Here is a 52,279-nt window from a genome sequence, read left to right as displayed (position 1 = left end):
TCTGCTAGGTTGAAAGTAACCAAAAATTGCATCAAATACTTAGCTTTTACAGTTCCAGGTTCAGTAGAATGTAGAAAGTGTATAAGAGTAATAATCTTTCGCAAGTAGAAGCTGTTCTTTAAACGGAGTATGAACTGCTGTCTGACCACTTCCCTTACTTTTAGTCACTTTGTCACTATTTGTCACATTCTCTGCTAAAATCAAGCTGTATCGAATAAGATTCTATTAATACATCACTAATCCTTTTTATGTGTAAAACAAGAAATAAATAACACCTTTTTTTTCAAATGCTGTTTTATTGGTACCAATATATTCTAATGCAGTTTCAAAAATAAATAATAAAAAAAAGCACAAAAGACTTCAAACCTTGTTGTGTTGGACTGGACGTACCTTGATACATATTGCTGTAAGCAGACATTAAAAAAATGCTATAAAAACAGACTGAAGTACCAACACTCTAGTCTAGCAGACAGACAGCACAGACAGTAGAAATGGACACCCTGCAGGCATTTACAGGATGTCAGTTCAACTAGAAACATAAAGCTACAAAGGCTAGTTTTATTATTAAATTTACATTTTATATTAATGATCATGTTGGCTCGAGAATGCACAGCAGTTCATTTTCACATTGATTATTCACCATTTCTAAGGCAAAGGCATTTGCATCTGTGTAAATAATACCTCCTAATAATTCAAAAGGGACATGTTCTGTACTTCAGAAATGGTGAATAATTCGCCTTTGAGAAAAAAAAAGTGAGGCAAGAAGCTTGGACTAAACCATCTGGGCTGTGAGCCTCCCTTCCCAGATCCAGACCACAGTACTGGAAACAAAAGGAATATAAAAGCTGTGATTTGATATAAAGACAAGTACCATAACTGATAGCACAAACAAGGGGTTACCATGTTTTTTGCTTACAGTGAAGTATCCCTGTGCAAGTACTGCAATCCTGGAACTCGGGGACGAAAACAGAGTAAAGTGGCAATACTAGAAGGATCAAGGGACATAGAAAGCAGCAGACGCCAAGGCCTAGGTGAGTGTTATTGCATGACTGCCAGGAAGTTGACCTGTACTGTAATTCTTGGGTTGAATCATAGTGCCTTATAAATAAGGCAACAGCAAAAGATTTTTTACCACTTTAAAAATAAAGACACTTCCCAGTATACATTATTTTTGTGTCTCGGATTTCCTGTTCAGTAACTGGTTTTAAACAAGAGATTAAGTGTTTCTGACCCAAGGAGAGTCAGATTCTGGGAATTACAATTTATACAACAGATTGAATATTCCTAAAAAGAAAAAATCCAAAATAATAAAGATTCATCAGTTTTTTTAATTGATAATATGTAGTTTTTTTAATTTGACCAAAAGGCATTTCTAGCCAAGAGGCAACCTCTGAGAAATGGCATTTTCTGTCCTGCCAGAGTCAGACTGGGCTAGCAAGACACCAGGAATATCCTGATGGGCCACAGCCCGCATGTATCCTGTTGCCTGCACCTAACCTGCAGGGTGGTGGGAACAGTTTTTGGTGGCTGAAACAGCTGGTATGCAATAAGCAGGGGGGGGGGAGGGGCCACGACGATGACACTGTGTTCTGCCCAGTTTTATAGTCTCAAATGTATCAAAACTGTATCAAAATGTCATTTGGCCCTATTGGTAACAGAAATGGTCAGCGTTGTGGATTTTAGCATATATGAAAGCTTGGTCTTTTCCTAAATAAACATGTGGCTAAATCATTTATGCACTGAATTATGTCTTCCATTTCTGGGAGTTCCATTATTGTATTGACATTTTAGTTATTTGCTGTACTACTTATGCCCAGGGCTAAATATTTTCCACAAGCTTCAAAAGACAATGCTATGTACAAATTCACGGTGCAGATAAAACAGGATTCCTAAAAGCACCATTGTGCACATGAATGGCTCTCTCTTGATTTGGAATGTTGTCATTAACCTGAAAATACATTCAGTGCTCTGACAGAGCCAAAATACTAATACTATACAATGTAATTCTGTGGATACTTCTATTATACCTGTTTGGAAGGTCTGCAATTGGATGGCTTAATATTAGGCAATATCATATAAATATCTAAGTAAACAACAAAAGGAACTGTTTAATTCAATGAATGTACTCAATAATATCCAGTAAAAAGTTCCCATTATTTCAAGCAATGTCCAGATAACAGTAGCTTGGGTGCTAGATGTACTTGTATTTAAAAATATTTGCACGTAAAACTGCTACAAAGGTCTATGTAAGATACCAAACGGCCTCCAAGAAGCCACTGAGGTAAAAACACTTACTGTATATTACTTATAGAAAAATAAACCAGCTGTCAGTTCACCACTATGAGACTTTTCACAAGGTAAAAGCACCAAACAACCATGATATATTTACAAAGGATACTTTCCCCACCCTCTTGGATAAAGTTAGTTTGCTACAAAGCTTCTTAGGACTGCCATAAGGTGGAAACAGGAAATTTTAGGCTTGGGACCCTGGACAGCAATTTTTCTTTTATATTTCCCCCCCCCCCTCCCAACACTGAGGCAGGCAAGGCACTATTTTGGGCCCTTGTGGAGCTTAAAAAGGGCCTGCTGTGCCAGTAACAAGCAGAGGAGGGCCCCAACTATTCAGTCGTACGGGGCCCCAAGAGTTTTCATGGCAGCACTACTGTCAATGACCATTCTTTAATGTTGATTTACAGATCATACCAATGTCTCTTCACTGGTTAAGTGAGGTTTGCCAATATTCACTTTTAAATGTCCTAAATAAAAGGGAAGTTGTACTATCTAGGATGGCAAACCTTCCTTCATCCAAATATTAAACAATTTCCTTGCTTATTTAAAATAGCTTTTCAATAAGTTTATAGGAACAAAACAGATATTTGGCGTCTGAACTGGGTGTTTGGATCAAGCATTGCTGGTATAGTCTGCAACCAGACTAAAAGGGATAGTCATGTAACTGACACGGTCTCTAGATCAGGACAATACAGTATAGCAGCCATATTAGTGATGTAACAGCATACTGATGGTGTTTGCTGTCAACACAGCAATGATACAGAACAGAACTGTAGTAAAGTTAAAACATACCCAGTTTTCTTTTTAACAGCCAATTAAGTATGAAAGCAAACCATAACTGTATATCTGCATTGCATTACATTATAGGGAGCTGCCATGTTAATTAAATTGTCAGTCATTTTCCACTAGAGCAGTAAAACTGTTTTGAACATACAGGTGCCTCTGAGTTAAGCAATAAGGAAACTCCCACTCATGTAAAAAAACAGATATGCAGAGCAGGGTGTTCAGTGAACATGTTTAGCAATGCCGCCATACTTTTTAAGGCCAATTAAGGGAAATTAAACAAAAACCACACTAAATAAGTTCCATTTTTATGAAACCATGGCAGAAAGGAGAGAGTACCTAATGCTGATGTTACCGACAAGAAATTACCAAGACCAGTCAAATTGTTCTTTACATTCTAAAAATTTCAAAATAGCCGCTGATGGCAAGCATCATAGTAGCTTGTGCTATTAAGGGATGAAAACATATCTTTCTGGACAAAAGTGCAAAATTTTTTAAGCGGGCACAGGGGACGCTTTGAACTCCTTAGCTGATCTCGGCAGAAAGAGGTCTGAAACGTAACATCTTCCCCGTTATACAGTACCCTCACATAGTGATTGTTTGCTTTCTCTGGGTCGTGCCACAGTTCAAAAACTAAGCGAGCAGCAAATCTTGGGAATCTGGCTTCTCTGAGACCCAAAGCACTCAATATAGGGGAGAGGGTCACATCATGGGCAGAGTACAAAGCAAAAAGCTCATCCTTTTTGCCTTCTGCAATACGGAGCATTCTGTTGGCCGTCTGGTTCAAAAGAGGATGGGTTGCCATCAGTGCATATTTGAAATAAAGTTGCTTTTCATATCTTTCTTTTTCATCTTCCAGTTGATGTGTCTTGATGACTTTAAAGTGCTCCAAGTCAATGCAGCCATTTTTGGTGCAAGGAAAGGTTGCATTGTGGCAGAAATTACACAGTAATGAGTCTATAGGGTTTGAGGCCCTTAACTGCCTAGTGGGGATACCTACTATTTTGGCCATATTTATGTAGGTCTTCTCTAGGAGGCTGTTCTTCACTCGAAAATTGTACTGGCGACGCTGTTCTTCTTCTAGATAATGGTTCCTCATTGGGCAGTCACAGTGGTTAGAGCAAAATATTGTACTCCATTGGTGCTTAACATTTATTTTCTTCCAGTCAAAATTAGGCAGAAGGCTGTAAAGCAGGGCCAGCCCACTTTGCAATGTCCTACTTTTTCCAGTGGATTCGAAATAGAGATGCTTTGCAGTCCATGCACTCGTTAGGAGTCGGTGTTTCTTCAAGTAGATTTCCTTCAGCAGCTGCCCATTTCTGAGATGTTGCACTACACCTGTAAATGTGCATGAACAAATATGATGTTATATACTCACACTGCACTATTCTCTTATTAACTTTAGACTTTACCTTATATAAGGTAGCACTGACATTTTACTGATGTCATGGAAATCACAATATTTACTCAGGATAATGATGGCTGGAGAGTGCCACACTGGAAAACTTTCTTCCTCTCATACCTTTTTATTGCTCAGGCTCTTGGTTTGTGGGCTTAAAAAAGTGCTGTCACTGGCCTGCCTTCACAACATAATCTAGCATCTTAAGTGATGGCTATGGATAGGACAAGGCCACAACTAATAGAACCCCAGCATTCCCCTGAGGGGCTCATCCTTACACAAGATTTACACAGCCTGATCACTTCACACTACAGCACAATTATTGCATTGTACAAGGTATATACCTATGCCAACACAGATTTATTGTGTCTTTCTGTAAATGCCAAATGTAAAGCCAAGGAATTATGAACAGTGCCATTAATAGCTCCACTCCACGACTGCCCACACCCAGCTGAGTACTCGACCATGCCCCTTTCTGGTTTGTTGTAATAAATTATTAGTGCACTATATTGCCTTTAGCAGGTGATAAGAAGCTTGCAGTGAGACAACAGCTGCGTAGGAAGCACAGGCAATGACACACATGGAGGCCGAGCCCTTATGTCGTTTACTGTGGGCAACTAATGTCCTCCAAATGCTTTCCTGCTGGCAATAATGTAAATTGCAGCTGAGAAAATATGTGCGTCACTTAGCGAAGGCCTGGTGCACCTATGTGGTTTGCACCCAGTGAGATTTTATTATTTGCCTGACCGATATCTTGCCTATTTTTAGTCAGATATCAGTCATGCATGCTGCTGGAGGCTCCCATACATTGGTAAATTTGTCTAAAAGGGCCTTTGTACGGCCACCTAAAAGCTGCAGGTTGATCTGGTTACACCTTCACAGACATTGGGGAGAAATAAATCAGATGGAAATACATTTATATTGAACTATTAATTCATAAAATCTCCATTAATGCAACCCACAGGCAACATAAAAAATGGAGGCGTAATGGCCCTTTACATTAATATTTACTGAATGTGTGCTTGGAATTAATATTGCTTATTGGCATGCCTGCTATATCAAGGAGCCCACCTCCTCCTACCTGTCTGAGTCAGCTCTCCCATTTCACACAGAATGTGGTTGGGTAAGCGAGGCAAGCTGCCCAAGGTGCCATCCATTTGTGTGTCTACTCCTTTTGACATATGGCTAATGAAATCTGTCAAATGAGGATGAGATGGTTTCCTAAAACAAAATGCATATAAAAGTTATAAAAACATAATAGTAAAGTTGATAAACTCTCAACTGGAACTTTACGGGTTAACCTATTTAGCCAGAGGATACTCATGCACTCTCCATCCCTTACTTCCCCCCTCTTTTCTTCTTTCCTTCCTTGCTATTATACTCCTTGTTTATAAGAAAATAATTAATAAAAGTAGACCAGACTGATTTAGGAACTACCAGACTGATTTAGGAACTACAAAGGGAATACTGCTGAATTGCTAATTTTTATAATGTTTTGTTAAAGGCATTAGGATAGTGTAATACACAATGAACACACATATTTAATTATAGAATTAAAATTGAATTTTCTTAATATTGGGGATCATATTCCTTAAATACCTTACCTGCCTGGTTCAAGTACACAGTCAATATCAGGTCTCTTGGTTTTGGGAATGGTATATAATGGATACCTGTCTCCATGCCGGATAATTACTTGTACAGACAACAACTTTAAATTGGGAGGAGCATGGCCTGTAAATGAGAAGAATGCTCTTTTTAAGCAAATTATACATCTAGATTATACAAAAGAGAAAAACATTTATAAAATTCACTTTTTTTTTGTTAAAATTCGGTATTCCCAATCCCCCCAGGTGTTGTCATGTTTACGGTGGCAGGGAACATCACTAGAAAACAAAACTAGAAAACTAGGTCAAATGACCCCATTTTATTTATAGGCTGCATAGTATCTTGAACGACCAGAGATACCAACACTTGGGAGAGTTTTCTTACATTCTGGCTAGTCTAGACATTTTGTTATCTCCTAAATTCAGTATTGCTACCAAGATCTAGGAGACAAATTACCAACTATCTGGATGGTACCAAAGTACAACTAACTGCTCGAGTTGTGCTGTAAAAAGGGGGACCCCACTACATATATGGTGATCGTACCATAAAAAAAAAAGGAAACAAAAATAGGGAAGTTTCATTGCTAATAAAGAGTGTATATAGAGTAGATAACCGAAGAACCCTAGTGGCCAAAAGAGGGTAATACATACACCAAAAATAAACTTCTGCACTACTCTAGAAATAATTAAACATTAGTTTATTTCAAACCATTAAAAACACCAAAAGCCCCCTACAGATAGCCTAACTCATTTCATGCTTACCCAGCATTTAATAGGAGCCTATGATTAAGTGCTGAGTAAGCATGAAACGAGTTAGGCTATCTATATGGGGCTGTTGGTGTTTTTAATTTACATAGTTACATAGGGTTGAAAAAAGACCAGAGTCCATCAAGTTCAACCCATCCAAGTAAACCCAGCACACACAACCCACACCTACCAATCTATACACTCACATACATAAACTATACATACAACCACTAATACTAACTGTAGATATTAGTATCACAATAGCCTTGGATACTCTGCTTGTTCAAGAACTCATGGATTGAAATAAACTAATTTTTAAATATTTATTTAAAATTTATTGTGAAGCTGCTGCGTAATTTCTGGCGATATATAAATAAATGATGGTAATGGACCATTTTTCCTCCTGCAATTTAACTTTCAGCCTCCCACCACCAAGATATTGGGGCTGATTCACTAAAGTGCGATAAAACGTGCGCTATTTATAGCGTGGGGTAAAAATTTTATCGCGTCGAAATTTTCGCGACTTTTCGCACGATTCACTATAAGCATACTTGCGCTATTTTACGCGCGATATTGCATGCGTTATTTAACTCGCGATGACTATTTTCAAGCGGTATTTGATGGTACATGCGCTAAATAACGCACGCGAATAGTCGCCAGATATGAATAGTAGCTTAGAAATAGTGTATATAAATTGTCGCCGCATATAAATGGTAGCATATAAATAGTAGCATATAAATGGTAGATGCTTATAAATAGTAGCCACTAGTGATGAGCAAATGTGTTCTGGTTATCTTTGGTGAAAAATTAGCAAATCTTTTGAAAGATCCACGAAACGGCAAAAATGTTGCGCGGGCAAAAAAATTGTTGCCCGCGACTATTATTTTTTGCCGCTTGTGTAAATTTTTGGACGTGTGGTGAATTTTTGCATGGCAAATTTTTTCATGCTTTTTGCCATTGGCAGATTGTTTTGCGAAACGCATGAAAAAATTCGCCGCACGTCCAAAAATTTGCTGCGAATCCATGCCAGGCGAAACATTTCATCACTTGTAGCCGCATATAAATAGTCATGCGAATGAACGCACACCATGTTAGCCATACATGCCAATACTTGCGGAAAATTACTGTATTAAAAATGACCATTTCCCTGCAAACTGGTGGCTGCGTCACTCTAGGAAACACATACTTGAATAAATAACACTGCAAAGTCCATACTTTATTGCCAAATGCTCATTTACTGTACTTTTCTATAATTATTTTACCTAGTAATGTATTTTGTGCGACTAAATATTTACCTCTACAGTACTGTATATTTTGGCGACTAAATATTTACCGCTACAGTACTGTATATTTTGGCGACTAAATATTTACTGCTATAGTACTGTATATTTTGGCGACTAAATATTCACCGCTATAGTACTGTATATTTTGGCGACAACATATTCACCGCTATAGTACTGTATATTAGTAGCGAAATTCCATACATGCCAAGAATTTAGTAAAAAGACACATACTTGAATAAATAACACTGGTAAGTCCATATTTTATTGCCAAAAACTCATTTACTGTACTTTTCTCTAATTTATCGCCTGCCTGTAGTAGGTGTTGATTTTCGCATAGCCTAATGCGATATTTAGTGAGCCTAAGTGTTTGTGAATCATGCGATCGTATTCTTTTCAGCGCGGAAATTAACGCATGCATTAAAACTAGCGCATGCGGTCGCGCGAAAAATAACGCATGCCATATGGCTACTTAACGCACGCGATAATACTATGGTGAATGGCGCGCTAATTATTGCGACTAATTTAACACAAAAAAGCGTGCGATAAATTTTATCGCACTTTAGTGAATCAGCCCCATTGTTTCCTATAGATAAAAATAGCCTGCTCATTTGGTTCAATGAGTGGCTGAAGTTTATGAGAAAAGACAGAAATCTCTAAAGGGTATCTCCACCCAGAAACTGTTGAAACAAAATGCTAAGCAACCTACATTAAATAGACAATTTGTGTGGCTTTGAAGTTATTTGTAAATGGAATCGCAATTGAAAGCATTATCCGTTTATCACTTTCGAAACAATGTAGCAGAAGTCAGTTCCCCTCCTGGCCTGTTAACTATTTGCGCTCTGCTACACTGTTTCAGGAGTCAGAGCCTAGAGTGCCAGGCAAGGAATGAAGTTATTTGTAGATTAATGTAATGATGAATGGAAGCAGTTTGGCAATATAACACTGGACAGCTTTGAATGCAATGGAAACAATACAATATTAGCCCTGAAATAATTGTCAGGACTGAGTTGGCAGAGGACGTGAAACTGGTGAATAAGCAATGAACATTATTATTATATTTAATTTTGGGGGTGTAAAATAATAACATTTCAGCAATTATTTTTCTGTTTTCATCAGTGCAGCAAAACAGTACCTTCCATGCTTCTTTCTTTGGCTCCCGGAGTATTGCAATAGAGATTTGCTTCATAGAGTGGATTTAATGCAGGTGGCTCTGTCAAAGGCTCAGGCATGATTCTTTTCCGGTTTTTGGCACCCAGACCTTCCTCTCTGCCTTGACCAACTTGGATCAGACGCACCGGGAACTCTGGTAATAGAAGAATTTATATTTATGTTGGATATTGCCGCACAATGGCTTACAGTAGAAAGTAGCTGTCAGTAGAAGCTTAATCAGTCTTTATGCAGTGCCCCCCCCCCCACCAGCCACATGCACAGACAACACTTTAGCATTAAAGAGGGAACTATTATAAAAACAAAAAAATTCATAAAATCTGAAATAATGCTCAGCAGCGTGTCTACATGCAGGCTTTGTGTCATAGTTTTGTGCTCTTCTTTTTGTAAACAAGAGGAACACAGCTTAAGTAAAATGATTGTTTTCATTTTCATAGTAGTTCCCCTTTAAGAGAATAATTTATCTGAGTTCGGATTGTTTAGGGAGATTATTTACAAATAACATAGCTTTCATTAATCAGTATTATGCTGTAAGATCTGCTTATTTGGTCACCAAGCAAAGAGATTTTTACCAAATTTGGCCACCAACGTGCTTGGCCAGATTGGTATAATCTAGTTATTGGCCCATGGTCCAACAATCATATCATAATTGAGAGACCTGTCATGACCGTATGGAAGGAATGTAGGACTCAAGGCAGCAGCTTGTATTGGGCGCCTTTAGACCAGCTACAGGGATCCTTCATCTCTCTAGTCCATATAAGCACTGTTTGCGCTGTGGCACCCTGCCATGTCACTAGGGTGTCACTCGGTAAAAAGGCATCCTCATTTGGGCAACAATACAAACTGAATGGCAATGCAGTTTGCTTAAGTGGAGTGGGAAGGGCATGTTTTTAGTGGTGCAGTGATCAAAAACAGCTTTGTGACATTGTGCTTTGGACAGCAGTAAGGAATATAATGGAACCATAAATTAAAACAATGGCTTCTTTCTGGTGAGGCTAATGGTGAAGAATGTGTGGCTAGTGTGACTTGGCATTTTATCACTGCAACATTTAACAGGAAACAACAGTAGCTGCACATGTTGGTTTCCATTATAATCTATGGCCATAGCCACAAGCACAAGGGATGAATGATATGAACACTAACCCTTATACTTTTACATTTTTGGGATGATAGTTCTCCATTTGTGCCGCTGTCCACTAACAATAATGTAAAAGTGGCACTGGGAACATATTAGAGGACTACAATAAAATCTCTACATGTGAAAATTACAAACCTTTTTTATACCAGTAATATTATCAAACTGTCCATGAACAACAGTTGAACATTTTTATAGAGTGCTGGGTGCTGCTGTGCAGTAAGAGCTGCAAAACAGCAGGTAAGCAATCCATGCCGTACAGTGGATACAGGTGAGGACACTATAGCTGCCTATTCAGGACATCTTTCTATGAGCCTTCTAGGAATGTTGGGTTGAACTAGAACTCAATTCTGCATCAGTATGTTTGCTCCCAGCTCCCCAATGCTAAGAGCCCACGCAGGCTCCATTACCAGGTCAGGAGGAACATTCCGCCTGCTGTGTGTGCCCAACTAGAGCTGTGATTTCTTCTTCACTGGCTTGATTATGCACCTCAATTCTATTATTAAAGCCATGGGAAGAGGTATGTTGCCTTCCCTGCTGCTGGATTACTGGGAAATGTTGAAAAGATAATATTGACCAGCAACTTCCCTGTGCTACAAACCCCCCCTCCCACAGGCAGCAAAAGGACTGCAATGCTATGTCATCTTGCCGATATGACACTGCAATCCAGCAGTAAATGGGCTAAAATAGCTGTCACTCTTCATGTCCCAGTTACTAAAAGGATTGTGTTTGGTCATTCCAGACAAGGACATAAACAGTAATAGAACAGGCAGGACTGTCAAAGAACCATCATTTTGCATCAGTAATTAATCTGTGGGCACGGGTAATGGGAGACCTGGGGGCATCACACAGATGCAGAATGAGACACGGGGGCTGATATTTTCACCTAGCTTTAAGAATGGTTTCTACACATAAAATAATATCTTGCATTAATGATTTAACAGTTTTTGTGCTGGACCATGCAGACGAGTCAGGGTTTTGATGAGTGACCCCCATTAATTTGGTTTGCTAAAAGGGGTGGTACTTTTTATTACTCACCTTCCTATTCAGGGTTTCATCTATTGATTGTCCTGCCTCTTGATCAAGCCACTGCCTGGTTGCTATTTTAAATAAAACTCTAGCAACCAGCTGTGGAAATATTAAACTGGAAGCCTGCTGAACAAATTTGAAACAACTGAAAAAGCATAAAAACTAAAAAATGGAGACCAATGCCTAGTGAGGAGCGAATCTGTCCCGTTTCGCTGAAAAATTCATGAATTTATGAAAAGATTTGTGAAACGTCAAAAACAACTGTCACATGTGTCAAGTAAAATGGTCATTTTTTTGACGCGGGCAACAATCTTTTATCATGTGGCAAATTTTTCCGCTGTGAACCCGTGCCTGGCGAAAAATTTTGCTCATCACTACCAATGGCAAATTGTCTTAGAATATCAATGTCTACAACATACTGAATGTTAATTTAAAGGTAAACAATCACTTTAACTGCTCAAAACTGTGGAACACATTCTGACTGAATTCACGCATGTATCTTCTTTGATGAATGTGTCGGATCATTAATATTCTCACAACTGCCAGGAGAATTTTAATTAAAAAAAAAAGAAGAAAAAACACTGAACTGCTGGAAATCAAGTTTGGTATTTGATAAATCTGCTTGTATAAAACTAAAAAACTAAAATGAATATATATATACAGGTATAAGACCTGTTATCCAGAATGCTCGGGACCTGGGGTTTTCCAGACAAGGGATCTTTCCGTAAATTGGATCTCCAAACCTTAAGTCTGCTGAAAATCATTTAAACATTAAATAAACCCAATGGGATTGTTTTGCCTCCAATAAGGATTAATTATATCTTAGATGGGATCAAGTACAAGGTACTGTTTTATTATTACAGGTATGGGATCACTTATCCAGAAACCCGTTATCCAGAAAGTTCAGAATTATGGAAAGGCCATCTCCTATAGCCTCCATTATAAGCAAATAAATTTAATTTTTCAAAATGATTTCCTTTTTCTCTGTAGTAATAAAACAGTACCTTGTACTTGATCCCAACTAAGGTATAATTAATCCCTTTTGGAGGCAGAACAAGCCTGTTGGGTTTCATCAATCTTTAAATGATTTTTAGCAGACTTAAATTGTGGAGGTCTAAATTACGGAAAGACCCCTTATCCAGAAAATCCCAGGTCCAGAGCATTCTGGATAACATACAGAGAAAAAGGAAATTATTTTCAAAAATTAGAACTATTTCCTTAGAATGGAGTCTATGGGAGAGGGACTTTCCATAATTCTGAACTTTCTGGATAACAGGTTTCCGGATAACGGGTCCCATACTTGTATATGAATTATAAAAGCCCACGTTTAGAATTTAACAGCTCTCATTTAAAAAAAGATAAAAAGAAGAACATGATATGAATGGTTTCATTAGTCTGGAATTTCTCCTCTATGTTTAGAGAATATATAATTAAGCTAAAACATACGCTGCAAGGTCTAGAGTTCCTAAATGTCTGCGCCAAATAACTATATGAAATGGAAGGGTGTGCCGTGTGGTAACAGCAAGCTGGGGAACTGTAACTATAGTCAGACGTGTTTATTTGAATTACTATAATTAGCTCCCATATAGGCAGATCACATGCTTTTAGAGATGAGATAGGAAAGTAGCGTAATATGTATATCAAAATGCAATTTTTTTTCAAATGGCTGTTCCTATAAATGTCATCTTTATAAAATCAGAAATACTGTACAAAGAGTAAATGCATGCCAGTGCAAACCTCGTACCTGGAAACACCTGCATTTCAGTCTTAAGCTGCAGACTGACAGGCAACCATCTGGAAACTGGAAAAATAAAAAACAGTGTAGATAATGTTAAAAAATGACCGTTCCTTATAAGGGTTTATAGTCCTGTACATATCATATTCATTGCAGTGCTTTACTTCAGCCCCACTCCTATTTTGTTTTCTGTGGTTGACTGATTATGACTCTTAAATATGAATACACAATCCCCACGTCAGGGTTCTGTAGGTTTTGTCTGACCGCAAAAGCTTTTTACATGACAAATTTGATAGTAAAACAAACACCCCTTTCAGGTTTAAACCAAGAAAATGAGGGTTACTTTCATGTTTAAATTCTCTCATGTATGAATTCTATGCTATAATTCTTGATAAACATCCTGTCCATGTCCATAAACTCGTCACCTATGTGAACCCTCCTTTTAATTATATATATATATATATATATATATATATATATATATATATATATATATATATATATATATATATATATATATATATATATATATATACAGTCCAGAGTGGGAGCACACCATCTAATGTAATAAAAACCTAGGTGCCAGAGCTGGAAAAAATCTACAAATCAATTCAAAGTGTCGGCACTCATAGGGTTTCCGCAACAAAAGCACAGGAAATAAAAATTCTTTTCAATGCAGGTGATGTGGTTTATTAATCCAATGTTTCAGTCCTTTACTTGGACTTTCATCAGGTATATATATTATATACTGTAAAAATATATACATATACCATCTGTGACCATCTGTCTACTTGTACTGACCTCAGTCACAAAAGAACATCCTCTAACCATTAAATGGAATTCATACAGAACTTGTCACCCCAACAAAATGTTGAATTACCAAACAGCTCAGCACTTTAATATGGATACTGTGTACTGTGGAGAAACACTAAGAAATGATTTGTCTTATTAAGCCCCAAGAACCAGGGACAAATAGAAGTGAATAACAGGTCAGCATCAATTCCACTTTAAGTAGTCTAAATTGAAAGAAAATGCCCCTACTGTGCAGAATTAAATTAAACCCAGTACTCTTTTCATAAACCAACAAAAGACTAAGCTTTTTTCCCTTTTAAATCTGTAAAAGGTAAATAAAATCTGGAAAAGCAAATATGTAAATGGAAGTGCAGCCACACATTTGAATGGAAAGTTCTGACGTACGCAAACACTTGTCTCCTGTAGAGCAGCGTATATTCTCACAAGAATATTTCCAAGTCACAGATACATGCATATATTTCTGGTGAGTTACTGTTATAGGGAAATTCACTCTATATCAGCCAGAAGCTTGCATGGGACACAGTAAATCCAAGCTGCTCATGGGCTGAAGGAACAAGGGTTGCACTTGCCTGTTCTATGCAATACACAACATAAATACCGTAGATCCAGCAACACTTCAGGCTAATTCCTAAATACAAATCTCAATACAGAAAATACTGTATCAAGTCAGCACAATTGTAGCAAATACATCACAAAACATCCACTTATACAGCAAAGTGCTGACGTTGCACTACATATATTAAAGAGAGTGAAACTTTACCTAAAAGGAGAAGAATTGGGACCATTTTTTCCTATGAAATGAGCTGTAACCTTCCAGATGCTCCTCTCTATGGAAATGGCATTGGTCTGTCCAAGCACACAGAACAAGCATAACAGATTTTTTTTTATCCCTTGGCAGGGCACCTCCTAAAGATGTGGAATTCTTTTAAGGCAGAACTAAGACAGAACTCTCTTTCACAGATCTGTGTGCATAACAGCTGATTCAGTTCCTTTAAAATGAAGTAGACAGCCATGGAGCATAGGAAGAAAGGCAGGTTTGTTCTCCAAGGAGCTAATATTAACTGCAACTTTGCTAGCTATTTCCTACATCCTCATGATTGGATCTAGTTTTTTAAAATGATCAGAGGGGTAACATCTGTGTCATCCAATGCATGAAAAAAAATATAAAATTTACATATAACTTTAAGTCATGGTTGAGGATTGGCAACCTATTGGTGCCCCAATTTGAAGGAGCCCACATCCTACACTCCGAGTCTTCATCAGTACAGTGTCCCTTCTTAACTAGTGCAGGGCCAAAGGTAGTTGCCCCTATTTGCCACAATTAAGGACATTCCTGGCATCAGTTGATTCTTGTCTTTCACAAAAGAGTCTTAAAAACAAAAGTCCAGACTGGCAGTTAAAAGGAATGCCTGTCCAAGACCTGAAAATGTCATGTAATTCTAAAAAGCCTTTCAATATACATTCTGAATCACTGTTAAGAGTCAGAACCAGAGCATATACCTGTATTAATGTGTGGTAGTGTGTTTGGCTTATTTTAGGGCTATAATTATTCACAAGGCGCTTCCCATTCACAACCTCCCCTACTTTCATAGTCATTCACATCCACGCTACAAATCCACTGAAGGTCCTGGCCCTCTATGATGTTATCTTCAGGGGGGCTGAGTCAGGTTCTAAAAACTCTTCTTAACCATGGGTCTGACTGTGCCCAGGTTGAAAGGTATCTTTGCAAAGGGGAAGAAGCACTCCAGTGTGTCAGCAATGCCCTTAAATCATTTATTTGCAGAAATGAACAAACAGCACAATCTTTCAGGGGTGACCCCTTCTTCAGGTGCAATGATTTAAAGGCATTGCCAACACACTGGAGTGCTTCTTCACCTTTGCAAAGATACATGGAAAAAAGGCTTGGGAGCGGCTGTGGAAGTTAAGCACCCTTTGAGAACATGTATGTAAGTGGTGTGCTGAAGATTTTTGTTTATGTTGATTGAACCCAGGTTGAAAGGGGCAGGTTAGGATCAGATGCATAGCTAGTAGGCAGCTATGAATAGATACTGTTTTCAAGTGCAACTCCATTTAGAAGTAAGTAACCATTGGCAATGATTAATTAATGTATATTAATGTATTTTGGAGGGTTGCTTAGAATTATCTTTTATATCATTATGCATAAAAATGTTATGCATAATGGGGACAACAATCGAATCATACAATGGGGCCTGCAAAGGCTTGTGGGACAAGGACCATATCAACATGTCAATGCAGTCGGATGGGGTTTTGCAAACTTTCCCAATAGATATCTTGCTTTATTTATGCACATCTTAGTTGGAGAGGCCAGTTATTGAGCCCCATACAAGGGCCAATACATCCCATGTTTGGCCAGCTTTACATCCAAAGTCAAATTATCATATCAAATGGTTTCCTGTGAATAGTAGCACAGTTGTTTTTTTTTTTTTTTTTTTTTTTTTGCTACAGCAGTGATAAACCTCAAACTAGCATGTTATCCAGTGTGCCAGAGTCATGGTGATGCCTGTCCAGCAGAATGTAAAACATATGGATGATCCCTGCATTCTTCTGCAAGAAATCAGAATCCCTTAGTTGTCTTGATTGCTGTTACTATCTTGGGGGTGCACAGTTGTCTTTGTTAAATCCAAATTAAAGGGGGTTGTACTTTGTAACACCATTCTATTGCATGGGCCACTAAGACAGGGTGCTCTAGCCCATCTATCTGCTAGGGTTCATTAATGGGTATCACTGGGGTTCATTAATGGGTATCACTGGGGCTCATTAATGGGTATCACTGGGGCTCATTAATGGGTATCACTGGGGCTCATTAATGGGTATCACTGGGGCTCATTAATGGGTATCGGACACATTTTTGCTGATCTCTTCAGTGATTACTGGGTTCCAGCAAAAGATGTTGTGCTTTCCATAATTCTAAGCCAGATCTTGTGAGAATTTAGTTATGGCAACTGTAGTGGAAAAGAAAGGAAATATTTATCCAAAATTTCAGTGTTTTTCCAATTGTATTGAAATAACAATTGCACTGTACAGCTCTTTTTAAATATAGGTAGGCTAAGTACACATAACGCACACCCTTTTTTTCTTTAAAAAAGTCACATTTGTTTTGCCATCATTCCTTGGCAAGTGTCTAGTTTTAGTTCAGTGACCATATATTAATGATATGTTGAACTTGGATGGTAAAGGGATGTGAAAGTCATAGAAAAATTATAGGTATCATATATTTACAATTACAAAAATGTAATTGGGTCTTGTTTTGCAATGATTGGCTGGGATGTGTTGTATTTGCACTCAGATGGAAGTTTGCAGAGTTCTTGTGCCTTTTTCAGATATTTCCGGCTTCTTGAGTTTTTATTGGTGTGAAAACATCCAAATGTTCCATGTTTTTTTTAAATATTTTATAAATTAAAAATCACATGAAAACCTAATTATAAGTTGGACACTGTACAGGTTTAGGTATTGCATATTCATTTCATTAGCATTGTGGACACCAAGGTAACAAAACAGCATAAATAAAAGGTTAATGGCCTTAACAGCACCTTTAATCAGGAAATCAATGCAACAAAACTTGTTCCTTGTATATTTATCTCTGTTTCTCCCATCAACAGTTCTCTTTGATAAAGACTTAAAGGAGAAAGAAAGGTAACTAAATAAGCGTTATCAGAAATGTCTATGTAAATACAGCCATAAACACTCACAGAAACGCTGCACTGAGTCTTCTGCCACAAGATTTGTTGTGTCGGTTTTCCTGTGCCACAGGACACGCAGCTCTCTCCTCTCTCCTGCTCCCCCCTCCCTCAAGAATGCTAAGAACTGACTCCACCCCCCCAGGAATGTGGATCTGAGCCAATCAGCAGGAAGCTTCCTCATAGTCTTACTAACTGAGCATGTACACCGGTCTTGGTCTTGGTGCAGGAGTGAGGCATTATGGGAACTTTTTTTTTTTACACAGCTCAGCGTTTTTTCTTCCTGTTTGGCTTCTGATCATCTGAATGGGAGAAATATGGGGAGCCTTAAAGGCACTACTGAGAGAACTGGTATGCCTGCAGCTTGAGATTAACTCTTTATTAGCCTTTCCTTCTCCTTTAAAGGTGTGCTGAAGAGACCTCTGTAACAAATAAACCACAGCCATCAAACTGCCTTGACATTCTTCTTGTGGGAAACCCACTACCTATATGGCTTTGGCATCCAGAGAAGGACAACCTGCAGTTTTCTCTCAAGCAGGGCAAGAGCAAGTGGATTGGGTCAAATAGTATTGGTACCCAAAGCTAATACTTGGTCCAATGTCCTGCCTGATGCATGCACATAGCCACCCCATCTGTATCAGTCAGCACATCAAACCTACCACCATCTGTGCCAATTAGCACCCTGCCTGCCACTTCCTCACAACCCCACCTCATTGGTTTGAACACTAAATCCATCACCACTGGCACCCATCATTCCACATTTCCCACCCAAAGCACTTCCTACTGCTTTTGTCTGCTTGAAGAGAGAGAGAGAGACTGGAAATATGGCTCTGCTTAAGTGTTGGGAACAAGGGGCTGAGTCTGCTTGTATGTGTGTGTGTCTGAATGAGAGTTACAGTTTGCCCAATGACCTAATACTTAGGAAATCCTTTGTTGACCTGGTTTTACGGTTTAGTTATGATTCCATCACATTACAAGCAAGCTGATTGGTTTGGGGGGGGGGGTCAAATCATTGTAAAGTTTATTGACCAATTTGTATAAAGTGGGCCATACACGCACCAATATAATCATAGGAAACATAGTTTCACATGATTTTTGGATTGTGTGTGGGCTCCAAATTATCGTCCTGATCATTTTGTACCATGGTGACCGGTCGTTTAGTTGATTGGACAATTGGACAGGTTAGAAAATTTCAGTCGCATAACAATAAAATCTGCACATATATTGTGTATCTGACAATATCCTTGGGGGACCTACAATGCATTTCCATACAACTGGTGTCTACCTACTATTTCATTTTCAGAACATAGAAAATATTTAAACAGGACATAGATGTTTTTATGCCTCTTTAATAAGTGAAATGTGCAATACATAACAACGTTTGTACTTAATTATGTGTCAAATATGAAAGCGTTCAATTTGTTTCTAAAATGACAAAATAAGGAACAAAAACATTACTTACAGAATTGCAGGCTGAGGCTTAGAAAGGCCAGCAGTCCAGCTAAGGCCAGCAGTAAGAGAAATCGGTTTCGGAGAAGCATTCTTCTGTGTCTTCTACTTTTTCTTCATGTTTTCAGTGCAATCCCTGAACATTCCTGTTAAATAGATTTTCATTCACTTACTAAAGGACCAGCTTTAAAGTGCGATTCAAACCAGGATATGGAATGCTTCTATAAAAGTATTCAAAAGTTGTGTCACTCGGAGGGTATCCCATGGAAACTGGCACAGGCCAAAGTTCTCCTCTGGAAAATGCCTCCGTCAACTACAAAGTTCAGTCAGCAAAACACACAATTAAATGGCAGGCAGGGATCTGTTTTTAAAGAGCAGTTAGTACAGGTACGGGACCCATTATCTGGAAACCCGTTATTCAGAAAGCTCCGAATTACGAGAAGGCCATCTTCCATAAATTTCACTGTAATCAAATAATTCAAATTTTTTAAAATAAATTCCTTTTCCTAATTCCCTTATTCGGAAAACCCCAGGTGCTGAGCACTCTGGATAACATGTCCCATACCTGTAGTTAGGAAAAGGATAGGAAAAGAATACACTCATTTTGAGAGATAAAGCAAAGCAATACCCAGCCCTGCAGTGTTCCACCAAGCCCAACCCTCGTGTCACTACCCACCTAACTAACAAGCCCACACAGTGGTGAACAACAAAAACAAGGGAATTATTAAAGCTTATGTCCCATAGGGAGATTAGTTTCTCACAGTTAAATCTCTGCTACCACAGGCAACAAATCTCCCTGAAATGCCTTCCCACCAGCAGTAATGTGAATCGCCAGTAGAAAGGCATACACATCTGGTCATATTCTGAAGTAGCGCAAAGTTGCATGCAGGCGGAAAATTATCCATACCTGTCATAAAGGTATTTAAAAATCCCAGCTGTCAATCATATACATTTCCTGCCCAGCCTCTAAGAGGTGGGGCAGGCAGTTACTGTTACTTTCCATTTTGCGCTTCCTAGATATCACTACAGTCCTCACATTCCACCTCCCTCCTCGTGGTCTATAATTGTGTATCCTGTGCTTGGGTATCAGGACCCCATTCTCGCACACACACATGATTTTGACACAAAGTTTGCCTTAATAACAGGGCCCATAAAATGCAATTCCAAGATTGAAGGAAACAAGATATAAATAATTTATACAGTGTAAGTAAAGATTATTTTGCTTAATTAACATGATAGAAATGATTTGAAAACATTTTGTAGGGTGAGAGGTCCCTTTCAACTCCAGTACCCCTTATACTTTCAAAGCTCCTTTCCATGTTGGGGTAAGGGGTAAGACACACAGAGCTACTAGTAGCAGCTACTTGTCACAGCTACTAAAATAGACAATGCTGATCATTTACTGGTAACGGTCTCTATGTGTGCTTTAGCAGAGGCTATTTTCAGTATTGTCTATGGCAGGGGATTTTCTGGAGTTTAGTAGGCGTGACAAGTAGCTGCTACTAAGTAGCTCTGTGTGTCTTCACCTTAACTCAACGAGAAACAGTGGAGAACAACTGAATTTAATTTTATGAAACTCGAAAAATCAGTCAGCAATGTGGATAAGAATATTGTGCAAACCTTTGAAATTTAATAGAGAACAATATACCTTTTATATTAACAGGTGCAGTCCCACAACTTCCCTAAACAAAATAACATAATAAGGGGCATTTCAGCTTCTGAACCAAAATTTGTTAACCCCACACAACACAGAAACATCTAATATACCTAACACTGTAATCTGTTCCTTCAAAAAGTATAAATAAATATAATTTTTATATGTTGAAATCCAGTTCTCTTTCTGCATTATTTAAAATCCTGGCAGGGGAGGAGGGACTGTAACAACTTCTGCACAACTTACAGGCAGCATGCAGGAACTACAGAGCCCACAATGCATTACACTGTGATGTTCTTTTCATTATGTGTACAGGGAATTGTGGGATTTGCAGGATGCAGGCAGGCTGAGGACAGTCAACTGCTGTTGCATTTTATTTGAGTCTTAAATTAGTCAGCCAGATCAGCAGGAGAACAGGTTAGGTTTAGGTAATTGGTCCAAACCATAATATTACATTTAATATCATGAAAAGGCTGCATATTTTGTAATTTATATATATTGCAAAGTTCCTTGAAATTATGTTTACTTTTTAAAAGCTTGCGTTGTGTTTGGATGGAGTTCCCCTTTAACCATTGTTTCAACAATTGTTTTTCTCCTAAAATGGCCAAATGTCATTTTTTTCCCAGTAGAGTAACAGCTTTCCTGTGAGCCGCGGGCAAATGTCCCTAATAAAGGCACTTGTGAGCCGACACTTACAACAATCTGCCTTCTAAGCCTGCTAATCCCTGTGCCTGTAGAGCGGGGATCCCAAACCTTTTTTAACTTGTGAGCCACACATGCATGAAAACCGTTCATTGGGGAAGCCAAATAAGGGCTGTGATTGGCTATTTGGTAGCCCCATGTGGCCTGCTGGCCTGCTGGAGGCTCTGCTTGGAGTAAAACTGTGTCCCTGGACTTCTAAAACTTGACTCCTAGCCAGAGATTTAAAAATGGGCACCTACTTTGAGGCCGCTGGGAGCAACATCCAAGGGGGGTGGTGAGCAATGTGTTGTTCACGAGTAGGGATGTAGCGAACCTCAAAAAAAAAAGCGAACTTTGCCAACCCCATAGACTTCAATGGGAAGGCGAACTTTAAAACCTAGAAAAGCCATTTCTGGCCAGAAAACTGATTTTAAAGTTGTTTAAAGAGTGCCACGACCTGGACAGTGGCATGCAGGAGGGGGATCAAGGGCAAAAATTTCTCTGAAAAATACGTTGTTGACACAGCGTTGCGTAAAAACGCAAGCTATTCCTATGTATACGCAAAGGCAGCTGGCAGACCTAGCGGAAATACGCGGCGTTTTTTGCTATTTCGCACTATTAGCACCATGGAAACGGGATTTGCTGAAAAACGCCATGTGCGGCGTTTTTAGGCCAAGAAAAAACGCAGCGGAAAAACTCCACGCGAACCCAAATTGCGAACGTGCACGAAAAGTTCGCAAACTTACGAACACCCGATGTTCGCCGGCGAACAGTTCGCTACATCTCTATTCACGAGCCACTGATTGGGGATCACTGCTGTAGATGGAAAGTCAGCTCTTTCTTATCACTATAAAGCATTGATTAGCATTAGCAACGAGATAACTGCTGAAATTACAAACTGGAAACTAAAGACCAACTCAAACTGTCTCAGAATATTACTTTTATCATACTAAAAGTTAACTCCACACCCCTTTAAGATTAGTTCTGTCTACATGACACAAAAATAAATACATTTCGTTTTTTCAACTAAAAAAACAAGCTCACGCCCGCACTAAATGCAGTTAAAGTGAATACCCAGAGAAACCGGCTATTCATACCTAGCACTCTCTGTTGTAATACTTGTCTGGACCCTTCCTCGTTTTTCTACTATTCATATATTTCCCTTCCAGGTAATCCCCTTTTCTGCTATTTAAATCAACTCCCAAACATCTCTATGCCAGCCAGCTGCCTCCGACTGTTCTCGCTAGAGCTGCATCAAATAACTGAAACTTTTCTAGTAGAATTTACCCTTTACCTTCAAACATATTTTACTTATTTAATTCAGCCATTGCTATTCTTTGCTTCCTGCCATAAGAAATGACCAGTCGTGCCCTATTCTTACCTGGATATTTGTTTGTCCTACATAAATTGGCCCAGTTGAAAAGTACAATATACATACAACTCTATGGAAAATAGGATAATGGATAATAGGAAAATGTAAAAATTGCCAATCATTTATCCTCTGCGCAAACAATTTTGTCTTTTCCATTTATTATGAAAGATTTTAAAAAAAGCACTACGGACATTAACAATTTGCAAGGTAATAAACTGTCTAATGAACAGTATTACATTGTGAAATGTGAATTTTCACTCTTATTTCTTCTCATTTTTATTCCATTTACAACTTTTATTACATACTGACAATTGTTTTAATGGCCATTTGCACTAAGGTCTCATATCCAGCCTTTCTGCTTCCCAAATGGAGCGAATTCCAGCATAAAAAGATTAGGGCTGTGTCAAACAGCTGGCTCCAGTATGAATCAATAGCAGCCCTCGATGTCTGCCTCCAGGAAAATATACTTTTAATTCTATGAAACGGCTCCAGACACAGATCATTAGAACCAAGTCTATATTTGCTGAACAGTTCAGTGAATATTAAGAAAGTTGATAGATTAGACAGAGATTGAAAGCCATTATGTAACTGCCAATCTAATTATTCTCATAGCAGCATAATAATAAGAATAATTACAGTATGGCTATATACTCACTGCACACTAATGGATACTTTCACTAGACTATTTTAGGCTATCCCTTGTTAATGATCATGAGCCTACAAAGGATTTATACAACAAGCAGCATTTGCACTGATATTTCTCAGTGGTGCATGGATGAAAGCGCATTTACTTACCAGGTACAGTGTGCAAAGTTGTCAGCATATTTATCAAAATTAAAGTAATTGCCTTTATGTGAATTTGGAGCTAGCATTTTAAGAAAACAGACTTAACACACAGGGTAAAAACAGCAGTAGCACCCTATTGGCTGGTTGCAAGTCTAAAGGTGGCCATATGGAGGCAAATGTAAGCTCCGGCCCTTCAAATTGATTCAGCCCAAATGGCCCCTCTGAAAATCGACCTGATGTCAATCAGACAGGTTTAATTTTCTCATCAGATTGATGCAGTCCTCACTCCAATGCCTCCTATTCCCGTCACTGTACTCAGATGGCCCCTGGTGGACATATCAGGGGAAAGATCCACTCGTTTGGAAAGAAGAGTGTATGGCCAGCTTATATATATGTAAATGCCAATTTCTAATTTTTTTAAAATATATATATATAATAAATAATGTACTTCCTGTTTAAAATAGGGATATTATAAGTCACTGAGGAGTTTGATGATCATATAAAAGCACAGAAGGCCAAGTGCTTTTATACAGGTCATGGAACGCCGAGGTGACTTTTATTATCCTCATATTTTACAGGGGGTACACAATTTATTATAATACACAATTTTCAGTGAGTCATGTGACAAAAATGACATTACTAAGCACCATTTATAAGGATATAATTTGCACGATATTCAAGGCTCTTGTGTATTATATAAATATACACACACACAGAGTGGTACACCACCAAATATAATGTGTACTGCAGGCAAAACCCATTGCTGTACTGCCGGCGCCTATCCCCATTCTATTTATAGATAGCTCAAATCCTATTGAGATGGGTTTAGCCACTCTTTCACCTTAAAGCAGAAGTAGAGATTTTTCCAATTACCATCGCTAGTACATCATAATTGCACATAGATTCACATAACGGTTATTTTGCTCAGGAAATCCTAGTTTTATAAAGTCATGTGTATTCATACAAATGGGAATGAGCCATGCAACTTCCTTTGCCAAAAGAAAATGAAACACTTAGGGGCTGATTTACTTAGACACGAATTCGAATCCGAATTGGAAAAATTCAGATTGGAAAACGAACATTTTGCGACTTTTTCGTATTTTTTGTGATTTTTTTCGGTGCCTTTACGACTTTTCGGAAATTGACGCGACTTTTTCGTTACCAATACGATTTTCGCGAAAAAACGCGACTTTTTCGTAGCCATTACGATTCGCTCATATCTTGCCGCGACTTTTTCGTATTGAGCGCTCGTAAACGGCAGGCGAAACTTTCAGACTTAGCATGATTTTAGAAGCCTCCCATAGGACTCAATGGCACCCTGCAGCTCCAACCTTGCCCAAGAAAAGTCACCATACTAAGGGGCTGATTTACTAACCCACGAATCCGACCCGAATTGGAAAAGTTCCGACTTGAAAACGAACATTTTGCGACTTTTTCGTATGTTTTGCGGTTTTTTCGGATTCTTTACGAATTTTTCGTTACCAATACGATTTTTGCGTAAAAACGCGAGTTTTTCGTATCCATTACGAAAGTTGCGTAAAAAGTTGCGCATTTTTCGTAGCGTTAAAACTTACGCGAAAAGTTGCGCATTTTTCGCGTAAGTTTTAACGCTCCGAAAAATGCGCAACTTTTCGCGTAAGTTTTAACGCTACGAAAAATGCGCAACTTTTTACGCAACTTTCGTAATGGATACGAAAAACTCGCGTTTTTACGCAAAAATCGTATTGGTAACGAAAAATTCGTAAAGAATCCGAAAAAATCGCAAAACATACGAAAAAATCGCAAAATACCGATCATTACGAAAAAAACGCAATCGGACTCATTTCGACCCGTTCGTGGGTAAGTAAATCAGCCCCTAAAGCTTGAATGAATCCGAACGCTACGAAAAAATCGCAACATTTTGTGCAACTTTCGGAATGGCTACGAAAAAGGTGCGACTTTTCGCGCAAGTTTTAACGCTACGAAAAAATCGCCAGATTTTGCGCAACATTCGGAACGGCAACGAAAAAGTTGCGATAATTTTCCGAAAAATCGCCAAATGTGCCTTATTTATGGAGGCAGAGCACCAGCAGGAATGCATAAGTAAATACAGGTATAGGACCCATTATCCAGAATGCTCGGGACCAAGGGTATTCTGGATAAGGGGTCTTTCTGTAATTTGGATCTTAATAACTTAAGTCCACTAAAAAATCAATAAAACATTAATTAAACCCAATAGGATTGTTTTGCATCCAATAAGGATTATTTATATCTTAGTTGGGATCAATTAGAAGGTACTGTTTTATTTCTACATAGAAAAAAGAAATCAGTTTTAAAATTTTTGCTATGGGTTACTGCTCCTGGGCAAACGTAGGGCCTTTTATTACATAACCTTCATTATATCTTAGTTGAAATCAAGTACAAGCTACTGTTTTATTATTAGAGAAAAAAAAACATGTTTACAAATCTAAATTATTTGATTAAAATGGAGTCTATGGGAGATGGCCTTCCTGTAATGCTTTGATTTCTGCATATTGTATATATAAATGTGCATCTGTGCCATACAAGCAAATGACAAGCAGGAAAATCATTCTGCCAGAGAGTTTACATAAAACAAGAGATGGAGCAATACACATACATGTTTAATGATCCACCTGTGCTTGTGTGCTCATGTTGAGAGCATGTGATGTTTGCCTGATCAAGCCAAGTATGGAATTTATTTATAACACTGTCATATTCTACAGTGCTTTACAGAGTTTATATTTACCTGCCCTGCAGTCAAAGTTCTCTGTCACATTCACTAAATACTAGGGTCAATTTAATCAGGAACCAATCTACCTGTATATTGAGAAGTTTCTTAAAATTATAATTTCTTCCATTATTTAAAAAAAGAGTTGCTCTTTAATTCCCTGTGTAACTGTTATTATACTCAGTAAAGAATGTTGCGCATATTTAAAAATGCTTTAAATACTAAATATAGTCTATGTTTATTGAGGTATGGAGTGACAGACTTAAAAAGCAAATCAATTATATCTTAATTTAGAATATATAAAACTGTCTACTCTGTTATTCTTGAGACCTTTTCAAATACAGGATAAGAATCTATACCATGAACACTGCAGGCTGTCAATTAGTTGTGTTTTAATGCACAAGCCCTGCTCTTTGCGGACGTCTTCTTTAGAAATGGGAACATGCTGAAATTGTAAGATAAAGCCCTAAAAATAATAAATCAGAGATTGTTCTAAACATGAAAAAGTTGGCAGACACCAGTCATAGGAAAGTGACTTGTAGGTCCACCAAGAATATCGTCAGATACACAATACATGCGCAGATTTTACCAATATCCATAGAAAATTGTCAAACTAGTCCAATCAACTAAACGACCAATCGCCATGGTAAGAAAAATTATCAGGACAATAATTTGGAGCCCACACACAGACTGAAAATCATATGAAACTATGTTTTGCATGTTTATATTGGTGTGTGTATGGCCATATTTCCTTTTTCCCTGTAATGATAAAACAGTAGTTTGTACTTAATGATATCTACAGTAAGTTGCATGAATTTCATGTTAAGATTATTTGTCCTAAACATTAATATGATGATCCCAACAAGAGAAAAAAATATTGTCCAGAAAAACATAAGATCCCAGGCATTCCGGATTATAGATTCTATACCTGTACTATCAGCAATACTATGGGGCCCATTCATTAAGGCGCGATTGAGTACGAATGAGAAAAATTTGTGGTTTTCTTAAATTAGTCGTATTTTTCGCAAAGACTACGACCATTTCGGAATTTATTCAAGCTTTGGTATCGTAACTTTCTTTTGGCCAGGTTGGAGCTGTAGAGTGCCATTGAGCCCTATGGGAGACTTTCCTTGGGCCAGGTTGGAGCTGCAGAGTGCCATTGAGCCCTATGGGAGACTTTCCTTGGGCCGGGTTGGAGCTGCAGAGTGCCATTGAGCCCTATGGGAGACTTTCCTTGGGCCGGGTTGGAGCTGCAGAGTGCCATTGAGCCCTATGGGAGACTTTCCTTGGGCCGGGTTGGAGCTGCAGAGTGCCATTGAGCCCTATGGGAGACTTTCCTTGGGCCGGGTTGGAGCTGCAGAGTGCCATTGAGCCCTATGGGAGACTTTCCTTGGGCCAGGTTGGAGCTGCAGAGTGCCATTGAGTCCTATGGGAGGCTTCCAAAATCATGCACTGAAGTTTCAAAGCCAGAAAGGTTTTTGTGCCTTTCAGATCGCAACAATATTTTCGTATGAACAAGAAAATAATTTTTGCACATCAGAAATTATTGTGGTTACTCCTAATTTCTTCCAATTTTTAATTGGCGAAAATTTGTGCTTTGATGAATGGTTCCCTATGTGTATGTATCCTCAAAGATTTCACCAAAGTAAAACAATTATGGACAGGAGGAAGTGCATGTTGCTCAACATATTAGATAAATTACATTTGAAAAAAATCCTACTTTTTTAATACAATAATGGCAAGTAACTAACAGTAATGGGACATTACTGTATCAAATCATAGCTCAATTCCAAAATTAAAGGAGTAAGACAAAGCTAGCTTCTTGCAATAAGTTTATAGGTATAACTACACAAGGAAGCAGAACTTCTGCCATAAATGTATTCACTGCACATAGTATATCTGAACCCAGTGAGTAACTTGCCTATGAGTACTCATTCATTTCATTATGCTGGGCTCAAATTATTTTGTTGTAACTTGTAATTTTTATTGAGTTTTATAAAAAAAAGGGAAGGGGGGGGAATAAAAGAGGGGGTTACTACAAACCAAATATATAAAGCATACAGAAGATGTAAGACACATTCACTGCATTTTTTGTTTTGGTGACGGTTGTTCTGCTGGCATGTTTGTTGGTGTTTGTAGATAGTGGTCTTCGGAGCTTACTCTCATATCTTGGGGGGGATTATCGGTCTGTGGCTGGGCTCAAATTCTAACCCCCAGAATGACTCTCAGAGAGCACCTAGAGCTATGCTAAAGAGACCTGTGAATCCAGGTATTGGGAAACCCATTATCCAGAACGCTCCAAATTACTGGAGGGCCATCTCCCATTGAGTCCATTTTAAGAAACTAATTAAATATTTTGTAAATTATTTTATTTGTTTTAGCCAATCTGCAACTGATTTTCTTATTATTTGTGGTTCTTCAGTTATTTAATTTTTTGTCCAGCAGCTCTCCAGTTTGGAATTCCATCAGTTGCAAGGGTCTTGTTTTCCTTAGCAACCAGGCAGTAATTTAATAGCATTATGTAGCTGTACTACCCAACCCTGCATAGAGATATAATTTTAGATTGAATTCGAAAACGTATTATGAATGTACGGCATTAGAAATGAAAATGTATATGCTCAGATTCTCCTGATATAATTAAATATATGCTTTTAGGTAGTAGATTATTGATTTTGAAACGGGGCTTTGCTATTGGAAAACGAAAACTGTAAAAGGGAAATTGAATTCAAACATCATTTAAAAGATACAAGGCAAAGGTTGTAATCCGAGCCGGTGTATTGGAAAACTGCAAACCGAATAATCAATGGCTGTACTGAGGCTGGAAAACAAAGTGGGCTGAATGAATTATTAAACTCCCCGGTGTTTTCAGTAATAACTATTAAAAGGCTTTTCGTAGTAATCACTCTATATGCACAGAGGGATTAGAAGAGACAGGCAATTGATTTCAAATTGTGCCAAGTCTATGAGAGTTATTTGTAATGATTTGTGGTTTTCAGAATAATCATTCCCTAATAGTTACAGGGTATAAATAAGTGATAGCACGAACACAAGCATATGAGCCCCACCGAGGCATGTACTGTACAGCTGTCCAACAAACCCCCAACTCTTTCTAACTGCAAGGCAAATAACAGGTTGCTTTCCAAACCTCTATAAATCCATTCATCGCCAAAGGAAACTACCATCCTGAGATCGATCTAATGCACAGAAATAGTGTATGGTGCAGCCTGCATCCTGAACAATTTTTTTTTAAAGGACATAATTAAAGCCAGAACTCGGGTTATTCATAAAAAAAAGTTACAATTTATAAAAGGCTGAAGCAAAATGAATCAAAAGTCATCCCTGGTCAGAAACATGGCATACTGTGAAATGAATGGCTGTGCATCCTGAGCACACACATAAGTTAGAATTAAATAGCACATTAACATGCCGGAGAGATGCCAAGTTCCTATTTGTAATGTAAGGCTATGCTCTGATATCAAAGCCAGCCCCAAGAGTCAAGTTATAATTCCACAATATATATTTTTGTGCTAAATTCTAAGTACACCACAATGTGTGACTGCATTCTGTAAATATATAAGACATTTATCCAGCTGGTAACCACCTCCCAACATGGGAACTTGTACTGGATTTAGTACAAACATATACCCTTAGTGCACATTGTTGTGGCTGCTGGTTAAGGCCTTCAGTGCTGTTGGGTGCGAGGAAGCCCTGTCTCCCTAGTGCTTGAATGATGCGCAAGCTAGGTGGAATTCCAGGGGGCACTCATATGAAGCCCACCAATATAAAACCCACCAATTGCCCCCTCTGCAGGCAGTGCTACCAAATTCTGGAAGCTCTGCAACACTTTCTGCTTCTTTCTATGACTGAAATGTGTTGTGCCCACAGGGCAATTTGTCCCCAATGTTTGCACATTGCCCCATATATAGTAAATGAGGCACAAGACCTTTGAAGTAAAAATGTACATGTTTTTGGTATTAGGATATAACCTAACACTGGTACCTTGTGGATTTATTCAGGCTGTATAATTTATTCAGGCATTATAATGCCTGAAAAACTAGGGTGGCATAAGCATGAGTGGAGGCAGGAGAGCACAGACCAAACAAATGGCAACCTTGGTTGCGTTGAGTACAATGTTGCCCGGGAAGCTGCAGGTATTAAGTAAAACAATTTCTACTTGCTCCACTGCATCCTCTCCAAGGGTCATATCCAGGGAGCTTTGGGAACTGGATAACAAGGCTGTAACAACTGTAACATTCCTGCTTATACTACTCTGGTTTAACAGCCGGCCAATAGTGACCATTAATTATTCATTTATGATACCACTGACCACCTTTGTTAATATAAGAATAAAATCATATGTAGAGAATCAGCATTCATTCATTCATGATACAATATGCACAGCTTACAAGGAACATTGCTCAAGGAATGTGAAGGCTTTCTGACCATTCAAAGATTTAATGAATGGATTCAAAAACTTTTAAGCTTAAATGCCTACAATTTGTACTGAAATGTAATTATTAATATTTCAATAACCACACAGGTTCAACATCATCCCTCATACACCTAAATTTTCATGAAAAAATATGAATATTTTTCTCTCCTAACCTCTTATTTCAAACACCCTCTCTAAAGGAGATAGTGCTGCCATGGTTGCCATGGGCTTCATTGCAATTTTTATTTTTTGGTCTCATTTTAAATACAGACCTCTGGAAATATTATTTCTTGACACCTGAGTTTGAAAAGCATCAACATTATGAACTATGGACTTTAATAACAAAATATTAGAATATTCCCCCACAAGGCAAGATATTCCTAAAAAAATGACAGTTTGCTGAGTTTAGAGAATCTATCATTTATTCCTAGATGACAGTGTCCCTTAACAAAACAAAAGTTTGGTAATTGGACCACGGAGCCACTCCTGCCCACGCATCTCTGACAGATTGTTAAACTGAACAGCTGCTGGGAGCATTCTGTAAACTCTTCTCTGACTCAGGAAAGCAGAGCCACATGGAAGATGTTCACACGGGTTACTAAATTGTTCCCATTACACAGATTCATGTCCCAGTGGAACTAGCATGTTTAGGCTAGGATGTACACGTGTGCACAGCTGTGGAAAGCACAAGTGGAAGAGACCCAAGGAGCCCTTTTATGTGGCACTGAGCCACAATGCAGAAATGTAATCCACAAAACAACCCCCTTAGAAATATCACTTGCCTGTGGTCTTAAAGCTGCCCATTCACACTGATATAATCATATGAAACAGTTTTGTATGATTTTCGGACTGTGTGTTGGCTCCATATTATCATCCCAATAATTTTCGCACCATGGTGATCAGTCATTTAGTCGATCGGACAGGTTTGAAAATTCTGGTCTGACAAAATCCTTGGGTACCTACAATGCATTTCAGGAAGTCACACACCATTCAGGGCTGAATCGGCAGTTAAGGAGGTAGAAACAATAGGATTTCTACCTCCTTCTGCCGATTCAGATCTGAAGGGAGAATTTTGGTCAGGCGCCTTCTATGGCGCCCGATCAAAATTTTCCAACTGGTCCGATCGGCGAGTCGTCCGATATCAGCAGGTTCCTGCGATATCGGTCGACTCGCCGACATACCATACACGCACCGATTATCGTACGAAACGAGGTTTCGTACGATAATATCGGTGCGTGTATGGCCACCTTTAAGGTACAGAGAACCAGCAACGTGTGTGGCGGGCCTGGCACTTCTGAGGATTATATACGTTTTCTGGAGTTTGCAAAGAACACCAAAACATAAAAGTGTGGGTTGGGAGACGGAAAGTTGCAGTTCGTTGCAGAAAGACTTTTTGTGGACCCACACATCACTAACGTAGATTCCAGAAATTATTATTTTTCCTCACCACTTTGCCCAGACCAGTTGCTATATAATTACAATTTATTCTAGTGGATTATGTGTAGCAATTGGGCAGGTGGCAGGTGTCACCAAAAACTGAATTGACATGAGGCTTTTTTCAGCCTCTAGTCCTATAACTGTCACTGACCTACATGTCCCAGCATCCCCTATCAGACCTGAAGCCTGTACTCCAGGGGTCAGGAACCTTTTTGGCTGAGAGAGCCATAAACACCACATATTTTAAAATTAATTCCGTGAGAGCCAAACAATATGTAGGGTGGGTCCCAAGGATGCCAGATGCGATGCAGAGGAGGGCGTGGCCTGCGTTCAGTGGATAGAAGACGTGTTCTAAGGCTTAGAACACGTCTTCTATCCGCAGAGCGCAGGGGCAAGGTAGGGTTGGTGCCAAGGATGCCGGATGTGGATGCGAAGTGGAGGAGAGCGCAGGACACGCCCCCCGTTATTTTTTTTTTTATTAAAGATTTGTCAGCGAGCCAGATGCAGCCATCAAAAGAGCCACATTTGGCTCCCGAGCCATAGGTTCCCTACCCCTGGTCTAGTGCAGCGTTTTTCAACCACTGTTCCGCGGCACACTAGTGTGCCGCGAGATGTTGCCTGGTGTGCCGTAGGCAGGGCACCAATGTACTAGGGGGGCACTGCTCTTGGCACCAATGTACTAGGGGGGCACTGCTGCTGGGCACAGAGTTAAATTTTTTAACATTTTCTAATGGTGGTGTGCCTCGTGATTTTTTTCATGAAACAAGTGTGCCTTTGCCCAAAAAAGGTTGAAAAACACTGGTCTAGTGGAACGGCGCCTGCCTTACACCGATGGGCCTTGAGTTCGATTCCCGCCTGGGAGCCCTGCAAATTAAGCAGAGACCCTGGGACGGGGGAATCTGACTCATACCCCAGCAATTGTAAGGCACCACCAGCCCCACTGGGCCCCTTACCTTGTGACCCTGGACAGAGTCACTTAACCTCATAATGTCCCAGCAATGATGGTGTCTAGAAATGGCAAAACATTGCTGTCCTTTTAATTACTGGCTACATTTACATTTCCCCACAAATCCTCTTTTTTTTTTTTGCATTTTCAAGGGCAGCTCATGATTTATGATGCCGGCTATTAAATTGTCCCTGTCACAGTGTCTATGGCAGCTGGAAGCAACTGTCACAGGAAAAATCCCTTTCTTATCACTGGCAATAAGAAGCCAATTGATAGGTGAGCTGAGCTACAGTGCAGGGACAATGGCATTCCCAGTACCCAGAGGCACAAACAGCCCCCCAGCCCAATAAATAGTGACTGTCTGTGGCACCTTACAGCCCCCCCCCGCTACTGGAAGTTGCCTGCCCAACACGTTGCCCGGACTTTGGCCATAATCTTCTTTAACCCCTTGGTGCCTGTACCCAGCTGCCCTGCGCCAGTCTGCTGTGCATGGGTGGAGGGTGAATTTTTTGTTTGGGGGCTAAAGTTGCCCATAGAGTGACTGAGATACAGGGGCTTCTGCCCAGCAACTAGGGGAATAGCACTTGTAGGGGATTCACATCCATAGAAACTGTTAACCCCACAGGTAGGGCCTTCCTATATGTTTATGTTTTTCCCTATTATTAACATTGGCATCAAGCAACATTTTTTACTGTAAAATACCAGCCCTACCCGCGGGTCCCTACACCCCCCTGAGCCTCTCCATCCACTTTTGTCCCCCTTAATTCCCCTTGATATTTTATGGGGTGTTGAGTTTTACAAGGTGGGAGCTTGTTTGTTTACGGTTTGTGACTGGAAGCTGGTTGGTTTGTGTGGGAGCAAACTCTGCACTAATTACTGTATTTCCAGTCCTGAGGGCTAAAATGATAAACTGAGGGAACATGAAGTCGAATCAGCTCTCAGTATTTAAGTCCCGGTACAGCTGAAAACTGATTGGATAGACTGGAAGCATTCACCTTGCAGCCCATCCAATCACTGCGCAGCTGTACTGGGACTTAATCTGAGGGGAAGAGGAACAGTAAGTGTGGGCCCCAGGCTGGGAATAAGGTACCGGTGCTTTATTCATTATCAGTCACGGCCCCTGATTTGAATTCCCAGTACCCCAATATCCCAGTTTGGGTGCCAGTGTGTATGTGCTGCTTGCTGATCCCCAAGGGGCTGCTGGGAACAGAAGGGGCACAGCTAAAATTAGGGGGGGGCAATGCTGTCAGGCAGCTCTGTAGTTCTGCTATGGGGGGGCACAGATAAGCTGGGGCGAGTGTCAGTGAAGGGATTAAAGAGGGGACACTGCTGCTAAAACGATAAATGTAACTTTTAACAAAAATGTATAGAGGTATAGGACCCGTTATCCAGAATGCTCGGGACCAATGGTATTCTGAATAAGGGGTCTTTCCATAATTTGGATCTTCATACCTTAAGTCTACTAAGAAATAAAAAAAACATTAATTAAACCGAATAGGATTATTTTACATCCAGTAAGGATAAATTATATCTTAGTTGGGATCAAGTACAGGTACTGTTTTATTATTACAAAGAAAAGGGAATCATTTAACCATGAAATAAACCCAATAGGGCTGTTCTGCCCCCAATAAGGGGTAATTATATCTTAGTTGGGATCAAGTACAGGTACTGTTTTATTATTACAGAGAAAAGGGAATCATTTAACCATTAAATAAACCCAATAGGGCTGTTCTGCCCCCAATAAGGGGTAATTATATCTTAGTTGGTATCAAGTACAGGTACTGTTTTATTCTTACAGAGAAAAGGGAATCATTTAACCATGAAATAAACCCAATAGGGCTGTTCTGCCCCCAATAAGGGGTAATTATATCATAGTTGGGATCAAGTACAGGTACTGTTTTATTATTATTATGCGATGCAGAGGAGGGCGTGGCCTGCGTTCGGTGGATAGAAGACGTGTTCTAAGGCTTAGAACACGTCTTCTATCCGCCGAGCGCAGGGGCAAGGTAGGGTGGGTGCCAAGGATGCCGGATGTGGATGCGAAGCGGAGGAGAGCGCAGGACACGCCCCCCGTTATTTTTTTTTTATTAAAGATTTGTCAGCGAGCCAGATGCAGCCATCAAAAGAGCCACATTTGGCTCACGAGCCATAGGTTCCCTACCCCTGCTCTATATATATATATATATATAGGATTTTTTTGTGAGCACTTGGGCAAAGAAGTATGGAGTCAAAAAGCCACCCAGCTGGGCAAAATCAAGCAAGTAACTGAACAAAAGCACATGAGCATCCTTAGGCTAATGCCACACAGGCGTATTCTCGGCAAGCCGAAAACCGTGTGCCGAGAATACGCCCTGCTACTGTAAATTCATCCTACCTTGTGCCTGCACCAGAATGAATGGAATACGCTCGGGTGCAGGCACATGTAGCCGATATCCCCCCAAAAATGCGAGACTTGATATCTTGCACCCGAGCTTATTCCATTCATTCCGGTGCAGGCACAAGTAGGAGCGTATGGCGCTATTTTTCGGCAAGCGTTTTTCAGCTTGCCGAAAATATACGCCATACACTAAGGGGCTGATTTACTAACCCACGAATCCGACCCGAATTGGAAAAGTTCCGACTTGAAAACGAACATTTTGCGACTTTTTCGTATGTTTTGCGATTTTTTCGGATTCTGGACGAATTTTTCGTTACCAATACGATTTTTGCGTAAAAACGCGAGTTTTTCGTATCCATTACGAAAGTTGCGTAAAAAGTTGCGCATTTTTCGTAGCGTTAAAACTTACGCGAAAAGTTGCGCATTTTTCGTAGCGTTAAAACTTACGCTACGAAAAATGCGCAACTTTTCGCGTAAGTTTTAACGCTACGCAAAATGCGCAACTTTTTACGCAACTTTCGTAATGGATAGGAAAACTCGCGTTTTTACGCAAAAATCGTATTGGATCCGAAAAATTCGTAAAGAATCCGAAAAAATCGCAAAACAAACGAAAAAAACGCAAAGTACCGATCATTACGAAAAAAACGCCATCGGACTCCATTCGACCCGTTCGTGGGTAAGTAAATCAGCCCCTAAGTATGGCATTAGCCTTATAAGTGTGTATTTTGTGAGTTAGCCACAGTGAATGTATCCTAGTATGCCTGGAAGTCCATACAGACAATTATAGATCCAGCCCAGAACCGCAAAGTACATCACTGCCAACCTTTCATCGGGGCCCTGGCACCCCAAGGCAAAGGGCCCTATTGCTGATCTAGGAGGAATAGCTGCAGCAAACCCAGCTGATCTTTTTAGCTCTGCAACAAACACTGCAAACTTTGTTGAGTACATTCCATAACTGGGTTACACAAGGCCTGGGGACACAATGAATGACACTATTAGACAGTCTGTCAGAAGTAGTTGGGGTTTAAAGAACCAGTTTCTATCTATCTAACCAGCTCCTACAGATAAACTATTCCTCAGCAACACATTTCCTCTTTTATGTGAGAATTTTTTCTATCTATAGTTCTACATTAATTTAACTCCTATTTATGTCCCTGGTTAAATGCTACATACTATGTAACATGCCCTGTTGCCCTATTTTAACTGGCTGAATAGCTGCTGTGCCCATGGGTATGTAACGCAAGCATGGAATGCATGGAAAACCATTTCAGTATTTCTCAGTATGGTTTCTATAAGTAGTGAGTGGGACTCCCTGTGGTGCTGGGTCCAGCTTTTCTCAGTTACTCTGTTTCCTGTTACAATAAATTAGAAGTTACTTTGACCTTGCTTTTCCCAAGTTACTTGTGTTCAGGCATCAGTCCCAGAGAATTCCCAAGGCAGTGTGAGTTTTCTGCCACAGTTAACACATGCGCTAACAAGAAATACCAACAGAGTCCCGGTTCATTATTTATCGAAGTTGCTTCCACAACAGAATCAGCTTTTGCAATTAACAGATTTTTTTGTTATTTTTAGCAGTTTCTGAGATATTTGCATTTTTACACTGCTAACATCATTTGACTCAACTGCAAGTCAGTATCCCAAATGTTAACTAATTCCAAGACGTGCATAGAAAAGTACATGGACAATTAGGGTTGCTCACACTCTGACCTTAAAGAGAGATGTTGAGTTTTTTAGCCTGGTATTAGCAGTCTAAAATGGCTTAATATCTCAGAAACCACTAAAAATAATGTCAATTGCAAAAGTGTTCACTGATTCCAATTCTCAGCGTTTAGATGCCCTTTAAGAAAGTGGTTGTTGAGTAACGGCAGGCATATTCCAGCTGGCATTTATATAGCACCAACACACATCTTCAGCACTTAGAGATTATACATCATTCACATCAATCCTCAGCCCATATATAAACATAAATGGCCAAAAGAATTCATGCCAGCAGGTCAGGACTGGAGTAACATTGTTATAGAAGGTAAGTGACTTGTGTGCAAACAGCGTTTACTTTTCCTTTACCATCTTACCTTACATGGGTAAGGTGTGGGCACCCCTGCATTAACAGCTGCTATTAGGCTAATAGGGAGATCACATGAATATATGTATATCTGAGGTTATATAGTGCTACATGTATACACAGCGAGGTACGTTGTTACAGTAATGCAGTGACCTGGGAACAAACATTGCACTAAATACAAAGACTAAGCAACACAGGCTATGAGACATAGGAAGGTCCCTATCCCATGGAGCTTACAATCTAATTTCACGACTGATCACAACTGCAGAAACCATTTAGCAACACTTTACACTGACATAATCTCTGTACGTAACCAGTTAAAATATCTAAGTACATAGAACAAATACAAGAAATGTTCATCAGTACTGCCTGACACACTGCTTTTATACACACTGCCATGGGACAAACTACTAAATGTTGCTAAATGTTAACCCCCCCCCCCCATAATGCAATTAGCAGTGCCAGGGCTAATGACCCCCTCAGCTCTAGACCACCCATACTGTGAATGGTGAGTAGCAGTTGTTAGAGGGGGCGGATTTGAAGTACATGAAAGCCAGGCAACCTTCAGCATTCCAGCTGTTGCTCTCACAACCCCCTCCCTTCCCAATTTCCTTTTAACTGACATGCTGGGAGTTGTAGTTCTGCAAATGCTGGGGTGCATCCCTCTACAGAGCCAGATATACAGGCAAGAAACCCGGCTCAATATATAGTTAGAGAGATGGTTGCATAGTCCTTGGAGTCCATAATGAGCTCCCCGTCCCCCATGCAGCCTTTCATTCAGTGTAAGTGGGACACAGTGCTACAAAGGCAAGGTTACCTACATGTCTCGCTGTGCATGCTGGGAGGTATGGGCGCACCGAGAGGGGTGCCTACCGCAACTACACCGAGGAGCATTGCCTACCTGGCAGTCTGATCAGTGAGCCCGATGATCCCTGAGACATGGGAGGAGGAGGAGGGAAGGAGACGAGAGAATAAAGGGAGGGAGCTGAGCACAGAAAGGAGGAGGAAGAGAGAGAGAGAGAAAAGGGGAGAGAGAAGGAGCGGAAGGGGGGAAGGGGGAGGAGCCAGGCTGGCTGACACACAGGAGTGCTGAGGGGAGGGAACCAGCCGTATCTGTAGTAATAACCTGCTATAGTCACCCCCAAGACCGCCAGCGATGGCGCTAGAGAGCAGGGGCCCCAGGCATATCAGGAAGGCAGGTGCCAAAATAGGAGGGGATAAAATAACTCTCGTAGTGTAGAGCTGTAGTTCCGTAACAGCTGGAGTATGGACATGATTCATGGAATTCTCCATGTTTCCTTCTTTGCCAGGGCACCCCTATCCTTTAGCTCCAGGCCCTGTATGAGAGAACCCTAGTGGCAGAAATGGCGTTAGCGATAAAAGGATAATAATGATGGGTAGCATGGAGCCTAGTGCTATTAAAGTAATGTAAGGTGCAATGTTTGGTATAGGCCTAATCAGCCATATTAACCCATCAGCAGGCCACACTCACTGCTCCCCTGTTTACAAGAAACATCATATTAACTGCTGAGTTACTGCTCCTGTGCACATTGTGCCCCTGCTGCTGCACATCTCCCATAAAATTACACTCACTGTTTTATTTCCCAGAGTCAGAATGGGGGTGGGAGGCCCACAGGCAGAACCCCAGGGGCGCTTCTGCCAATAGGCGAGTTGAGAAACTTGCCTCAGGCGGCAGAAGCGCCCCAGTTACCAGGGGCGGCAAAAAGACGCTCATGGTAACTTTTAAGAGCCGAATTTCCGGTTTTTAAACCGGAAATTCGGCTCTTCTAGTGCAGAGAGCGCAATTGCGCTCTCTGCACTAGCGATCTCACCGCCCCCGGACCCGCTCCTGCACTCAGAAGGTAAGCGCTGGGGAGTGGGGGGGGGGCGGCATCCAGGAGCCGCCTCAGGCGGCGATATGTCCAGAATCGCCCCTGCAGAACCCCCAGAACTAACCCAGGGGCCCCCACACCCACTCAGGGACTCACCCACCACCAGTCCCTGTAAACAAGTAAAACACTGATTAAACAAAAAGGTGTAATTTATATAATCTTAGGGCTCTGGCACACGGGGAGATTAGTCGCCTCTGGTACCCAAACCAGAATCTTGGGGTACTGTGAATTAATTGTTGGACTGGCCCAACAGGGATCAATACCTTGTGGGCCTGGCTCCTGTTGGGCCCCACCTCAATTGGAACATTTGTGGGTGGGCTGGATGGCTATTGATGGTGATGGTGGTGGTCCCCTAATTCACTTTTTTTCATGCGCCCCCAGATACACCAGTCTGGCACTGTGTGCATTTTCCTAGTTGAAATCCATGCTGGCAATTTGAGACCCCAAATGAAGGAAAGTTTTGTGGTTTGGTTGTTTGGAATAGAAAGCAATATTTAGCCATTTTGGATTCCTCATATGTACTTTGGTTTGGATTCCTCATATGTAAAGAATATATGATTTCCTGGGGTGATCAGAAAATCACAACCTAGATCAGTGCCCAAGGCTAAGAGGAAATGATAATAGCACAATATTGCGCAAAACATTACTTAAACAACCCCCAAATGTTTAACACAACTTCAATTAGTGTTCCATAACCACATTTATGATATCTTGTTGGACTGACTTCCGCCTGGCGCGTTTCGCTAGTGTCAGCTTCCCCAGAGGTGTCTCTTTTTAGTCCCTGCATCCTCTCCTTTTACGTTGTCGAAGCATACAGTAAGTTGTGTTAAACACATGGGTGTTGTCTAATTAATGTTTTTGAGCAATTTTGTGCTATTATCTTTTCCCCATATCCTTTTGCGCTGATCTATGTTGTGATTTTCTAACCGAAGACCCAGTTTGAGGAACTGTGAAACTTGGATCTGTAAAAAAGAAGGACTTATCACTAAGGGTTAACTTTTTTATTTTGTTTCCTGGGGTGAACCTGCTGTTAGAGGATTTTTTGGCCTTGGAAGCTAAAGTACCGTATGCTGAATTGTGCGGCAGCACTCTGAAATTTTGGTAGTGTGCTGAGTTTCTTACATTCAAGTGAAAAATCTCCAAACAAGTATAAATATATGACATTGGCACATGTATAAAACATGTAGATTTCTAAATAAGTTGTTTTTCCAGATATAAAATAAAACATTTTTGTGATGTATATCCCTATATTATGCAAAACAGCAATTTCTTGTTCCTTATTTTAGACCTTTAAATCTTTTCACAGGAATGGAATTACACAAATAATTTGAAAGCCAACCTTGTCCTGAAAAAAATTCTGTATAGTTTAGTCTGGGCAAACTAATATTCCCCTTCAGGAAATGCCCTACAGTGAGATGTTTGGCAGAGATGCACAATCCTTCTGGGAAAATCCTTATTCCTCGGCTGTAGATGTGGGGCTGAGTTTGATGGCACACCAACATATTTAATAAGAGCTAAAGATAAATTCATGACAAATGTTGCTAAAATATCATCTAAAAGAAAAATTCACAAAAGTGGAGATTGAAGTTAGTGAATAAGATGGGAAATCAATGACAAATCTATTTCCACTTTTATTTTGTCTCAATATCAGCACTTTTGTGAATTCCCCCCATAGAGTTGAAATCCATGTGTCTGAACACAGGCTGATGCCGCACTGCCACTCTACATACCGCAGTGGGTTTATGGGAACACATCACTTTTTCTCCACCTGCAATTGCTACTGCCTTTCCTAACCTTAGCCTTTCCCTGGCTGGGTACAGACCCTGGGTACAGATGAGGTACCTTGTTTACTCTGGTTCTGACTCTGAAGTGTTCAGGTACCCTGTCAGTTCTGCAGCAGAAAGTTTCAGGGTCCCAAAATGGAAGATCGATGCTGCTAGGGGGTTTCACAGAAGAGAAAAGGTGCCAGAGAATTGGGCAGATATTAAAGCCCTAAGAGTGAGGTTTCGAATTGGCTCATTCATGCCTCAAGGTGGGCCTAACGAGGGAAAAATCTGCTCATCACAGTCCCTTAGACCGATTTGGCAGCTTATCAGCCCGTGTATGGGCACTAATGATGGGCCTGCCCGACCGACATCTGGTCTGAAATCAGGCAGATCTGAATCAGGCAGGTTTGACGGGGGCCTATATCTGTAGTTCTAATTCGCTCGCTTGGCCCCAGGGCCAAGCGACTGAATTAGCCCGATATCGCCCACTCATAGGTGGGGATATCTGGAGGAGATCAGAGTCTTAGCATGTATAGCCACCTTTAGGCCACATTACCTGCCACTCTAGGTTCCATAAACAGGCCCGGATTTGTGGAAAGGCCACAAAGGCCCGGGCCTAGGGCGGCACAAGTTTAGGGGCGGCATGCCGCCCCGCAGCAACAGAATTTTTAAATTTGGCTCCCATACGGAGCAGTCGGGACCTTTCCCCACTGCTCCGTATGGGAGTTTAAATGTGCGCATTGATCGCGCATGCGCACTCGGGGGGAGAGGGCACCGCGCGATTGCGCATGCGCACTTGTGGGGGGTGGGGGCGCCAAGAACTTAAATCCGGCCCTGTCCATAAACAGACTGTTACAAAAAAAAGGTGTTTCTCAGCAGTCTTACATGCAAGATGGCAAGGCAGGCCTGGGCACTGTAGTACTGTAAGTGCCAATGACCCTTCTCAGCCGGGTACCGTCACTGCTTTCACTCATGTTCTACCTTGTAACACAGCAGAGAAAGCTGAATGCACAGCTCAGAGTCTCACTACCAACAACCTAGGCTTCTAGCTCCCCCTATTGTATCTGCTTGACATGACAGCTATTTACTCATTCATTGGGTGAGTGAATATGCAGGCTTTTAGCTTTACTCACATTGCTCTGTTTATGCAACGCTGAATAGAACCTACTTTATCGCAATAGCTGTTCCTATTTGTTTCTCCTGGAAAGGTAAATATATGTTTAGAATTGCAGCTGAGCAACTGCCCATTTATTAACCATTTTAAATGCAGGAAAAGGTGATGTACCGTGCTAGCCAGTCAAAATGTTTACAGGGTAACTAACCCTTTTTAAATAAAAAATAACAAAAGTGGTATAAAGGTGATCAGCAGAAAAAGGAACTAATGTTCTGAAAGCTTGCTATGATTATCTTAGTTAGCCAATAAAGGTATCACCCTTATACCACTTTTGTTATTTTTTATTTCAAAAGGGTTACCCTGTAAACATTAACCATTTTAATAAATGGGTAAAAGGGGCATTGCCTAGGTCCCACCAGGATGGGGGCAAACTAGCACACCTTTCATCTGCAGAGATGGCAGACACCTGAACAGGAAGAGCTCTACAGTGTGGTTATTTCCATTTGCCTTTTCCTTTTGGCATCGCCATTTTGTCATTTTTCTGCTCCAAGGCCCAGGGCGGCACCTGGGGATCATATCTACTTCAGTTAGCACAGACCATTCTTCACTGCCTGCCTCACTATATTGAATTTCATGTGCTTGAAGGTTAATTTACCACAAATTTCTTGGGGAAATTTTTCCCCAGGGCCCAATAGTATCTTAAAGTGGCCCTAAACAGCCGGGGCACCAAAACTTGCCAATACGGTATATCTATGTAACTGCCCACCTGGCTGTCAGTATAATACTGTGTAACTACCTTTTCTTCTTCGTCCCTTCCATGTCAGTACGCATGGGCAGTATTGCCCCCCCCAGCTAGGAGGTAGGACCTATATACCAAAGCCAATCAAAATTAATCCTTACCTATAAGACCATGTGACTTCCTCCTCACCACTGTTATTTTTTGTCCTACTGAACAGAAGGTAGGATCTCCCTCCTCACCATTTTGTGATTTCACAGTTTTGATTTTTCTTTTGTTTTTGTCATTTTATTTATTTTTTACCTCTGTGTATACATAGAGGGATGATTCCCAGGTAATGGATAAGATTTTACCTGATGCCCCAATAAGTAAAGTAAGCAAACTTTCACCTATTGGGAAGAAATGCAGGTGTGGGCATACCCATGGTCCTACCCTTGTGCTAAAATAGCCCCCTGCTCTATTCCCATGTATGCACAGTATGCAAACAGGTGCTTAGTGGGAAAGTATACAGGCGTGGGTATTTCCACATTCCTGCCTGTGATCAATTGAGTCTCCTTTTTCCTATGGTGCTTTGAGCCTTTGAAGACTGATATCAGACTAAAGGGCCATGAGTATGGATATGGGCTAGTGATAACTAAGCCTGAATCTGGTGAGTATGAATCTTCAGTCTCCACTGTGTGTTTGAAATACTCAGTGCACTGAGAAGCCTGCATACTAATGAGCTAATTATGTCCCTCAGCTGAATGCTGTCTGGGTTCTTGTGGGAGTTTCCATCCTGCTGACTACTCACTGCTATCTGGTAAGGTGTAAGTGCTTCTTTAGGGCACTTTGCTATTGATATCTTTAGTGTTTTTACTGTAAGCCTGAGTCCTCTGTGCAGACACAGCAGGTATGGGTGCTCATTTACACCAGGTGCTTCCCAAGACTGTTCTAGGAGTTTCACTGTTGTAGCAGTATGGTATCTCCTTTTCTTACAGGGAGTCTGCACCTTATAACCAACCTTTCTCCACGGTTCTGACTGGAGTTTGCATTTTGCCTACCAGCCAATTTTATCCTGTAAGGTGTTTGTGTGCTTCTAGGCCTCCTTGCTATTGCTGTTTCATATTGTTAGCCTTTCTTTGTGAGTCATGTCTACCATGCAGACTCTGCAGGTATTGGAGCTCATTATTACACTGGGTACATCCAGACTGGCTGGGAGTTGCACTGCTGTAGTAGTATGGTATCTCCTTTTCTCGCAGGGAGTCTGCACCTTATAACCAACCTTTCTCCACGGTTCTGACTGGAGTTTGCATTTTGCCTACAAGCCAATTTTATCCTGTAAGGTGTTTGTATGCTTCTAGGCCTCCTTGCTATTGCTGTTTCATATCGTTAGCCTTTCTATGTGAGTCTACCATGCAGACTCTGCAGGTATAGGAGCTCATTATTACACCAGGTGTGCCCAGACTGGCTGGGAGTTGCACTGCTGTAGCAGTATGGTGTCTCCTTTTCTCACAGGGAGTCTGCACCTTATAACCAGTCTTTCCCCAGGGTTCTGACTGGAGTTTGCCTTTTACCTACAACTCAGTGTTATCTTGTTAGGTGCTTGTATGCTTCTTGGGCTCCTTACTATTGCTATTTCATATATGTAGAATTCCTTGAGTCAAATCTACTGTGCAGACACAGCAGGTATAGCGGCTCTTATTTCATCAGGGGCTTCCTGGTTTAACTGGGGTTTCTGTTGTGGCAGTGTTTGTACCTTTTTCCTGCTTATATTATTTCTGGCAGGCCCTGGTTTGGTCTTTGGCTTAAAAGGCAGTTTTTTCCTACCAGTTATGAACAGAGTTGTAGTTCAACAACTCCTTTTTCTTTCTGGTGTGTTTACAGGTATTTATTTCTGTGTTTGCTAGCATGATAGGAGCCAACATTGGTAAATGTTTGATTGCTATATGTCCTTTGGTCAGCGTGGCCACTGATCTTGGTCCCTGTTAGCCAGTTTTTTTGCTATGTCTCTTGGCTTGCATGGCTGATGTTCCTTGTTTTGGACTTTGCCTTGTGTGCCTGTTGACCCTGGCCCTGATTATGGTTTTTGGCTTGCTTGGCCATTGGTTCTGTCTATGGCCTTTACCTCACTTGGCTGCAGTTCCTGCTTATGGCCTCTGGCTCATCTGTCTACTGCCTCTGACCCCTGGCATCAGACTTTTTGCTATAGCCTTGGCTTGCTTGGCTGCTGGTCCTTGTCATGGACTTTGCCTTGTGTGCCTGTTGGCCCTGATTATGGTCTTTGGCCTGCTTGGCTGTTGGTTCTGTCTATGGTCTTTACCTCACTTGGCTGCAGTTCCTGCTTATGGCCTCTGGCTCATCTGTCTACTGCCTCTGACCCCTGGCATCAGACTTTTTGCTATAGCCTTGGCTTGCTTGGCTGCTGGTCCTTGTCATGGACTTTGCCTTGTGTGCCTGTTGGCCCTGGTTATGGTCTTTGGCTTGCTTGGCTGTTGGTTCTGTTTATGGCTTTTGCCTCCCTTGGCTGCAGTTCCTGGTTATGGCCTTTGGCTTGCTTTGCTACTGCCTCTCACCCCTGGCAGCAGAATTTTTGCTATAGGCTTGCCTGCTGGTTCCTTGTTTTGGACTCTGGCTTGCTTGTCTGCTGGTCCTTGTTGGCTTGAGCGGCCACTGGTCCTTGGTTTGGTCGTTTTCTTTGCTTGGTCGCTGGCCCTGGTTCTGCCTTGACTCACTTGGCTCCTACCTCCGCTCTGGCTTTTAGCTCACTTGGCCGCTGGTTCTGGTTCTGCCTTCTTGTTTGCTTGGCCATTTTTCCCAGTTCTGTCCTTTTGGCTTACTCGGCAGTGGGATCTGATTTTGGCCTTTGGCTTGCTTGCCCATTGGTTCCAGTTTTGACCTTTGGCTCGCTTGGCCATTAGTTTTGGACTTCATCTTGCTTGTCCATTGGTTTTGGCCTTTGGCTCTGGTTTCAGCCTTTTGGCTCAGGTTTTGACCTTAGGCTTGATTGGCCTTTTGGCTCTGTTTTTGGCCTTGGTCTCCGGTTTGACCCTTAGCTTGCTTGGCCATTGGCTCCAGTTTTGGCCTTTTGGCTCACTTGCCCATTGGTTTTGGCCTTTTGGCTCACTTGCCCATTGGTTTTGGCCTTTTGGCTCTGTTTCTGGCCTTGGTCTCCGGTTTGACCCTTAGCTTGCTTGGCCATTGGCTCCAGTTTTGACCTTTTGGCTCGCTTGCCAATTGGTTTTGGCCTTTGGCTCGTGTGACCGTTGGCCTGGTTCTGGCCTTTGGCTTGCTTGGCCGTTGGCTCTGGTTCTGGCCTTTTGGCTTGCTTGGCTGTTGGCTCTGGCCTTTTGGCTTGCTTGGCTGTTGGCTCTGGCCTTTGGCTTGCTTGGCTGTTGGCTCTGGTTCTGGCCTTTGGCTTGCTTGGCCGTTGGCTCTGGTTCTGGCCTTTGGGTTGCTTGGCCGTTGGCTCTGGTTCTGGCCTTTGGCTTGCTTGGAGATTGACTTCAGTTTTGGCCTTTGGTCCTGGTTTGTGGCTCACTTGACCCCGGTTTTAGCCTTGGTTTGCTTGGCAACTAGCCCTGTTTTCTGTCCTTTGGCTCTCAGGGAGACTGGCCCTAGTTATGAACTTAGGCTCATAGGATGCTGGCAATTGTACATGAGGCTGCCAGTTTTGTTGTGGTTCTTGGCGCAGGTGGCTGCTGGCCTTGGCTTTAGTCCTTGGCGTATATGGATGCCAGTCATGCTGTGGTCCTTGGTGCAGGCATGTGGTTGTCTGCCTTTGATATGGTCTTTGGTTCATGTAATGGTGGGCCTTGGCGCTTGTGGCTGTCTACCTTAGCTGCTTTCTTGGCATGTGTGGGTGCTTGTTTTTCACCTTGTATTCCACTCCTTACTAGCAGTGGCTAGTTTGGGGACAGGTTTCTTTGCAGTTACAGTATCTGAACAGTGCATCAGTGGTTGCAGGTTTTAAGTTCTCTTGAGAGTCATGTATTGCAAGCACAGCGCTAGCTTATTGCTATTGCTTGTGTGCTAGCTGTCTTTCACTCTGGCATGTCCACCAGTGCTTTGCTTGGCATGTTCACCGGTCCTTTGTTGGCAGGGTGTTTGGTTTGTCCACTGGTTGTTTAGCATGCATAGTAGTGCACCAGTTGTTCCATGCATGATTTCCAGTTGATTCCAGTCATGTTAAGCTGGTTAGCTGATCTTCCATCTGCAGGTTGTGTACAGTTCCTAAACCTGGCCCTAACATTGCTGGTTAGGTAGCCTCTCAAAGTTGGTAGCTACAGTGAGTGGTAGGAAGTTGGGTTTCAGCCTGTCATGCTCTGTTACAGGCTGGAGTCCCTAGCTTGTTTGTGCCATTGGGGGCTTGATGGCTAGTGTGCCCTTTCACTGTTGGTCAGTTTCACTTGTACGTTGCTTCAGATCTGTGCTTGGATTATCTTTTGCTGGTTGTTGAGTTTGACGGCTGTCAACACCAATTTTAAGCTGATACCGGTGTGCTTTGGAGCTAGATGCTTGTGGATCACAATTTTTTTTTTTTTTCTAGGGCCCCAGGTTAGTGCTAAGGATCGGGGGCATAGAGGCAGCTCTAGTGGATAATGCATCAGAGTTTTGGTTAACTGGCCTGTTGTTGCTGGGCTGTTAACACCAGTGAGCTGCCCAGTGCCAGAGCTATGATTGTGACCGTTTTCTTCTTGTTGGCAGAGGATCCTCCAGAGCCGGGCTTGGATGTTTAGGGCAACCATAGTGTGGAAATCCCTCTGGTCCCTGAGAGGATTCTTGTAGCAGGGAATGGTCAGTTTTTTCTTGTGATGCTTGATTTTTGTTTTTAGTATCCATTGATATTATTATTCCCACCCCTTATTGTTTAGGGGCATGGCTTGGTAGATCCCATGCGTAATGACATGGAAGGGACGAAGAAGAAAATGAGAATTTCACTTACCTCATCGTAAATTCCATTTCTTCAAGTCCCGACATGTCAGTACAGGGTTTCCCATCCCAATTATTTGGTTCTTGTATTGCTTGGCAAATGTATAACAGTGGTGAGGAGGAAGTCACATGGTCTTATAGGTAAGGATTAATTTTGATTGTCTTTGGTATATAGGTCCTACCTCCTAGCTGGGGGGGGCAATACTGCCCATGCGTACTGACATGTCGGGACTTGAAGAAATGGAATTTACGATAAGAGGTAAGTGAAATTCTCATTTTCCATTTCTTAGTGTGCTGCTTTAGAGGACACAAATTTGCCCTTCACCCCCCAGGCCGACCCTGCTTTTCACTAGAGGTGTACAGAATCTAATCCATATAATTCGTGCCACCTGTGAGAATATCTAGTTCAGAGAAACCATATTTATTTTGATTTACTTTTGCAATCACAGCTTGCTACAGTATTGTACATGTATGTAAACATACGTGTCACATACACACATAGGGGGAATTCACAGCCTTGTTGGTAAAGAGAGTTGGACTGGGACACTGGGGAAAAAACCCGGTGGTCCCCGGTCCTGGTAGGCCCCGACGGCCCAGACCCGATCCCTGTTGGCTCTCCAACGGCCACCAGTGTCCCTCCCCTGACATTTTACTTATGCAGGGGCCCCACCAAACATCTCTAGAACCAGAAACCAAAGAAAGATTTTCCAGTTGTAAAAGGGACACCTGCCATTGACAACATCGACAGGTTTTAGCAATTGTTGCAGTTTTAACGCAAAATTAATCATTTTTTCTGCGACAAACAACCGGAACTGTAAAAATCAAGCTTTTGTAAATGCCTCATTTAATGTAGGCTGTTTCAAACCAATGCATGATGTGGTTTATAGGGATGTGGTTTTAAAGGGATGATCTGGCAACAGGAAACTCAGATTTTTACTCTTTTACTGATTCTCTGTTGTAAGATACACGTTAATGATATTGTATACTTGTTCCCAGGGCCAGGACTAGGGTTAGGCAGAGAAGGCACTTACCTAGGGCACAACCATTTTGGAGGGAGGATGCAATTAAAGAAGATGTTTATTTGGCTTTTGGTGCTGCTCAAAATGCTCATCTGATGTCCTTCATTTACTGCACCCTATGCATTCACCTGCCCCACAGGGTGCTGTCTCTGGCCTTGGTTTGGGCTCTGTGCATATAACAAAATGGAATGGGATATACATACTGGTGAGTGAGATATTAGAAATGTTGAGGTCTTGCCCTGTAAGTATTAATACTGTCATACTCGGAGCTGGGCCAACACAGTAGGGTGCCCAAGGCAATCCCCCAAGACTGGGTTATGTGGAGTACAACGGCTGTATATAACCACAACATCCCCCTCCACTCAGCAACTCTTTGCAACTCAAATCCCCTTCCCAACATCTTTCTTCTACCGGTCCCCGCTCATTTTTTATATCCTGCCCGATCGGCAACATCTGACCTATTCCCAGGGCACCAACCTCGCCACAACTGATGATCTGATGCGCAGGGCTGGAGTAAGAGGTGGCATAAGAGGTACATGCCTAGGGTGCTATTCTCCCCACCATCCCCTAAGCACGCACCTCTTCTGACTACCCATGGTGCTTGCCTGGGCATAGTGTTTCTAGCTAGCAGTAGGACTTTGTATTCTGTAGCAGTAACACATCCTCTTACTGATGATAAGCAAAGGTAAATTACCCTTTCCTTAATTTTTCCAAGTAGGGCCACCCACTGGGTGAAGTATCTGCGGTGTAACAAATAGTTCTGCACCCTTACTGTACCGTAGGAAAGCTCAGCAGTCCCTGTGCCCACAGGTTAGTGCTACACAGGCAGTGCACAAGACTATACTATATATTATATACTGTAGTAAAGCCCTAGGGACATTGTGATTTTCACATGCACACAGCAGAACACCCCACATTACCCAATACTGCGCCCACCACTCCAGGCAATTTCAACTCTATTCCCATTGCTGGCAAAAACGGAGCATTTTCAAGAGATTATTTTGTTATTAGCAAGCAAAAACACATGGAAAATGAACCATGGCAGGGCAATATTGCCAGTGGGTTACTTTACCATATCATATAGTCCATCAAGTTTATTTTCCACTAGGCATGCATCATATGTGCCATATGGTGGTCCCCTGGGCTAGGAATAAAAGTGGGCAGAGGAGGCACATAAAACACATAAGACACACAAGCTCACCTGCTTTGTGTATTTCTGGGCTCTATTTGAGTGTTTCAGCAATAATCTTCCTTACTTGCACTTAATCATATGCATGATGACATTGCACGCAAATGATTTGCAGCAGTCCATATTAACAAATACAGAAACACAGTGAGGGAAGGATGCACAAACTAAAAAAAAATGTCTGGTAGATTTAGTATTACAGTTCCCCCTCCCATAAGGGTTTTTCATATTCCTGCCACTGGGTGGCAGCCTTGCCCTACTTTGAGTGCAGCTAGCACTGGCTTCATATTGTTCCTGTCACACTGAGCTCCTTTGGGAAAAAATCGATAGTGTCACAATGTCACACCAAGTGATTGTGCCCTGCAGCAAAGTTATACCTGGGGTGAAATTACATGTTTTGCCAAGAGCCACACATATCTCCAGCCTTGGGGCAGTGATGTAAAACCTGTAGTCTTCAGTCGCTGTAAACTACAACTCCCAAATCCTCTAAAACACAAAATACATATGTTCTGTGTTTTTTCTCTAACACCATTTAATCAAAATGTTATTAATATCCAAAAATATGTGTAAAGAATGAACACAAATTATTATTGCAAAGGAGAAGGAATTGTTCAATTTTAAATGGGGCCTTGTGGCAGAGGAAGGCCCCAAGAAACAGGAGGCTGCGATTTTATGGGCCTTGGAGTGGGCGTGGTTTGAATGGATTGGGGGGATGTAACACGGTTTAAGGTGATGTAAAATCAGTAAAAAGTAAAATTGCTGTGAGTTTTCTTTTGCACACATCTGCCCTTTCCCTAAGTGAAATGATTGAGAGCATTGGGTGCCGATTTATTTTAAGAAAAATACATTGCTAAAGGTGATTCTCGTTTGATCAATCAAACCAGAATAATCTATGGTTATTATTATGGACCAGGGGAGCTTCTGTAATGATTGTCACATTTCACACCTAAGCTCACCTAGCCCATAATAATAGCCCTTCATGGCTGTTGCTAGCCTGTCTGGCCATATTAACTTTCTGTTTATCTAATGTAAGCTGAGCTGGGGACTTGCACATTGCCGGCTAAGGTTTCTAACTTGACACAATGTTGTGTGACATTCAGACGCTACACTATGGAGAGAATGCGCACAAGCCATGCTGGGTTTCCTGTTAGTGCTGGGTGACCTAAAAATGCATTTTGTGGGAAAAAAAAGATACATTTTATGGAAATAATCTAGCCCTAGTCAGGCAGTGCAGAGATCAGGCCTTGTTTAAATCACCATGTTTATTTTATGCCTAATTATCATTATAATGTCACTGCCCTATTGTCCCTTGTTTTCTGATTCCATTAATGGGCATATATAGAATGCTTACTTATTTATTAATGTGATAAACTCATGCAATTAAAAAATATCTTCAAATATCTTAAATTTTGAGTTTACAAACTCAGATAAAACTCGAAAACCAAAATATCTTGAAATGAAAATATGGCTTGACTTTGCCTAGGACAACTCCCATTGACTTCTATAGTTTTTAGATGGCAAATTTTTAAATTGAAGTTTTCAGGTTTTTTGCACTTAAATATCAGACATTTGAGTTTTTGAACCATAATTCAAATTCAAGCAAAAATAACTCATGAAAAAATATCGAACTCAAACATTGATGAATCTCCCCCTTCACGTTGTGCACAAACTTCAATATTGCTGTGTTATTATATGTCACATTGATGAATATAAGTTATCCACCAGCACCATACAGTGGCCCATATAAGCTGCCAGGTCAGTGTGGGTGGGTGGATAAACTCCAAGGTGCTTAGTGTAACTATACAGAAGCAATAAATACAAAATACAATACCTTTAACCCTTTGGGCGCCAAGCAGGTAGCTCCTATGAAATGTGGGGGTACATAATGGGGCAAAATGCAAGCTTTGTGATGATTTTCAGAAATGTTATAAAAACCGTTCTGTTTAGCATAGCTTTGTAGTTTGGTAGTTTGCAGTAGAAAGATGTATTTACCCATTTTTGTTTTGTCAGAATGTGTACTTTCAGAAAATGTATGGTTTTCTAGGGTTTCTG

General features: G+C 41.0%; 1 protein-coding gene and 1 long non-coding RNA gene across 4 annotated transcripts in view; one reads left to right on the top strand and one right to left on the bottom strand.

The window, feature by feature from the left end:
• Positions 1 to 276: 276 nt before the first annotated feature.
• Positions 277 to 38,543, bottom strand: pxylp1 (2-phosphoxylose phosphatase 1). Of its 3 annotated transcripts, none has more exons than XM_012970560.3 (7): positions 38,428 to 38,513; positions 19,145 to 19,277; positions 13,181 to 13,237; positions 9,238 to 9,408; positions 6,076 to 6,202; positions 5,553 to 5,692; positions 277 to 4,410 (listed from the first exon to the last, which is right to left on the bottom strand). In XM_012970560.3, exons 2-7 carry the CDS (start codon positions 19,221 to 19,223, stop codon positions 3,479 to 3,481), a joined length of 1,506 nt encoding a protein of 501 aa, XP_012826014.1. In that variant the 5' UTR covers positions 19,224 to 19,277; positions 38,428 to 38,513; the 3' UTR covers positions 277 to 3,478.
• Positions 38,544 to 48,239: 9,696 nt separating this feature from the next.
• LOC105948572 overlaps positions 48,240 to 52,279 on the top strand; it is a 19,431-nt gene continuing 15,391 nt past the window's right edge. Inside the window, exon 1 of the long non-coding RNA XR_001172009.3 lies at positions 48,240 to 48,281. This is a non-coding gene — a long non-coding RNA (uncharacterized LOC105948572). The remainder of the gene's footprint in view (positions 48,282 to 52,279) is intronic.

The sequence above is a fragment of the Xenopus tropicalis genome, chromosome 5 (assembly GCF_000004195.4).
Source record: "Xenopus tropicalis strain Nigerian chromosome 5, UCB_Xtro_10.0, whole genome shotgun sequence".
Taxonomy (NCBI): Eukaryota; Metazoa; Chordata; class Amphibia; order Anura; family Pipidae; genus Xenopus; species Xenopus tropicalis.
Note: the sequence above shows the minus strand (reverse complement) of the source record. Positions and strands in the feature narration are given on the sequence as shown.

Bases quoted from the DNA above. Each gene is read 5' to 3' on its own strand.
- pxylp1 (XM_012970560.3), bottom strand. From the start codon at position 19,223: ATGCTTCTCCGAAACCGATTTCTCTTACTGCTGGCCTTAGCTGGACTG. The intron at 13,238-19,144 runs GTAAGTAATGTT...TTATTTTTCCAG, and splicing joins AAGCCTCAGCCTGCAATTCT to TTTCCAGATGGTTGCCTGTC. The intron at 9,409-13,180 runs GTACGAGGTTTG...TTCTATTACCAG, and splicing joins TGAAATGCAGGTGTTTCCAG to AGTTCCCGGTGCGTCTGATC.